The sequence below is a fragment of the Megascapheus bottae genome, chromosome 9, assembly GCF_031878675.1.
Source record: "Megascapheus bottae isolate mThoBot1 chromosome 9, mThoBot2.hap1, whole genome shotgun sequence".
Taxonomy (NCBI): Eukaryota; Metazoa; Chordata; class Mammalia; order Rodentia; family Geomyidae; genus Megascapheus; species Megascapheus bottae.
This window is the reverse complement of record NC_143517.1, coordinates 56,172,653-56,239,573: the sequence shown is the minus strand read 5'-3', so window position 1 is coordinate 56,239,573 and position 66,921 is coordinate 56,172,653. Positions and strand designations below refer to the sequence as shown.

Sequence of the window (66,921 nt, the reverse complement as noted above, 5' to 3'; positions counted from 1 at the left end):
TCTAGGTATGACTATATGCAATATGCAGAAAAGAAAGAGGAAGCCACCAGGGAGCTATTTCCAGATGCTTAGTATACAATAATATTTTCATTCTTATTGATATAAAGTCATATAACAGAGTATGACTTTATAATTAAGGATTCTTCCTTTTCATTAGCTATTGTTGTTAGCTATAGTTATTGTCCTAAGGTATCATGTTTATTTTATTTATTTAATTTTTGTTAGTCTTAGGACTTGAACTAAGTGCCTGGGTACTGTCCTTGAACATTTTGTTCAAGTCTAGTGCTCTACCACTTGAGCCACAGCACCACTTTTGGCTTTTTCTGCATATGTGTTACCAAGAAATCGAACCTAGAGCTTCATACATGGTAGGCAGACACTCTACCACTAGGCTATGCTCCTGGCCAGCTGTTGTGTTTATTGAAATCACATAGTAAGCCGGGTGTTGCTGGCTCATACTTGTAATCCAGTCATTGAGACGTAGTCCTAGATCTCAGGGGGCTGAGATCTGAGGACTGTGGTTCAAAGCCAGTCCAGGCAGGGAAGTCCTTGAGACTCTTAACTCCAGTTAAAACAGTATTCCAAGAAAACTGGAAGTGGAACTGTGGCTCAAGTGGTAGAGCACTGGCTTTGGGCACAAAAGCTCTGGCAGAGCACAGTTCCCAGACCCTGAATTCAAGTCCTAGAACTGGCACTAAAAAATGTAGCCTTCAGAAATAAACAAATGTAAAAGAAAAAGAATTGAATAAATGGTTTCTATTAAGTTATTTTTTACACTGATTCTTGGATCCAAAGAGAAGCTTCCAAAGTCCTTGATGCCCCAGGGGAAGGAAAGTCAGAAAAATGTAAGAGCTACCCGGAGGCCGGGAGTTTGGCCTAGTGGTTAAAGTGCTTGCCTAGCATGCATGAAGACCCGGGTTTGATTCCTCGGTACCACATACATAGAAAAAAGCCGGAAGTGGTGCAGAGGCTCAAGTGGTAGAGCTCTAGCCTTGAGAAAGTCCAAGGACAGTGCTCAGGCCCTGAGCTCAAGCCCAGGACTGGCAAAAAAAAAAAAAAAAAAAAAAAAAAAAGAGCTACCCGGGAAGCTCATCTTAGGTTTGCATGCCAGTTTCGGGGAAAACTGTTAAAACCACGGAGTGTGGATAAATAAGTGACCTTCCCAAGAGGTAGTCATACTGATTGCTTTAAAAAAAAGTGTTCATAAACAGGTACTGAGAATAAGCTTTCTAACCGTGGTCACTTCAACAAGTACCCTTTATTTATAGAGTAAACTAAAAGGTCCTTGGCATTGTGTTTGAGGCTATTTTTTTCTCTGAGCCTTAACTGCCTCTCTTGCCCAACATCTGGCTCCTCCCCAAAGCTACTGGGCTTCAGTTGTGGAAAGCAAGCGATCTCTGCACTGTATAGTGACCTTTCCAGCTTCCTTCCAGCTTCCACATCATGAACCTGCTTCTTCCTCTGTCCAGGAAGCACATACAACTTCGCTCTTGCCACACTGTAAAATCCTACCCACAATGCCAGTCTCCTCTTAGATGCCATTGTCCCTGGCTATTTTCTCTCGCTGGCCCAACCCCAGCTCCAGTGAGAGTGAGAGTGTATGCCTTCATAGCCGGTGATCAGCTGACCTAGAACTTCCTATAACCCTTAACCCACAGTCAGTGTTTGTGGCCTCTTGACTAGATGTGAAAGGCTGTGACTTCATGGAGCTTCATTCTTCCCTTGGAGACCTCTGCCTCTGGCAGATATAGACAATTTGAAATTAATCTCTTGCCATTTCTTCTTAGCATCCATTTATCTCTAAAAGTATGAAACCATTCATAACCTTAGAGACAGTGGATAACCACTATTATACCATACAGATGGTTTAAGAACTATATAAAGTTAATATCTATCTATAGCTAAGACTTATGAACACAGGTGTTTGAATCTTGTATAAGGCAGAACTGCAGTATATTTATTTTATACATGTTATATTTTACTGGTACAAAACTTTCATGCTGTGTCTCAATCAATTCCAGTTTAAATTCATCAAGAGAACTGGCTATTTCATAAAGAAAATCAATACCATATGTGTCTGTTATATGTTGGACTTGGTTTAACAAAGGGTTTGTTATAATTAAAAATAGAACCGGAGCTAATGTCTATCATTAGGTAATATGAGATAGGAGCAAATTAGAATACTTTTTCACACATATTAAAATTAAAGCCAGTGACTGATTCAATCAAGGTGGCATCTATTCTGTCTTCAGTGTCACTTCTTGAAGCTCCTTGAACTGCCTTCCTATGCGTAGAATGCATCCTATGTTTTTGGCGTAGGTCACATAGTAAATATTTCTCAAAGCAAGGACTCTTAGGAAGAATGCACTCCAATTTCAACTACTTGATAGGATTTGAAATACTACTGAACCAGGATGGTTGTGACTGTATTTGATGAAATCCACTCTTAGTTTCACCACCAGCTCACTGGCTCTGTGAGGCCTCATCATCTGAAAATGAGGGCTGTGCAGTCTCTTGTAAGCATTTATGTGCCCCTGGCAACTTATTACTTGATTTCCTCATGTTTATGATTCTTTCGGCTCTTCATAGCACTCTGCAGTCCCTATTTGTATCACCACAGCAGAGTTTCTCTCTAGGACGATTCTTAAGACTCCTTTCAAAGAAATCATATGAAGCTCATGATAAAGATCAAGTACCAGGTCCTGCTTCTAACCCACTGAATCAGAAACCTTCGTGTTGAAAGTGCCTCTCTCCCAGAGTGTTTTAACCAGGTAGGCTTTTATACTTTTTTCCGTCATGGTGAGTGGTCTTGAGACAGTTCAGCTAGGATGGTAGGGCAGTCACAATACCCTGGAGACCAAAGAGCCTGCCTGCTTTCTCATATATCCACAACCTTAGGCTCTCAGATGGGGTGTTGTGTCTTAGAGTACTAAGCCATATTCCAGGCAGGAAGAAAGAATGAGGGGTGAGGACGCAAGTTAAAAGACCCACTGAGTCTGCCACCTTTAATATACTTACTCCCTTGGGAAATCCACCTAGTGAACGACACTTGTCATTCGCAGTTATTGGCTTCCAGTAGCAGCAAGGGAAACTACAGAAGTTAAGGTTTTAGGCAGTTACATTGACATCCAAGCTAATCATTAGAAAATCAGCGAGGAAGCAGGAAAAACCAATTTGAAGAGATCCCTAATAATATCTTCTACACACACCTTTTAAATCCCTTTTTGAAAGAAGTAGGCCATCTGGTAATTCAATTTTGCTTTTTCATACACTATATATTAAAATCATACTGTATAATTTTTATATCGTCTCCATTATTTCTGACCAAATGGCTGTAAATTACGGACCCCCAGAGATCCTTCTTAAATTCAATGATGTATTAGAATGCAGGAAAGCATTTTTCTTACATTTATCTTTTTCGTGTAAAACATATTAAAAAGAACACAGGTGAATGTCCAGATGAAGTAGGTGAGGAAGGTTAGATACCTTCCATGGCCTCTACCATGTGCCATCTTCCAGACATATCTATGAAGCCTCTGTCACATAAGCATAATTAATTGTATTAACCTAGTCGGTAGCCCCTCTTCCTGTCTTAGAGGATATGGCGTCAGGATGAAAATTTCAAATGACTAATCATTGCTTTTGTTTCTAGGGACTATTGCACAGCCGGGAGTCTACCAAGAGCCATGCCATTAGATGAAAAGATAGTGTCTCTTACCCAGGAAATTACAAGAAATGGGTAATGTATCAGGAACCAAGATAAAAGACCAAATATTAGAACAAAATATATTCCTAGAACCCCACTGCTCAGCAAGTCAGAACAGCTTCTGGAGTTCTAAGCCAGGAGCGAGGTAGGGGCAGAAACCAAGTATATATTTCTCATGTGATATCAATTGCATTTGATCTCTGTTCCCTTTCCATCTTTCATAATGTTACCACGTGGGAATTCCTCATTCCTTCTTGTCTTCCCCTTCCAGTCTGCAGTCCTATTCTCTGCTTCTAGGCACTTTGCCACCTGCTTGCCTGGGCAGCTGGTTGGTGGACTTTGTGGGACCATTACCCATTCTTTGGTTACAGAAGGGTCCTAAGGTAATGGTCATTATGCTAATCCCCTTTATCAAGTGGTTATGGAGGGCAAATGAGACCATATCTCTTGATCTCTTGTTTGTGTTGCACAACCGTTTCACAATGAGCCTTTCTCAAAAAATATACATATAATTTAGACTATAATTTTATGGCATTGTATCCAGGATTCCTTCCATGGATCCATTAGACAGCCTGAGCCATAGATCTCGGGTTAAAAATGTCTGCCATACCTGAAAATACTTTAGAAATCATAATTACTAACTTTGATGAAGCTTATTACTAATATTATTGGAGATGAATGAATACAAAATAGTCTTTTTATATTCTCCTTGGGGATTTAGAAAGGAGTTGTAAATCAAAAGTTTACTTTGTAGAGAGATATGACGAGTCTTTTCAGAAATTAAAATATGTACAATGTTGTTCAAAAGGAAGCAGTAATCTGATTGCTTTATTGTGAGCTCAATTTTAGATTTGGGATAGCTTAGAAATGCAATATATTGGGGCCAGGAGTTTGGCCTAGTGGTAGAGTGTTTGCCTTACATGCACGAAGACCTGGGTTCGATTCCTCAGTACCACATACATAGAAAAGCTGGAAGTGGTGCTGTGGCTCAAGTGGTAGAGCTCTAGCCTTGAGGAAAAAGCCCAGGGACAGTGCTCAGGCCCTGAGTTCATGCCCCAGGACTGACAAAAAGAAAAAGGAAAAGGAAAAGAAATACAATATATTAGCCAGGTGCAGTGGCTCATGCCTGTAATCCTGGCCATGGAGGAGGCTGAGATCTGAGGATCAAGGTTCAAAGCCAGCCTAGGCACTTAAGTCTGTGAGACCCTTATCTCCAATTAACCACCAGAAAACTGAAAGTGGTGCTGTGGCTCAAGGGGTAGGGCAGTAGCCTTGAGCTGAAGAACTTAGGGACAGCACTCAGGTCCAGAGTTCAAGCCCCATGACTGACAAAAAAAGAAAAAAAATGCAATATATTGTATGTCTACCTAATTATAACATATATGTATCATGCATATATTATAGTCCTGTTATCTTTGTGCTATTATTTCCATTTATGTATTTTTTTCAGCACACATTTTTGTCACACATATTTTTATAGAAAACAATGAAAGAAGTGGAGAACCTTTGTAAAAATCCTCTATTTCTTGGGAATTTGGGGTTTTCTTATCTTGTGTTTAAATTGAATGCTATAGATTAGCTCTTATATATCCTCCAAAGGCCCTGTTTTAAAAAAAGTTCTCTAGGGGCCGGGAGTTTGGCCTAGTGGTAGAGTGCTTGCCTAGTATGCACGATGCTCTGGGTTCGATTCCTCGGTACCACATACACTGAAAAAAACTGGAAGTGGTTCTGTGGCTCAAGGGGTAGAGCACTGGCCTCAAGGAGAGCCCAAGGACAATGCTCAGGCCCTGAGTTCAAGCCCCATGACTGGAAAAAAAAGTTCTTTAGGTCAAAGCTATTGGAAGTTAGTGGATCCTTGAAAGGGAATGATGGGTGCTCTTTCTCTTCCCTTTTTGCTCATGGCCACAGGGCTGGTGGATCTTAGTGTCACAGGCTCCCATTGCAACAAGTCCAACCCAACATGGAATAGAACTTCTCTAGTTGTGAGCCAGAACAAAGCTTTTCTTTTGGGATATTCATTGTCTTAGGTATTTAATATGGTAACAGAAATCTGACTAACTCAAAAATCCATGAGGACAAGCCACTAATTTAGTATGTTCTTCATAACTGTGACTCACAGATAAAAAGAATGAAACATGCAAGGTCCCCACTCTTAGGGAATTTATAGGAAATTAGGAACTTACTAAGGACTGGTTGTTGATTTAAAATATTCTGGTCTTTGAGTTCCAGATAACCTTATGCTTTTACATGTCACCTTCTTGGCATCAGGAAAACACCCAAATGACAATGAGTTTAAAGGTTGCTCTACCTGATATGGATGTACTCAAGACTTTGGCAGAATATGGTTTATTAAGCACATTAAGTACATTAATTATTAAGATACTAATACTTTGGGGATAGCACCTTATCTCTTTTTTCATGTTAATGATTTCAATTATATTTAAACATAGGTACCAGTATCAAAGGGAAGGAAACAATGTTATAGTGACACTAAGTTATTAGCTTAACATTACTTAGCAAATACTAGCCCAAACTGAAACTAGGCTTCCAAATACACTGTCTATATTTAATTATGTCAAGGTCAAAGACAGATTAAGCAACCGGTCTTAGATATTTTTAGCAGTAGCTACAATTAGGTTCTGGAAGATGTCATTATTTTGAAACTCATTCAGAAATTGTAAACATTGGATTTGGGGAGACAAGTGACTGAAAGAACACTGGGGTTGTTGCTAACTGTTCTTTTTTAATAATTTTTTATTGTGATTAATAGAAGGGTTACATTATATTCACCAGATAGAAGGTGCATAACTTCACAAACAATGAGCTAACTGTTCTTTTTATAAATGGTTTCAATGAAGTCTCACAACACCCCCATGATGTGGGGAATTTATTTTTTGCCAGTCCTGAGCCTTGCAGAGCCAGAGAACTGTCCTCAAGGCTAGAGCTCTACCACTTGAACCACAGCACCACTTCTGGCTTTTTTCTATCTATGTAGTACCAAGGAATCGAACCTGGCTCTTCATGCATGCTAGGCAAGCACTCTACTACTAGGTCAAACTCCTGGCCCAATGTGGGGACTTTTTAAACCGTATTTTATAGATGAGGAATTGAAAAATCAGAGGAGTAATCTTCCTGAATTAACAAGACTGAGACACTAGGCCCCTGGTAGCTGGCTGTTATGGGAGAAGACAGGGCCCAAAGGGATACAGAAAGTTGTGACAAACATTGATTTCTGCTACTCAGGAGCAGATGTGCCAGTTGGCATTTTGCCAGACAAGTGGGATGGAGACAGAGAAGGATAAGAAGGTTAATAGTGTTTCAAAAGGGGACATTATAAGGCTATGAAATTTAAGCTGAGTTCAAAGGGAAGAGAGAACATGAGAAAAGTAATAGACAATGAAAAAGGGGTGGAATCAATGGGTTAGAAGTATGACAAGGTCAAACAATTGTAGTTGATGAGAACTAAAGAAAAGTGATAAAGAAGAGGATACAAGTAACTAGGAAGTAGAGGGGTATAACTAAAATTGAAGGCATTGAAATTACCTGGCCAGGTAAGTGGTTCAACTAAGGGAGATCTAAAAAGCAGTGGAGGGGGAGGAGGCCGTGGAGTTGACCGTGGAGGTATACTGTGCTGTAGAGAGGAAGTTGCTAATAAACAGTCTCAAGGAACCACAATTGAAATCTATTAATCCTTAGTAACACGGATTATATTTTGGTTGATCTTAATGAACTCTGTATTTAGCATATTATATCCATAAATATTCTCCTACCCAAAGATGTATTTTCTAATATTTCAGGGATGATAATCCATATGAACTAATAGTCTGGGATAGTTAAGAAGGGTGATGATAGTGGGAAGTTGAACTGGACATTAATAAAATCATTAAAGAAGAAGCAAGGAATATCACAGATACTTTGCCGAGAGATGTTGCCACTGGAGCTACCAAGAGGAAAAATAGACTGGGTACAAGAGACCTTGAGTCTCACAGGAAGACAAAGTTTCAATAACTCAGTGTCTCTCAGAATTAAGGTCAACAATCTGTGCTCAGCTCGAGTGGGCTTTTGAGAGGAAAAAACTTAAACTTTGGAGCCACAGAGACTAGAAGTATGAATTTTATCTATCATTTATTAGTTGAGTGACTTTGAACAAGCTATTTAACTCAACTGTACCCCTAGTTTCTTATTAAAAATGGAGATTAACAGTACCTCTTACCTGATGGGGTTATAAAAGAAGATACAAGGATAATGCATATGAAGGGTTTTCACAGAAATTAGTTGTGCTAAGCATGCAAAATGCTGAGCTATGGAAATCCCCATCATTATTATCAATAACTGCAGATTAAAACAAAGCTACAGCACATGTAGGATTAAAGGGCAAAAGGTATGCAAAGTTCCTCACTCCTATCTGTCATACATTGAACATTAAATAATGATTACCCATTTCTACACAGATCAGCAGATTTAATCATTTAACTCTTTATAGCAATTAAGAAGTGTTGGGGATAAGGGGTGAGTTTGATTAAAGTATATTATATACATGTACAGAAATATCACAATGAAAAAGTGCATCTGTACAATATAATGTACCAATAAAATATTAAAAATAAAGAATGGATGGAGAAAACAGAGATCTCTTTTTCTCTGCTGAATCCCATGCTAGTTAATAAGAACCTTTGAAGGACTTTGAACATGGTGGAAGAAGACCCTCATGGTAGCAGATTCTGGAAATTCTGAGAAGTTGAGAAAGGGAAAGAAAACACAACCTCTATTAGCCGAAGTTTGGGAAAAATCCACAACTACTCTAGCCTTCGGGTCCACAGTTGTAAGCCTTTTGCCAAATAGTTGCCAATGTGTGTGCACCTGTGTGCCTGTGGGCTAGGGGTACAGCCCTGGTCCTAGGACTTGAATTCAGAGAGCCTGGGTGTTGTCCTTGAGCTGTTTTTGCTCACGGCTAACAACTATCATTTAAAATAGGAATTCCTCACATTGGTATAATTCCTAAACCAGTGCTCTTGGTAACTACCTAATAATAGTTCTCTCTACAATAAGCTGTCATTTTTTTAAACGCATGTGATGCTCTCTAGCCATTGCAAGGTACTCTTCATAACATTATCTAAGTGTCTGAACAGCTTTGGGAGGTACATACCATTATCCTCTAAATTATGCCAGAAAGGAAACTGAAGCCCAAAGAGGTTAGTTGGTCAAAGAAAATGCAATTTGTAACAGATGGAGGCAAAATTTTAGTCCAGCTGGTTCTGACTTGAATGCCTTTGCTTTTAACTTTCATTTATGCTGTGGATATGATAATAGATTATAGGTTATCAGTTTTAATAAGAATTTGTTGTTCTTACCCTCCAATTGTCCATTAAAAATTGTTTTTTTTGCATTTTTTGTTGTTTTTGTAATCTTCTGGGCCTTGGAGTAAAGTAGGCTGGTCTTATTATAACAGTGCACCAAGGTTATTACTCTTTTTTACCTTTCAAATGACAGTATGCCATAAAGTCAAATATTGTTTGGCCATATAACTTAATAATCCCATACATATTTTGAGGATGTCTGTGTAGAACCCAATGCTAACTGCTAAGGTAAAGTAAAAATGAATTGGATAGGGAGGCATCATTTGGGTTGCTTATAAGTGAGGTCCCTTGAGTACTAGTGTAAGAAGCAATTTCAAAGAAGGTGAAGAGGGGTTTAGAAGAGCTCATCTCTTCATAGCAAGCAAGAACCACATGGAACTAGAGAGCCTTTGACCCGCCTCTGAAGAAGAGAAAGACTGGACAGGGAGAACGGATGATGGTGACTGTGCTGTGAATGGAGATGATGACATGAGGTTAAGCCTGGAGAGGGTAAACCATGGAGAGGGCTAGGGGAGCATGTTTGACTCAAGAAGGAAGAAGCAATGGAAAATTAAGCTGAAGATCAGCTTTGGGTCAGAACAAGGAGTCCATTCATTAAGAAGTTAGATGTTAGGACAGGACACTCAATTTGAAGGCATAGACAGCTATGCCACAGTGTCATTCTACTGGACAATTTTGATGGTTAAACTTTGTTAAGAATGTCCAGGGAGGAAAAAAGGAAATAAGATTTTTAAAATGCTAAATGAAGCTGAGTGCTGCTGGCTCATGCCTGTAATCCTAACTGCTCAGGAGGCTCGGATCTGAGTACTGAAGTTCAAAACCAGCTCAGGCAGGAAAGGTCCTGAGACCCATTTCCAATTAACTACCAGAAAACTAGAAGTGGAGCTGTAGCTCAAAGTAGTAGAACCCTGGCCTAGAGTAAAAGAGCTTAGGGACAGTGCCCAGGACCTGGGCTCATGCCTCACAACTTACCCAAAACAAAACAAAACAAAACCATCTTTAAATGGGTAGGATGCATAGCACTTTAAAAAAAGATTTATTAGCTGGGCACTGATGGCCAAAGCCTATAATCCTAGCTATTCAGGAGGTTGAGATCTGAGGACTGGGTTCAAAGCCAGCCCAGGCAAGAAAGTCTGTGAGACTCTTATATCCAATTAACCACCAGAAAACTGGAAGTGGCACTGTGGTTCAAGGGGTAGAATGAGACATGAGCAAAAGGAACTCAGGGACAGTGCCCAGGCCTAGAGTCCATGCCCAAGAACTGGCTAAATAAAATTTGCAGTTCTCAGTCCAATTGTCTGTTTCCAATTTTTGCCTCACAAGAGCAGCTATTTTTAACCTTTACACAAATTTCTTCTGGGGAAATAATGTAATTGAGGTTATTATTTCTCTATTTTACAAATTGTCTTATTGTGTTGGTATCTTCCAGTTATCCCTTGATTCTACCCTTTCTTCTCTCTCTCTCTCTCTCTCTCTCTCTCTCTCTCTCTCTCTCTCTCTCTCTCTCTCTCTCTCTCTCTCTCTCTCTCTCTCTCTTTCTCCCTGTCTCTCTTTCTCCCTGTCTCTCTTTTTGCCAGTCCTGGGGCTTGAGCTCAGGGCCTGGGCTTGAGCTTTCTCAAGGCTAGCATTCTACCACTTGAGCCACAGAGCCAATTCTGGCTTTTTTCTATGTATGTGGTACCAAGGAATCAAACCCAGGTCTTCGTGCATGCTAGGCAAGCACTCTACCACTAGGCCAAACTCCTCACTGGTCCTACCATTTTCTTTGTTCTCTGAACAGTAGGTTGTGAATGAGACCTTCCACTTTCAGTTGGGTTTGTTATTCTCCAGTTGGGAGGTGAGAGAGAGAGAGAACTAGAAGAGAGAGAAGTAGTAGTAAGTAGTCATAGTAGTAGTAAAAGGTGAAGAGTGAGGAGGAGGAAGAGGAGAAGGAAGAGGGAAGAGAACAAACCACCACAACCCTTGTTAAAGGTATTTATTTAGAAACATTTTTATTAACATCTAATAGTTGTATAAGTTTTCATTTTAACAAGTCTATTTGCACATTGCAATGCTTCTTGATCAGAATCATTCCTTTCCTATTCTTCCTCCTCCCTCCCTCTTTCCCAAACCGGCCTCCTCAGGCTGCCTGTTCCATTTCCATACACGTATGTATTTGATATCCACCCTCCCTTCCCCCACAATTGTCTGCTCCTTCCCACTAATACACCCCAAACACACACACACACACACACACACACACACACACACACACACACACACCATGTAAGTACACTCCAAAATCCTAAGTATTTATAAATTAAGAGAAGACAGACTTTGGATTGCCCAACCTCCAGAAGTTTTAGGATTAATTTTTTATTTGTGGTACATGCAATGAATTCTTGACTGAATTCTCCCCTTCTTCCCCTCTTCATTTGTCTACCGCTCTTCCCTTGGCCCTACCCTCTTTTTGCAAATATCCATTTCCAGATGCTTATTTTGTTGGGCTTTGAACTAGTCTTTCTTAAAAAAATATTATACTATTTGAGCTCTCCACAGAATCTATTATACTTCAGTGAATTCATTTGTAACTACTCTCATGCAGGTTTTTATGAGAATGTTGTTTTTCAAGATAGAAAAGCAGGGGAACTTTAGAATTTCTCTGACTTTATTTGGAGAAGAGAAATTCTAGTTTCTGGATCCTTCTTTGGGGAAGGAGTTTTGAGACAGGAACTGGGGCTGAAAGCCAATGTATGTAAGCTATAATTCCACAGAAGCATACCTTCCCATATCCTACATCATTCTGCTTCCATGTAGATGACTGGATTTCTAGAGCAGTCTGCTGACTGGTTTGCCTAACTCTCATGTAGGACTCTGTTTCCTTAATCTCTTGGTTTTCCCTTTAATCTATCTTCTAATTTGTTCTTGCCATGAATACAGAAGACATAAATAGTTTAAGACGTGTCTAGAAAGTATATAACTCTTCCTTCCAATTGATTTTCTGGAAATAGAGATCTAGTTTGGAAACACTTCCTTTGTATTTTGAAATTTTGGTCTTATGGAGTACAGTATTCTTGTAAACTTTGGATCTTTTCCTGGTACTGAGTGATCTGAAATGTTCTTGATGACATATTTCAGAGAAACATTTGTTTTCATCCCGTGTTCTGTACCCTGAATAGACTCTCCGAATGGTATATATTTCTGTGAAATTTTCTTCAAATGTTTCTTTGGCATTTTTCTCCATTGTACTTTTAAAACTGTTGTATTTTCTTAAATTTTCTATTACTAATGTTATCATTTTTCTATTTCTTACATCTCCCCACTTTAAAATGAATTTTTCCTCAATGTTATCTTTTAGTTCAATCAATCTTTTCATTGATTATTGTATCTTTGGTTTTCAATATGTGGGACTCAGATATGTTGTAGGAAGTGATTTTATAAGTCTTTGGAGAAGGCTTTCAGAAAACTGATTCAATATCTCAGTTTTCTTCTAAAAACAAACGTGAGCATTCAATTTTTTTCCAGTGAACTTTCTGGAATGAATCACTTTTCAATAATTTTTAGCCTTCTGTTTACACTAATTTTGATCAAAATCCATTCCCAACCTTAATCTATGAGGGCAGACCAGAGAAGAAAAGTTACAAAACAAGCGGATGTGTGTATTTGTGTAAATATTTGATTTTTATATTGGTTATGGATCATTCTCAATCTTATATATACATATATATAGCTATAATTATGAGAAGAAAAATATGAGCCTCTTGGGATATGAAATTAAGTACAGTAGTTTTGATTTCCTGTCCTCTTTCCATGAGATACTATTTCTGCCCGTGTTACTGGCACTATCCAATTATCAGGTGAAATCTTATTGAAAGAAACAATGATACATAAAGAAACAAAGTGAAACAGGAGTGATGAAAAGAGACAACCTTAGCAGAGACTTGGCTCATGCCTGTAATTCTAGCTACTCAGGAGGCTGAGACCTGAGGATTGCAGTTCAAAGCCAGCCCAGGCACTAAAGACTGAGAGACTCATCTCCAGTTAATCACTAGAAAAGGGGAAGTGAGGCTGTGGCTCAAATAGCAGAGTGCTAGTCTAGTCTTAAGCTGAAGAGCTCAGGGCAGTGCCCAGGCCCAGAGTTCAAGCTCCATGACCCCCCCCCAAAAAAAAGAGCCTTAATAGGCCTAGGGTTGTGGCTCAGGAGGTAGAGTAATTATCTACTCAATGAAAGTCCCTGAGCTCAAACCCCAGTACTAAAGTGGCAGGACTGAATGGTTTGTATCCAGGCATTAAAAGAATCCAGGGGGCCAGGAGTTTGGCCTAGTGGTAGAGTGTTTGCCTAGCATATATGAAGACCCAGGTTCAATTCCTTGGTACCACATGCATAGAAAAAAAAAATGGAAGTGGTGCTGTGGCTCAAGTGGTAGAGCTCTAGCCTTGAAAAAAGTCCAAGGACAGTGCTCAGACTCTGAGTCCAGGCCCCCAGGACTGGCAAAAAGAGAGAGAGAGAGAGAGAGAGAGAGAGAGAGAGAGAGAGAGAGAGAGAGAGAGAGAGAGAGAGAGAGAGAGAGAGGGAGAGAGAGAGAGATTGATTCTCTGTTAGAGACTTATTTAGGATTTCCCAGGTGTTTTCCTGCCAAGAGCACTTCACAGTTCTTTCTTTGGAAGAAAAGCTTTTTGTTTAAATAATGCACACTTATTGCAAACAATTCAAGCAAAAGAAAGTGCAAAGGAGAGAGCTATTCTGCCTATTTTTGCCAGTCTTGGGGCTTGAACTCAGGGCCTGGGCATTGTTCCGGAGCTTCTTTTGTTCAAGGCTAGCCCTCTACTGCTTGAGCCACAGGGCCACTTCCAGCTCTTTCCTGTGTATGTGGTACCAAGGAAATGAACCCATGGTTTCATGCATACTAGGCAAGCACTTTACCCCAAGAGAGTTTTTTTGTTTGTTTTTGTTTGTTTGTTTTTGTTTTTGGCCAGTCCTGGGCTTGAGCTCAGGGTCTGAGCACTGTCCTTGGACTTTCTCAAGGCTAGAGCTCTACCACTTGAGCCTCAGTACCCTTCCGGCCTTTTCTATATATGTGGTACCAAGGAATCGAACCTGGGTCTTCGTGCATGCTAGGCAAGCACTTTAACCACTAGGCCAAACTCCCGGCCCGAGAGTTATTTTTTTTAAGTCCAGTATCCCAACAAGACATGGTGAGTGTGACACTAGACTCCACCCTCCCAGGTATGTGCAATGATACAAACAGGAAGGAGAATGTGGAGAAACCACATTTTGAGAGGTGGAATCTGGAGTTTTTATTAAAAGGCTGGCGATTGCATGGTGGACGCCTGTCTTAAAGACCATCAGCCAGCAAATACCCTTAACACTGTTGAAAAACAGCCATGAAGGCCAGAGAGAAAAGAAAGCACAAAAGCAATGCCAATTCAGCTCCAATGGAGAGCTGCAGTGGGGATACCATGGTGACTAGAAAAGAACCAGGAGACAGGACATGAACATGGAGACACATGGCATGGCATAATAGAACTGAGCTGGTCCAGGCCTAGAGTCAGGTCAGGGGGTAGGGTTATAGGAAACTGGACACTGGACTGACAAGTTTAGTAACCTATCATCCAAGTGCCCATCCATGCCTCCAGGGACTCAGGCACGCCATCACCCGGGAGGTGGGGGCTTCACCTTCCCCACCATGAAGACAAAATTCTGGATCCCACCCAGCCCAGCATGTGGACAAGATGGCAGCAGCCATACTCAAACTCACCACTTCCTAAGAACTGCCATCTTCTGCTTTTCCCCCAACCTGCTGCCACCTCTGTTTCTTAACACCTTCAGTGACGAAGAACTGGAGCCAGGCCTTTCTATCATCTACATCTCTACTTGACCGGTCCCAGAATTCTAATCGGTACCTGGTTCAGTCTTGTTCCTAAATAATCAGCTATCCTCAGGGGGTTGGGCCTTTTCTCATTCTCTTTCTTTTAGCTCATTATATAAGCTTGCTACTGCTAGGTATTCTGTTTCTTGCTCACACTAATTCTTTAATCTTAATGGATTTTGATACTATCATTTGTTGAGTATTTACTACATATTATATATTGTTTAATGCCTTATTCCAATGTAGAAACTATTTTAATATCCCTACCCAAACCAAAGTTTAGGATGATAAACAATTTGTCCAAATTGCTACCGTGATGTAGTGTGTGTGTGTGTGTGTGTGTGTGTGTGTGTGTGTGTGTGTGTGATTAAGTACCTGACAAACTTTAGTGGAAAAGCTCATTTTGGTTCATGATCTCACAGAGTTTACTCACCCCTCTTTTTTTTGACCGTCATGGGGCTTGAACTCTGGGCCTGGGTGCTGTTTCTAAGCTGTTCGGCTCAAGGCTACCGCCCTATCCCTTCAGCCACAGCACCACTTCCAGTTTTCTGGTGGTTAATAGGAGATAAGAGTTTCACAGATGTTAGTGTCTGGGAAGGCTTTGAACCATGATCCTCAGATCTCAGCCTTCTGAGTAGCTAGGATTACAGGCATGAGCCACCACACCTGGCTTTACTCCTTGTATTTTTTTTTTTTGCCATGCACTGGGGGAGAACATAACAGAAACAGGAACATGGGCAGAGGAAATTGTTTGCCTTATGCTACAAAGGGAGGAGAGCAAGAGAGCAGCCTGGAGACCTAGTGTAGCCTTCAAAGGCACATCCTCAGTGACCTGCTCCTTCCAGCTTGGTGGCCCCACCTCCCAAAATTACAGCAGGCTCTCCAAATAGTGCCATCAGCTGGGGATCAAGTGTTCACTGCATGGGCCTGTTAGGGACATTTGATGTTCAAATTGAACAAATGAGTATGTTAAGAGTTAGGGTTTATAGTGGGGTAGGGCATGCCTTTCCATTTACATTTCAATATGAATTTTAATGTTACTGTTATAATTTTCAGATACATGACAGCTGAATTTAGAATGAGAGTTAAATTTGTTTGCTTATTTATTTAGACATGGTCTTATATTCCAAGGTGGCCTTAAAATTGAGATCTCCTGCCTCAGCCTGCAAAGAACTGTGGTTGAAGGGAGTATCACCACACCAGGCTAATTTTGTCAGACAGCTGATAAATCATCATTTCTGGATGTGTCTGTGAGAGTAGTTCTCAAGGAGATTCATATCTGAGTCAGTAGACTGAGAAAAGCAATAGCCCTTGCCAAGGCTAGTGGGCATCATTTAAGTTATTGAGGGGCTGAAGAGAACAAAAGGTGGAGGAAGAATAAATTTGCTCCCTGCTGGAATGGGACATCTTTCTTCTCTCGCTCTCAAACATCGGAATTCCTGGTTCTTGAACCTCTGACTCGGACAGGGACTTACCTCATTGAGTACCCTAGTTCTTAAGAATCTGGGGCTGGACCTGGAACTACACTATGGCTTTTGAGGGCCGCCATCTTGCAAACAGCAGATCATGACACTTCTCAGCCTTCATAAGTGCAATGTGTGGGGATTTCTCATATTAAATCTTGTTTTTTCACATTAAATCTTCTATGCCAACCTATGGATCTTTGTGAGAGCTGGAAAAGATGTGAGACCTGAAAGGACTGGGAGTTTAGAATGCCTCCTCCCATCAAGAACTCTCAGAAGGCTGTTTCCTGAAAAGGCCAATCAGTCCTGGTTTGACTGGAATTCAGATTTCTAGCTGAATTTCTATCTGGAAGAGGCTTGAGAGGGCCATAGGAATTAGACAACGACATATGATATTCATTGAGTAGTTACTCTATAGATGTGGTTTGAAAATTCTGATCTACGTTATTTCAGAGGCATAACTTGTAACCATTAACTATAACACTATGATGCAAATGTCCTGATCTCCATTTAACAGACTAATAAACTGTGCACCATGCCCTTATCATTACTAAACAGATGAGCAACCCTTGGAATGGTGATTTATTAACTCAACGTAATACAACTAATAAATGGCACTCTGGGTCTAGAGCTTTTGATCACTTTGCAGTGCCATCACTTGCGGCTTGAGCAGGAGTGTATGGTTCAAGATAACTTGATGAGTGTTTTGGCAGTTAGCTGGGGCTGTTGGCTGGGGCCACCTCTTCCAAGGGGTTCCCCCCCACACCCTGTAATATGTTTCAGAATTACCTACATGGAAGCTAGATCTGAAGAGGTTAATGTCACGTGGAAGATTACCTCCAAACATACTTCCAAATTGTGCTTGTCCCATAACCATAGAACCAACAGGTATATGGCCCAAATTAAAATGTTTGAATCACTTTGTCTATGCGACAGCTTTGAAACGCGACTTCAAGTTCTTCCCCAATACTTCAGACCATCATCAAGCTATCTGTAATGCTACTATATATGTTAATAACATGCAAATACTATTATACACTACTCTTACCTGGAATGACGGTAATGTAGTCACAGGTAAGACTCATTTTTTTCCCCCAAATATTTTTGATCTGCGAATTTGAATCAAGTCCCTTGGATAACATGAGCTGATTTTTTACATTATGTATTTACAGGACATATAAGAGGATCTGGTCAGGTGCACCAGTTCTCATGTTACAGATGGGATATAGATCTTGATTATACTTAAGCAGATTTATTTAAATCGATTTACTTCCTAAGACAGGGTTCTTGTCTTTAAGCAGCTTCAGTAAAGCAGAGATTTTCAGCCATACAACAAGGGACCTGGACAGATGGGAATCGTGAAGAAACCTAGACTTGTCTCAGCCATTGGACAGTGAGGGGGAAAAATAACTGGCAAGCCACACTCAGGGAAGGTCTGTGACATTCTTGTCTGGACTGGTTACAGTATCAGCCTTCAGCTGTCGTCAGGGCGGGGTGGGGAAAGGTGTTCTGGCCTCCAGGGCTCAGTCTCAGAACCTCCTCCCCGAGAACAGGCAGAACCGGCCTCGGCTTCTCTGGAGCGCGCCGAAGCCGGTGCCTGAGTGCCAGACTGTCGGGCGGCGGTGGGCGCTGACCCGGCGCGGGCGCTTTGTGCCTCCCAGGCCCGAGCAGGGCGCTGCGACCCCGGATGGTAGGAGGCATGGCAGGTGGCGGCAGCCGCACAACCCCACCTGGCTTAGGATTCCCAAGATCTGTTTCCCTTTCTTTCCCTCCGATGGATGCCGACGCCGAGGGCGCGCGCCCCACCCCGCCTCCACCGCCCCGGGCGCGGAGGGCAGTGCAGGCTCGTAAACCGGGAGGGAGGGCCTCCCGCGGCCCCGCGCACTGCGCCTGCGCGGCCCCGCCCGCGCCCGCCCCTTCCACTGCCCCGCCCCACTATACCCCTTCCACCACCGCTAGGGGAAGCGGCGGCGGCGGCGGCGGCGCGCGGTCGCCGAGAGGGCGCGGAGCCGCACAGACTGGGGACAGCGGAGGCCAGAGGGTGGGAAAGCGGACTGGCGCGGAGGGCGGCGCCGGAGGAGGGCGGCGCGCGGCTGACTCATCCCGGTGGAAGAGCCGACTGACAGACACACCACTCTCCGGTTCGCGCCCGCCCGCCCCGCTCCCGCTCAGCCCGGGAAGCGCCCGCCCGCGCCGCCCGCCCGCCCGCCCGCTCCCGAGCGCCACAGGCCCCGCGCCTCCCGGAAAGTTTCTCTGGGCTGGCGTGCGGGATCCCTCGCGGGCCCGCGGAAAGCGTCTGGAGAAGTCGCGGGGAGGCGGCCGTGCGGGCCCCTCGGAGTGCATGGTGCCGGGCGCCCGGGCTGCCCGTCGGGAGGACCTCGGGGCGGGGTCGGGCTGAACCCTGCGCGCCTTCGGCTTCACCCCACTTAGCCTCGCGCAGAAATCGCCCTCCGGAACTGCCACGGGGGTCGCGTGGCTCCGCCCGCCATGTCTCGGCTGCTGCCGCTGCTGGGAAGCCGGACCGCGCGCAGCCTGAGGCCGGGCCCGGCCGCCGCCGCCGCGCCCCGCCCGCCGTCCTGGTGCTGCTGCGGGCGGGGGCTGCTGGGGATCGCGGCCCCCTGGGGGCCCCGGCGGCTGGGCACGCACCCCAAGAAAGAGCCCATGGAGGCGCTGAACACGGCGCAGGGCGCGCGCGACTTCATCTACAGCCTGCACTCCACGGAAAGGAGCTGCCTGCTCAAGGAGCTGCACCGCTTCGAGTCCATAGCCATCGCCCAGGGTAAGGAGGGTGGGGGCCGGGGTGGGGGGCCCGGGCCCTCTCCTCCACCGCACCCCGTGATCCCTTCCTCGCCCTCTGGCCCTGGACCCCCGCCATCGCCCCGCCCGGCGGCCACCGTGATCCCGCGCCGGTCTCGGCTAAGGGTGGGGGGCACTGCCCACTCCCGAGTGCCCCCGAGGCCCGGAGGACCGGCGCCGTGCCCGGCAGCCGGGGCCAAGGCGGAGGGCTTCCTTTCCAGCCTCAGTACCCGGAGCTGCAGCCTGAAATGCTAACCTTACGGTGCTGGGATTTCTGTCGTGACCCGTCCCGTGCCTCCCCTGCCCAGCCAGCCCCGCTGAACTCAAGCCCCTGCCGGCTTCCAGGGAATGGGCATCCGTGAGGGTGGCAAGCCCTGCCTGCTCCCCGAAAGTGCGACCAGCCCCCCTGTAGGCAGGAAGAAACTTTCTCGAATGGCTATCCAGTGAAGATCTGTGGACGTCCCCCTACAGAAGGGTGTGTACCTCCCAAAGTCAGGCGCAGTTTGTTTCCATGCACATCTGGTTGTATTCATGAAAGCAACCGAAGGAAACGTTCTTCTTGGGAATGCAAAAAAAAAAAAAAAAAGGATCAAGCCAACAACTTCAGATATGTCCGTGTAAGTTCAGAGAGGTTCAAGTGCAACTCCTCCGGTTGTGTTTAGGCAGAGTCTGAAAGAATGAATTAAAGGTATTTGGTAATGATGTGTCTCTACTATAAAAAAAAAGCATTCTTGTGCTTAAACGTCATTTGGAAGGATGAAAGCAAAGCTATTTTTAAGCTAGCATGTTAAAATAAGATATTTTTAAAACAAGTGCAGAATGTGGTAGGTCAGAATTGGAGTCTAGGTGAAAAGGCTGAAAGTTCAGGGGGGCGGTGGGGGAAGGCCAGAAGGCGCAGAGGATTCAGTCTTAAAATGGCTTTTTTTTTTAATGCCACATCAGTACGGTTCTCTACATCAAACACATTGCTACTGTTTCATATTACATTCTTACATGTTGGAAAGTTTTAAGATGCTGAGTCTTTTTCCTTTTGAAGTTGCTAGGTGTGTAAACATCTCATAGGTTCTGAGCACATTGATTTGGAATGTGGAGTTTGACTTGCCAGATGGTGTATGGTTGGTCTGTGTGCTTGAGTGGAGGTAAAGTTGTCTACTTTGGGTAAATCATGACTATATTTAATGTTTCAGAAATTTTTTATTGTTTAACCTCCTTCCCCCACTCCTCCAAGTTCAGGGAATTGTGGATCCGTTTAAAGTATTGGGTAGTTCATAATGCTCTTGTGGAAAAATGTAACATCTCGAGTAGTCCTTTATGATGTTACAGGAAATCACATCTGAATACTAGCATATTTTTAATCTATGTGCATACTCAGTATGGTTTAAAAATACCCAGTTATGAAAACTTGCTTTTCTGGAAAACAGTATAGAGTACACCTGTGGTGTAGTTGGTGACAAGATACAGATTTAGACAATCATGTTAATTGTTGTGGTCTCTCTCCATAGGCAACTATTTGCGCATTTTTGCCATCTCTTCTTTTAAAAATGTAATTTCTTATTGTTACTATAAAGGTGATGTATAGAGGGCTTGTTGATACATAAAGAGTGTATTTCTTTTTGAACAGTGTCACCCCTTCCCTGTTCATTTTGCCTTTTCTAAAGTAATGTCTTAGAAATTCTGCATTGTTAATATGTTGCAAGATTGGAAGTTCCTACCATTCAGTTTTGTGGTAGTTATTGGAAAGCATGTTCCACAAATACAATTGGATATATTTTTTCATCACAGGCATTATTATTTTTGCACATGTCTGCAGTAAAATGATAGGAATGAGGGTAATATTTTTAAATTTTAGGATATTCTGAAAAGGGCTTAACAGCTTCAGTCAATCAGTAATATCATTTAAGCTTGATTATGTAAGTTATATGAAAGAACTTGGTAATTTGTCTTTTTTTTAGAAATAGGCAAATAGCAAGGAAATAATGTGGTAGTCTAATGCCAATCACCTATTAAGCTCAGAACTTTGAGTTTAAACTAGCTGTTTTTGCTGATATTATTACACCCAAATTATTGCCCTTTGAATTGATGACTCTTCAAGATCCTATTTTCATTTTTAGTGCACTCTTTGGTATTTACTTGTTGCTGTCTTACACATAGTTACTTCATTATGAAGAATTATCACTTCGCAAATTCCCTTATTCATTAGTCATGTAAGGCAAGCAAGATTTTATTGTGTTAGGAATGCATTGTAGCTCATTTTATTGCTAAAACTAATAGCCACCTCCCCCCTCCATCAGACAAACAAAAGCTTCTCATGGTTTTCTTTGGTTGATTTTTCAATGTCTTAAATATATGCAAGGAATGTACTAAATATATGGCTACTAACTGCACTAGTGAAATAAACTCACTGTTAAAAGGGGTTTTTGGTACTGTAGAAAATCTGAGTCTTTGTACAGGGTGCTTATATTGATCTAATAAAGAAATAGTACCAAAGGAAAATCATGTATGTTTTAACATGATCAGTGAAATCCATTGCTGAATTCGGGTACAGTGTCTTTATCTTTCTTATATGTTTATCTGTGGACCTGTGGTGTAGTTTTTGACAAGATAAAGCTTTAGATTGAATTTGTAGTAGATAAGGCACACTTTGTGGGATGCCTTGTCACAATGAAATAGAATACTGTGATTTTTAATATTACAAAGTGGTTTCCTGCCCAGTTTTGAAAAGGTACATGTTGCAGGCCTGCCTTCCCTGCTCAACTTGATTCCTCTTCTTCCAGTGCAGGTCATCCAGTGCAGGGCCTTGTGGCTCATTGTTATAACTCAGCTTGGGATGCTGACATTATTACAATTTCTTTACAGTTTTTCCAATTGCATAATTTTGTGTAATTTTGCAACTAATACTGCGATGTGTAACTGTTTTTCAAAACTTAAAATAGAATTTTGTTTTTTTTTCAAATATATTTATATTTATATTATATTCACCAGATAGAAGGTGCATCACTTCACAAACATTGATACCCTTTCTCATGTGTTGGTCCCCATTTCCCTCCCCCCACTCCGGACCCTAATCTTGTTTATTTAAAATAGGATAGGGAAGGAGGGAAAACAAGAATTTTGGTTTTGAAAGATAACTATGCTCAGTGCACAGTGAATTAGTGGTCATCCATTTCTAGCTAAAACACAGGCTTCCAACGAGCATCTCACAATATTGGACACTCAGGAATCCTAAAGCAGCTTGGTTGGGTCTTTCTCATTCACAGTCCCACCTGAAGTAAAAAAATCGAGCTTTCAGCTAAGGCTATATCATATGAAATCTTGGCTGGGATTGGTGGGTTCAAGAGGGCTTACTCCCATGACTGTGGCCAGAACCAAAGCTGTCTCCTTCTTTGCTACTTGGGCCTCTCTGCAGAGCTTCCTGAGGACTTCCAAGAGTGGGATGGGTGTGGGTGAATAAGGGAGGGTGCTAAGATGGACCCAAGCTCCTTTATAATTCAGTGCATCTATCTCCTTTCTGTGGCACAATGTGGGGAGTACTGTAATTGTGTGAATGCCAGAGGGTGACAGTCTTCTTCAGGCCCATCTTGTTATAAAATCAGTGCTTATTGTGGAGTTAGGATGAGAGATGTGATTTGAAATAAAGCTTCTTAGGGAATATTTTTGCTAAATGTGCATTTAGGACATTCTTTAAAAGATCATTTTAACTTGGTGCCAGTGACTCATGCCTATAATTCTAGTTACTCAGAAGGCTGAGCTCCAGACGATTGGGTTTTAAAACCAGCCTAGACCAAAAAAGTTCACTAGATTCCCATGTCTATAATAACCAGAAACACAACTGGATTGGAGACATGACTTAAGTGGTAGAGTGCCAGCCATGCAAGCAGGTAGAGCAAGTCTAAGGCCCTGGGTTCAAGTCCCATTATTACCCCGTATTTTTTTTTTAACATAGAGCAAATTAAAAAAATGTATTGAGATAAGTAGAGTAGTTTTTCTATCAGTAATGCATATTAATTAGCTTGGATTTTTAAATTTCTCTGTATAACTTGTTTCTTCCTCTTCTCCCTCCTCCTCCTCCTCCTCTTCCTCCTCCTCCTCCTCCTCCCCCTCCTCCCCCTCCTCCCCCTCCTTCCCCTCCTCCCCCTCCTCTCCCTCATCTCCCTCCTCTCCCTCATCTCCTTCCTCTCCCTCCTCTCTGGCTAGTACTGAGGCTTGAAGTCAAGCTCTCTCAATCTCATTCAGCTTGCTTTCTCCCAGCTAGCATTACACCCTCAAGTCATGCCTTCAACCTGGCATTTTGTTGGTTGATTGGAGATGGTGTCTCAAGTTTTTGTGCTGGTGCTGGCTTCAGTTTTTCAGGTTTCAACCTCCTGAGTAGCTTACAGACATGAACCATGAACACCCAGCTCAAATTTTTTTGAAATTATACGTCTGCACCCATGTATGTTCACCATATAATTCACTGTAATCTTATAACTACTCATTTTTTGATTATTAAGGCAGGATGAAAAGCTTTGTTTTGAGAACTTGCCATGCAGTGTAATGGCCCTTGACAAAGTGGAAAAGCTTGATGATAGAAAGTTGATATTACGTTGGACATCTAGCATTCTTAAAATAACTAAGATTTGTTATGGAGTCTTGGTCCACTACGGATCTTGAACCTTTAATGACAATATGAAATTTTCTTAGCCTGTTGTCAGGCTTATGTGAGAAAGAAGTGATTTTGTTAGAGTCATCACCCCTGAGGTGGATCAAGGATGATTTTGGCTTTTTGTTCCAGGAGAAAAATGTTTGTACTCCAAATGAAGGTACATGAATAAAGATATTGCACTGCTTTAATTGAGATAATAAAAGGAATAAGGGAGGTATAGCCCTAACTAGATGCAGAAACAGGAGAAGGAACAGGTTATGCTGGTCAGGGGACTACAGATAAACTGCTCCTATCTGGCTGGGACCAACTAAAACTGTTTAGCCAAGCAGATGTCACTAGCATGACAATCACAGAGTGGTTACAATGCTTGTAAGGTAGACTAGGGCTCCTAGAGGAGCAAGAGGGCTAGGTAGAAACTGTAAGACTTTGTATTAGTTTCTTATTGCTGCTATGTAACAGATTACCACAGGTTTTGTGACTTAAAACGTTAGGGGTGTATTTCAGAGTTTTTGAGACACAGAATCCAAAATGAGTCTTAAAGGTCTAACGTCAAAGTGTCAGTCAGGCTCTGTCCTCGTGGATACCCCGGAGAGCATTTATTCCTGGCCTTTTCCAGCTTTCTGCATTCCTTGGTTCCTGGCCACACCACTCAAATCTCTGATTTAGCTATTTTGTTAACTTCTTTCTCATTGACCTTTTTGCTTCTTTCTTGTCAGGACACTTGTGATTCAGTTAGGACCCAACTGGATAATCCAGGATAATCTTTCTTAGAACTGCAAAGTCCTTTTTGCCATAGAAAGTAACATATTCATAGATTGGTGATTAAATTGTACACTTCTTTGGGGTCCATTACCCAGCAGTCTTTTAGGCTATTAATTTGAAAATTTGTCCTTAGACTTAAAGAGGCTAGTCCAGTAAGATACTTGCATGTTTAGCATTCCTTCTCAGTATCAAGTTTCTTACCTTTGCTGTGGGGGGCTGTTATCCTCTAAAGATATTTAGTGACATCCTGTCCCCTGCCACTGAATGCTGTTAGCTCCCTGCTATCTCTGCATACTGGTCTGTCGATGTAAGTGGATGTGTCCTGGAGGAGATAGGGATGTAGGCATCAGGTAAAGAGAGTATTAGCAAAATCAACCCGGATAAGAGCCACTGGTTTGTATGAAATGTTTGTTTAATTGTTCTTTCTGGTCTTTCTTCTGTTACCCATCAGTATTTGCTAGTATCAATACACTGTCTCAGCTTCTAGCTCATTGCTTTATTCTTGCAAATTTGTTTCTGGATAAGGACCCGAGGTGTAATTCCTTACCCATCTGCCAAAGTGTTCTGACCTCTCTAATAAATACATTTTATAGATAATTGTTTTTCTTAATTGTGTTGCTTTTTCACTTTCTGACTACATTTTAAACATTAGATACTTGTTTATTTGCCAGCCTAATTAATCTGATGTCTTCCATCTCAGTAGTCACTGCTTCTTTTTTATAGCAGTTATGACAAGCTTTTATGTGTTTTTATAAACAATTTGTGAATAGGAAAGTTGAAAGAACAAAGTCAGTAATTTACAGGGTCTTCCAGACAGTTATATTGGTTCTAATAAAGATCTTGTATGCTAGGTAGGACTTGATCTTGAATCATTATTTTTATTTTTTTTTTGCCAGTCCTGGACTTGAGCTCAGGGCCTGAGCACTGTCCTTGGACTTTCTCAAGGCTAGAGCTCTACCACTTGAGCCTCAGCACCACTTCCGGCTTTTTTCTATGTATGTGGTACCAAGGAATCGAACCCAGGTCTTCATGCATGCTAGGCAAGCACTTTAACCACTAGGCCAAACTCCCGGCCCCTCTTGAATCATTATTAATGGAGATACTTTTAGTTTTTTCTTTTTTTTGTTTTTCTTTTATTTTATTTTATATTTTTATTGTAATTAATAGAAGGGTTACATGATATTTGCCAGATAGAAGGTGCATTAATTCACATACATTGATTCCCATTTCACATGTCTTGGCACCCATTACCCTCCCCCCACCCACCACCCACTCCCCTTATTGGTTTTTCCCCCTTCCCTATCAAGTTTCAGATAATCAAATACAAATAAATTCAATATATCAGATAACAAAGTGAGATACTGTAACAATATGAGATACCCAAGGGACAGCAAAGGAGATGAGGGATAACATAGTGCATTAAGGACAAGAATCATTCGTTACATGGCTTTTGTTTCAATATCCTGGAGGTCCTTTCAATTAGCTTCATACTATATGGCCTTATGTATCAAGGTTTTGCTCTATTGCAGATATCTGCTAGGGAAACCATTGAGCCTAAGTTCCTTTGAGTCTGGCTTACTTCACTTAATATGATTTTTTCTAAGTCTTTCCATTTCCTAACAAATGGGTCGATGTCATTCTTTCTGACAGCAGCATAGAATTCCATTGTGTACAAATACCACAACTTGTTGATCCACTCATCAACTGAGGGACATATAGGTTGGTTCCATATCTTTGCTATGGTGAATAATGCTGCAATGAACATTGTTGTGCTAGTGGATTTAGTATGCGCTAGATTCACTTTTAGTTTTTTCTTAAAATAATGTTTTCATTGACAGTCATTCTTATCTGGTTTCATCTGGTGTGGTTGAGTATGAAATAACTGGAACAAACAGGGACTAAATTTCTGGGTGCAGATTTTATTAGCATCTTGCACAATCTTCCAAATTATTCCTTATATATTGTTATAGGACTTCTGCCTTATCTTCTGTGACTCAGCTTTATGTTTGCTTTAAATTAATGAAAATAAGCACATAAAAACAAGTAGTTACATGTTAAAATCACCTCATGATCTGTAATTAGAAGTTCTTATGTACAAAACAGTGTAGGGAACCTGAAACATTTATTCTGATGCTTTTGGTAGTGAAATATTTGAACATACTGCTCTCTGTCTTTTTGTAAAAGTATTATGAGAATGAGCATAATATGCTGTCTATCAGATGTCAGAGTCCCTCTACACTGTATTTTAATACAGTGTTTTTCTTGGAGGCTACTTCTATTTATAGACACACAAGTCATTACCTCCGATGCCTGCAGTACACTGCTGTTTCAGTTGGTATGCTTTTTTGACTCTATCCTATTCCAGGGAATTGTGGGTCTTAGTTGCCCCCCTCCCAGCTTAGTGCTCTCAGACTACCCTACTTACTCTTCTCATTCATTCCTTGTGGTTGTGGTAAACTGCTTTTGTTGTGTAGGGAAGTCTGCTTCTTGGCATTCTGCTAGTATCTAAGATGTGCACTTCTGTTATTTGTCAGCATAGTGTCTTAAATTTTCTCAATTGTTTTTAGTTTTCTCATGAAACATAAGAACACTCTCCCCTTAGCCTTCCACTACTCAGTAGGAATTAATGGTTTCTTTTCCTTCCTTCCTTCCTTCCTTCCTTCCTTCCTTCCTTCCTTCCTTCCTTCCTTCCTTCCTTCCTTCCTTCCTTTATTTATTTTTGTTGGTTTTGGAGCTCAAGGCTAGCATTCTACCACTTTGAGCACAGCTACACTTTCAGTGTTTGAGTGGTTAATTGGAGATAAGAGTCTCATGGGGACTTTTCTGCCCAGGCTGACTTTAAATCTTGATCCTCAGGTCTCAGCCTCCTGAGTAGCCAGTGAGCTGCTGCTGAGCCACCCTGCTGGGATAGGGGTTAATCTTACTAGACACTTCAAGGACCAGTACTATTATCTTCCCAGCTTTCTAGTGACATCTATCACACTGTTAGACCTTTCATAGTAGTTTTGCTGATATCTAGGTTATGGATGTTCAGGGGATCATTTTGAGTACCTAAAAAGTAGCTGCCAGAGCTATTACCATTGATGAATCTGAAAGTTGCAGGGATATTTAACCTAGAATGATGTTCTTACTTGGTTTAATTTAGATTTTCTGTCTTTTCTGAATTTTAGGTTAAATTATTTAGTATCTTGTTTTGTGAAAACATTTGTAAATTTAAAGTCATTCTGGTATTTTTGTAACATAATTTCTGAATTTTTTATTTTGTGATAGTTTTCTGTATTTTATAGAAAATATATTTCTGTTATCTAAGTGTTGTCACTGTGAAGACCATCTTTGCTGCCATACTTGCTGGATACCACAATGCTGAATTGAATTTTCATATAGTTATTCTTTTGCTATTCTTGGACAGAGAAGGAATTATTTGTTTAATAAATGAAGATTCTGTCTATCCTGGGATTGAACCCAAGGCCTCATGTACACTAGGCAGGTTCTCTAACACTAAGCTATACCCCAGACCTTATCGATTATTTCATATATTTTAGTTTAATTTTATTATCTTTTTTTTTTGAGGTAGGATCTCATTCTTTCACCTGGGCTTCCTTCAAACTCACAGTCTTTCTTTCTGCCTGCTGAGTTCTAGGATTATATAGGAGGCCCCACTGCAGTCCACACTGGTTATTTAGACTGCTTACATACCTCAAGTTTTTATTGTTGGCTTTATAGTCCTGTACTACTATACAAAGGAGGGATTGCCTATATGCTAACTTGTGACACTTTAAAACTTCATATGCATTTTAATATTTGTATACGTTTTAATTTGTGCTTGAATACATAATGATTTTAGAATATTTTTAGCATGCAGATATCCCAAACCTGAGATTGTTATTGTGAAGCGTGCGGAGGAGGTTTCGTCAACAGAGGCCCCTGATAGTTTTGGTACAGTACACTCTTCTGGTGTGGATTGTCAGGTGTTTGCTATAAGTGGCATAGAATCTGGCTAACAGAACTCTTTTGCTTTTTGAAATAGAGTGCTTGAAGTTATTTTCCCTGAATTAGCATATTGAACTTACAAAGTATGTGTTGCTGTTCTTTAACCCTGGACTTCATGTATATGATTGAACAATAATTGCATGATTAACTAACTAGAGGATTAAGTTTATGACCTTAAGAAAGTAGAAAATCTATTTGTTTAATTTTATTTGAATAGTGCATTTAAAAAATTGCTGAAATAACCAAGCAAAGAAAACATAAGCAACAAAGGCTATGGGTTCTGTTGGATGAGTGAACAGGAAGAAAGCACCACACTCTGAAACCTCTAATATTGCAGAGACAAACTACTTAGCCACCAGAAATTTAGAAGATCTTTTCTTTTGCCTCTTCCTTCTTCTTTACTTTTCTTTAGTCTGTTTCTGCCCTTTTTTCTTTTTATTTTATTTATTTATTTATTTTTGTAATTAGTAAAAGGGTTACATGATACTTGCCAGATAGAAGGTGCATTAATTCACATACATTGATACCCTTTCACATGTCTTGGTACCCATTTCCCTCCCCCCCCCCCCACACCTCCCTCTGCCCCTTTTTCTTCTTTCCTTTTTTTTCTTTTCTGGAATTGAATTGGAATCAAATCAACCCAAGGCCCAAATGCATGCTAGGGTAACACTCTCCATGGAACTACATGACTAGCTAGTGTTTTGAGAATATATTCCTGGGGCTGGGAATTTAGCCTAGTGTTAGAGTGCTTGCCTAGCATGCACGAAGATCTGGGTTCAATTCCTCAGCACCACATACATAGAAGAGGCCAGAAGTGGTGCTGTGGCTCAAGTGATAGAGCTCTAGCCTTGAGAAACCCAAGGAGACTATTCAGGCCCTGAGTTCAAGCCCCAGGATTGGCCAGAAAAAAACAAAACAATGTATTCTTGAATCGTTGGAAAGCCTTATATAAGTTCATTTAGGCTTTTCGAACTTCTGCTACCATATAGTTTAATATCTAACTTAATGCATGCATGTTTGTTGAATTGTCAGTATGTATGAAAACACACACACACACTTTATAGACTTATGGGAAATTTTGTAAGGATAAGAGTTAAATACTCCTCAGGTTTTATGTATTGTATCAAGGACAAAATCTAAGAAATAAGAACTTGAGAGAAATATAAAGGTATAGTGCGAATATATGCATATTAACACATGGGGACATATTAATGTGTCAGTGCCTGTCTATGAAAGTCTTGAAATGTACGTTGACATTTTTGATGTTTATTTTTTGGTCGGATGCAGGGCTTAAACTCCGGGCCTGGGCTCTGTGCCTGAGCTCTTCAGCTCAAGGCTAGCGTTTTACCACTTGAGCCACAGCGCCACTTCCAGTTTTCTGGTGGTTAACTGAAGATAAGAGTCTCATGGGCTTTTGTGCCCAGGCTGACTTTTAACTGACATCCTCAGATCTCAGCCTCCTGAGTAGCTAGGATTGATTATAGGTGCAAGCCACTGTACCCAGCCCATTTTTAATGTTATTTTAAAATAAATGAAAACAAGTAGGTATAAACTAGCATTTAATACAATTATAATTTTGAGAATATTTTTAGTTTTAAATTATTCTGAAAATTATTTCTAAGTTTTAGAATGATGTAGGGAAAATATACTGTATAATGTATATAGTATATGTACTATATACATAGTATTATAAATGACAACAATATCTCTGTGCTGTTGGATAATAAGTGAGGAGTCTTATCAGTGTTCACCTTTGTGTGAGACTCAGAACTTTAGTTTTGTTCATTATTATAACATGCTTCTCCATTAGTATTTAGGTAAAATTCCTCTAAAACAGTGAAAAAGAGATATAGAATTGGAATCTTAGAACTTGACAGGATTAAAGAGATCTAAACACCTCATTTTGTGTAACATGAATATTTAGGACTTTTCATCTACTTAAATATAGAGTAGGGATTTGTGTATAGTCATTTCAACTTTTAATTCAATGCTCTTGTTCTAATCAAGATTAGCAGTAGAAAGTAGATTATACGGTATCCACTTGTATGAAATGAACAGAAATTATGTAATACTCCCATTCAACAAATGAATCATTTGACTTCTTCATCTGTTATGTAACTTTGGTAGGTTTTGAAAATATGTCTGAAAGTGAATTATTTTCGGGGGATCAATTTGAAGATGATAGAGGATATTGCTATATTTGTTAGTTGTAGTTTTGCTACTTTTCACTAAATTGGGTCAAGTGGAAGACAATATCCAGGTAGAGATATGGTAGATGAATGTTGACATATAGACAGTAGTAAGAACTAAGAGGAGTGTGAAGAGAATATATAAGACTTCCAGGGCACATTAAAAGACTAGACCAGTGAATCCTGGGTCTAAAAGAAGAGGAGGTGGAACTATAAAGGCATGGAAAATATAGTCAATAAAATAATAAAGTTTTCCAGAAACACTTATCTGATAAAGAAGGCTCTTTGAATACCAATAGAACAAGGCCAGGAAAAAAACCTCCTTACATCATATTATAGTTAAAATACCAAGTGTATAGAACGAAAACAGAGTACTGAAAGCCGCAAGAGAGAAGTGTTAAGTGAAATAGAGACAAACTTTGAGAATAACAGACTTTTCAACAGAAACTCTGAAAGACAGGTCATAGAAGGATGTACTTCAAGTCCCGAAAGGAAATCGTTATCAACTTAGGTTATTATGTTTAAGTATGACTACCTGATGACCAATATTTTGGTAGAGTTTTGTATATTCACACTTAATTGATTAGTGTAATTTATGATTTTTTAAAATGGTTTATTGTTTCTGTACCAAAAATTTATTAAGTAAAAGAAGCTAAATTCTTGGCTAGGAGTTTGGCCTAGTGGTAGAGTGCTTGCCTAGCATGCACAAAGACCTGGGTTCAATTCCTTGGTACCCCATACATAGAAAAAAGCTGGAAGTGGTGCTGAGGCTCAAGTGATAGAGCTCTAGCCTTGAGAAAGTCCAAGGACAGTGCTCAGGCCCTGAGCTCAAGCTCAGGACTGGAGGAAAAAAAAAAAAAAGCTAAATTCTTACAGGTTCTGAACCTAGAAGCCAGATGATAAGTTTCAAACTCACATGTATATTGTTAATGAAGTCACCTCTATGAGTATCAGAGAAGTAAATTCATTTTTTTTAGTGGGCATGCTGTGGCATTTAGGTTGAATAATTCATTGTTTTATAAAGGAGTCTCTCTAGAGATAACTTACTGTCTCAGATCCAGTAGTGTTTTCCAATTGTTATCATGTCTAAAACTAGTATACATTTCCAAGCTGCTTCTAGGATGAGGCACCATTCCATGTTGAGAACCACAGGCAGGTGGTTTCTAAGAATCCTTTCAGCTGTAACATTCTACAAAAGAACTCTTGTTTGAGGGATGATTGGAAGGGAAAAAGGTAATGTATCAACTGAGAAATCACTGTGGCTCTGGATATTAGCAATTTAATTTTGAAATGAATATTTTGGGGGATCTCTGTAGCCATACTCACAGACAACTACTGTTTCTTAAGTCATAAGATAGTTTTCTTTTTTTCTCAGTCTCTGTTTTCAGTCTCTAGTATTATATACAATTTTATGTTTTTTTATACTGAAAAGCTAGTACGTTAGCTAAAATATGTAAAAGATCTACTTTTGAAAGTAAAACAATCATTTCAATATCTTAATCTTAAAAGGAATATCATTATATAATTTCTTTGTCTCCTAAAAACATGAAGAGAATTTTTTTTTTTTTTTTGCCAGTCCTGGGCTTGAGCTCAGGGCCTGAGCACTGTCCTTGGACTTTCTCAAGGCTAGAGCTCTACCACTTGAGGCTCAGTACCACTTCCGGCTTTTTTTTCTATGTATGTGGTACCGAGGAATCGAACCCGGGTCTTCATGCATGCTAGGCAAACACTTTAACCACTAGACCAAACTCCTGGTCCCGAAAGAGAATTTTTGTATTAAGACAGACATGGGTAATTGTGATTATATAAATTAGACATGTAAAAGCCTCCATACATCAATACTCTGATTATTCTTTTGAAAAATAAAACATCATGAATTGAAAGATACAAGAAAAAGCATTACACCTTTACTATTTACTATGACTTAGTCTAGAGGTCCTGAAGTAATGGGTTAATGCATTAACATCTGACTGAGCACTGTATCTTTCCTGTCATTACCACTGGCCAACTCTATCTTTAATTGCTGTGCAACCAACCTAAACCAGCCCTGAAATCCATTAGTTCCTCTAAAGTTTCAATATAGGTTTCAAACAGGCTTCATAGTGCATAATAAATTCCCAAAAGGTTGAGGTGACTGTGTTGGCTCTTGTGAGATCTAAGTAGAAATTTTGTCATAATGTATGTGTTACAGAATCTCTTTTGATTGCCAAAGAAAATTACAAATCACACTCAAGTACTTTTATAGGTTTAATCTAAGAAACATTTAAAAATAATTTTAAAAGACCTTTTACAAATAGCATTTTTATTTTTTATAAAAAGCCCATATCAGTTAAAATCTAAACCAAGTAAGTTCTTTTCTGCTTCTTTAGTTCTGAATGTTAGTTTTTGCATGTATATTACGTAGCCATACATATTTGTGTAGCTTTATAAATCCTCTTGGTGCATGACTTTTACTTATTTAATATGATTTGCTAAATTATTTGCATGCAATAATGGTTTGCATTTTAGTCTGTAACCTTTGAGGCGTTGCTATATTGATATATATATATATATACACATATGTGTATAGTAAATTTTGCCATACATTTTTATTTCTATTAAAAAACTAAGCAGAGTATTGTGGCTTCTATTGCCATACATTTTTATTTCTATTAAAAAACTAAGCAGCCGAGTGTTGTGGCTTATACCTGTAATTCCAGGAGCTCTTGGGTGGCTGAGACAGGAAGATTGCAGGTCTGGGCTACAAAGCAAGAGTATATAAAGAAAAGGGGGGGGAGGGACTCATTCATAATCTTCAAAATATGAGGAACTGAGATACTACGTCCCCAAATTAATAATTTGATTTCTAGTCTTCTAATAAATATGATTAGGTTATATGTAACTGGGTGGTCGGAAGGTTGAAATTGGATAACTGGAATCTTAAACATTACTGAATTACTAATATAAAAGATGACTAGTTGCATTAAACTATTTTGTGTCATCTCTGAAGTTTATTGTAAGTTTCTTAATGCTCACCTTTATTTTTTACATTTATAATAATAGGCTGAATAATTTATCCTTAGAATTATAATTGCAACCAGGGCATAATAGAAAATGTGCAAGGAAATAAGAGTATTCTATTTCCTGACATCCCCTTTATTTTAAGTTTGAAAATGACAAGTTATAGTTTAAGTAATCTAATGGAACCTACTCCTTATGCCATGGAACATAGTTCTGTTTTCTAGGATTACCATTGTTGTAAGCATAATTTTTAAATGGAGACAAAAATGTGGATACTGTAACTATTCTACTTACACTGTTTCTTGTGACAGTCTTTTGATTTCAGCTTAAGTTGTATCCCTTAGTAGAGTAATTTATTTAAAAAAAACATCCACCAGAAAAGCATAGCTTATGTTTGGTAATTTTAGACTCTTTTTTTTTCATAGTATCTTTGTAGGGAAATATGTTAAAAAAGTTATTCATAGACTTGTCCTATGTATTTATTTCTTTGTGTTGGAATCTTGCCAGTTAAGTTGCCAATTGGAGCCTGAAAAATTTTAAATTTAAATTGTATCTTGTCTACATTCTTATGGTAAATTACCCTCTATCATGAATAAACATTTTGGTGGGTTGTCTAAGGAGCTTTACTTTAGTAGGGTAAGGAATTGATAGTATTGTAGATAGAATTAGCATCTGCCACTAGGAAAAAAATGTGACCTTAAAGGAGAGAGATGAGTCAAGCCTGGGCTTTACTCTCAGTTGATCTTGGGCCCATTTTTGATGCTTATTGCTTTTCATAGATTCACTGACTAGTACCAATTTCAAGGGCAAAAATGGTATTTACAATTGTGATCTGTCAGATGTTGTAGAGAACATTAGAAATTGCATGTGGTATATATTATAATTCTGTAAAACAGGTGGTTACATCACCAATAGGTAAGAATCCCACAAGAAGCTGAGTGACCACAGACCAGAGTCAGTTATAAAACAAAAACAAAAACACAACTAGAACCTGTGTGTGTGTGTGTGTGTGTGTGTGTGTGTGTGTGTGTGTGTGTGTGTGTGTGTGTGTGTGTATGTACCCGAAAATTAAAAAATAGTTCTGGAAAAAAACATTTTTGTTGAGGTCTAGGTGACCTGGGTTCCTGGGTTCCTTTTGAGAGGGAAATGGGGTTTTCACGTGTGACAGGTCTTCCTGTGACCTTCCTTCTCTTGCCTGGAAGTTAAACGCCAGGCCCAGGTGTATGGGCATGATGTTTGCTGCTGGCAGGTAGATTCTTTTAGGCATGCCTAGTTATTGTTAGCTTAGTTTCTATGGTAAATCTGTTGGAATCTGGAGAACTTAACTTTCAGTTCTATTGTTTGCTAGTCTCAAAGTACCTTTTGCTTCACAAAACAGTATAGTAATGTTTGACACTGAAATGTAATTCTTTTAGAAGGCTTCTCGGCCAGGACTGAAGAGCCCAAGCCTTTTATCTATGCACATCTGGAATCTGTCATAGATCCCAGACCTTATGTAATTGCTTAGCTCTGACAAGCATTTCCGGATAAAAAGATGAGTGGCCACCTGAATTTCAAAGGGAAGGGAATATAGTTAAGATTGGCCAGGACTGCAGGTATGATCAAGAATAGGCTATGTGTTAAAGGCAGTTTCATGCATATAGATTCCATTCTAAAGTTTACTACATCATGTTCCTGAAAAGTACAATTTAAAATAAGCCAGGAGTGCATACCCCTGGATGGGGAGGAGGGGGGGCTTGTGGCATTATAACAGGTGTGATGTATGGAGCTCCTGGGAAAAACTGTTAGACTGTCTGCAAAACAAAAAAATAAAAGGGCTGGGGGCATGGCTTAAGTGATAGAGTACTTTCTTAGAAGGTGTAAGGCCCTGGGTTCAATCAAGGACATTATAGATTAAGTTCAATCTAAAGTGCTTTGTATTGTTTTGCTTTTAAATATAAATTTAGTTACCAGTAGCTATAATCCTAGGCACTTAGGAGGCTGAAGTCTGAGGATCATCGTTTGAAGCCAGCCTGGGCAGGAAAGTACTTGAGACTCTAGTTAACCACCAAAAAGCTCTAGCTCAAGTGATAAAGCCCTATCCTCAAGCAAAAAAACCTCAGGACAGCTCCAGGCCCTTAGTTCAAGCCCTAGGACCAGCACACACAGACATAGAGACAGACCAACCAACCGACGACCGACCGACTGACCGACAGACAGACAGATAGACCGACCGACAGGCAGGCAGGCACGCACGCACGCATGCATTCACGCACACACGCACATGTACACACACACATATAAAATTTAAAAGCTAAAGTTGACTAGCACTGATTGAAAAATAAACTTAAGTCATAGCTACGAAGATTTAAAAACATATTTTGAGAAGACATAGTAGGAATTTTGTAGGATGCAATCAAATAATGGAGCTCTAAAATGGAAATACTTGTTCTTATGTGATCAGAGGGCTGTGGTCACTGGGGTAGTCTGGGCTCGGTTCTAGGATAACTATCCCAAGTATGTGTCTTTGGAAAAGCTTTTTCTAAAAATCGTAACCAATTAAAAAAACCTTTTTGGATACTTTTCAGTACAGGAAAATGAAAAAAAAAACTGATAAAATGAAGTTTAACTTGTTTGAACCTACAGTTAACCAGTTTTCTTTTCTATAATATTCTACTTATAAATTTTTCTTTTTAAAAAGAAATTGGTAAATAAACAATTGGTCAAGAATTTATTTTTTATTTTTTAATTTTATTTTCAGGGTGATGTACAGAGGGGTTACAGTTACATTCATCAGATAGTGGGTACATTACTTCTTGAACATTGATACCCTTTCCCATGTTTTTCTCCCACTTTCCCTCTCCCTCCACCCTCTTCCAATCATCTTGTTTTTCCCTTCCCTACTTCAAATAAACAAATAAACGTATATACAATATACTTGGTACCAAAGTTAGATAGAGTAACAACATGAGATAAACCATAAGGGGGGGGGAAAAAAGAAAAGAAATAACTTCACGTTAGTACATTAAGAACAACAATCACAAAGATAAAACTCTTGTTTCCATATTTTGGAGTTCATATGGTCATATATACATAGCTTTTGAGCTATTGTGATCAAGAATTTCTCTTTAAAAAGCCTTTTAGAACATGAGCAGAGGAAACAAAACCTCTGGCATGTCTGAAGATGATTTCTCTTTGTTTTTCTTGAGGTGTTTAATATTGTGCTACCTGGGTCAGACAGCACAAGCTTTCTCAAGGCTAGAAGAGCTCTACCACTTGAGCCTTAGCACCACTTCTGGCTTTTTTTTCTCTATGTATGTGGTACCGAGGAATCGAATCCCAGTCTTCGTGCATTCTAGACAAGCTGCTGGCCCAAGTCTGGGACACACTTATCTCCACCAAGACGTGAAGCTGTAGCTCAAGTGGGTAGAGTATTAGCTTTGAGCACCAAAGCTCTGGGACAGCATTCAGGCCCTGAGTTCAAGCCGCAGGACTGGCAGAAACAAAAAATGAAAACACAAAGTCAGCATACATTAGAGAAACAGAATAGTTAACATTTTATTAAGGATTTTTTTTGTTATATCCATGAAGCACAATGTTCTGAAATTGTTGTTTCCCTCTTTTTGGTAAGTTCTTTGTCAAATTATTAGTGTTTTAGAATATGCATTTCCAGTTCATAATGTGTTTTCTAGAACAGAATATATATTTATGTATATTTATAGAAAGAAGAAGTGATTTTATTGTGACTGGTTTCAGGAAGATTATATTAGTAATTACGTTTGAAAATCCACATGGATGGCTTGGGCTTATATTCAAGTTCTGTTTTTTTTATAGCTAATACATTTTACTTCTGTTGCAATTTGACTCAAATGATACAGTAAAGAAGATAATTTGTAGTAGCAAAGGCCTCAAAATGAGCAACTTAACAGCTTAAAAAAACTGGGAAAAGTACTTACAATAAAATTTCCTTGTTTCTAGAGAATGTTCCCTTTGTGATTTTTTCTTGTGTTCTTTCTTAGCGCTAGTAGTTTTCCTTTCCCTTTTGTTTCCTTTATTTTGTATTTTCTTCTCTTAACATTTTTAATACACACACACACACACACACACACACACATGCACACATATATATTTTGGGGAGGGGGTCAGAGGGAAAGCTTAAGTCCTGGGGTTTGAACTCAGGGCTTGGTGCTATTCCTGAGCACTTTATCTTAAGGCTAGCTCTCTTAACATTTGAGCCACAGCTTCATTTTTGACTTTTTTTTCCAAAGTAATTTGGAAATAAAAAGTTTTATGGACTTTTCCTGCTGGGCTAGCAGCTTCAAACCTCTATCCTTAGGTCTCACCCTCCTGAGTAGCTGCAGTTATAACTGTGAGCCATTAGTGCCTGGCCTTAATTTAAAATTTAGTTTTTAAAACTTTTTTGTTTATTTCTTATTGTTGGAGTAATGTATAGAAGGGTTATAGATACAGTCGTCAGGTAATGGGTGTGAGTTTTATGATTTCTTGAATTTTCTTAATTTAATTTTTAAGCCTGACATATAGTTGAAAAGATGAGGAATTGATTATTCTATTTTCCCTGTCTCTTATTAATATACATCATGTCTCCAGTGTTATTGTTTCTTCCCAAGAGTTGCAGGATTTTAGTATTTTTTGAGGTTTTTTATTAAAGAATTTGTTAACATTGATTTTTACATCATATTTCAAATGACATATTTAACAAACAACTATTCAAGATGGGAATCTATATACAATCACTGGCACTTAGATTTTAGAACATAATTAAAATTAGGCTGAGGGTTTGTATGTCGTAGATATATATTAATCTATGTAATAAAACATGTCTATAGAGTCATAGATTTTTTTGTCTATGTATTTGTATTTACATTTCCAATACCATGTCCATAACATTGGGTATGTGAATATTGAGTCCTTGCTCTTGTACTGTGTGGATCTAATAGCCACATATTAAGGATACCATGTGCCTTTTGTTCTTTGGTCTTGACTTGTCTCACTCAACATGATTCGTTCTAGATTCATCCACTTCCCTGCGAATGCCATTATTTTATCTTGTCTGTTGGCTATGTAGAATTCCATTGTGTATGTATATGTATATATATATATATATATATCATATTTTTTGTATCCATTTATCTGCAGTAGAGCATTGGATTGTTTCCATTGCCTGGCTATTGTGAATAGTGCAAAGATTAACATATCTTGGGTTATGATGTTCAGGATAGATACCCAGGAATGGTATGGTGGGATTGTAGGGAAGGTCTAATTTTCAGTTCTTTAAGAAACTTGTTTACAATCCCACCAGCAGTGCAGTAAGGTTCCTTTGTCTCCCCAACCCCGCCAGCATCTGTTATTGTCTTGAGTTCAAAATCTTAGCCATTCTTATCGGGGTAAGGTGGTGTCTTAGGGATGTTTTTATTTGTATTTTCTTTATGACCATGGATGATGAACATTTTCTCATATGCCTTTCTGCCATTTTTACCTCTTCTTTTGGTAAGTCTCTCTTTAGTTATCTTGCCCATTTAGTGAATGGTTTGCTGGGTTGGGGGGGCGGGATTCGTTTCTTGAGTTCCCTGTAGATACTGGATATTAAGCAGTTGTCTGATGTATTATTGGTAAATATCTTTTCCCAGTTGGTTGGCTGTCTTTCTACTTTAGTAGCTATGCTTTTATCTGTGCAGAAACTTTTTATTTTTAGGTAGTCCCATTTATCAAGTCTCTCTCCAATCTGTTGTTCAGGAATGTTTTGCCTGTGCCTATGAGTTCTACTGTCTCTCCAATTCTACTGTGTAGCAGTTTCAAGGTTTCCAGTCTGACATTGAGGTCTTTGATCCATTTTGAGTTAATGCTTGTGCATGGCGAAAGGCTAGGGTCAATTTTTAGTTTTCTGCATGTGGCTGCCCAGTTTTTCCAGCACCAATGATTGAATAGGCTGTGTTTGTTCCTCTGTATATCTTTGGCTCCTTTGTCAAATACAAGTTGACTATAAGTATGTGGTTCTATTTCTGGATCCTCTATTCTGTTCCATTGATCTTCTGGTCTATTTTTGTGCCAATACCATGCTGTTTTTGTTATTATGGCTCTATAGTAGAGTTTGAAGTCTGGTATTGTAATACCACCTGCATTGCCCTTTTTGCCTAGACTTGTTTTGGCTATTCTAGGTCTTTTCTTGTTCCATTTGAACTTTTGGATTATATCTTCTATTTCAGTAAAGAATGTCTTTGGGATTTTGATGGGGGTTGTATTGAATTTGTATATCAATTTTGGCAGATGGTCATTTTCACTACATTGGTTCTCCCTAGGATTTTAATATTTTGAAGTAAAAGAAAGGATTCTGAATTCTCTCACTGTGGGGAAGTTCCTGTTAAATTTTTAGGCATTTCAAAAATTTCCCCGTAAACTGAGAAAGACTTCACATCGGGTCAGATTACGCAGTTGATGGTGAGAACACAGCAGTTGACACATTCCTGTGTAGCCGCTGTCACACAAAAAGACGCTGGAGAACACTAGTTTTTGTCATTGCTAGTTCAGTTTGGAAAACATCTACCTTCAAAGACAATTTTGAAGTCTTAGTGTTAATCCAAGAATGGAGAACATAGCTTGATTAAACGTAACTGATTAGACATGAAGTTTAAATACATTATTATAAAACCGTTATAAGACTATATCTTGTTTTAGTAAAAGATCAGTCATAAATATGAACTACATATCTTTTTAGGTCAATTATTGTGGATTATCAAAGGAGATCCATTTTCTTTTTACTGTTTTAAACTGAATTCTTTAGTTCTTGTGTTGCTTTGAGTGTTTAGTATGTATTGTTTCCTTGAACAGTATGGTTGTATTAATTTTAGGGTGAGAGAGGGTATTACATTATCAATTCTGTTGGATTGGATAAAGATAAAGGTAGAATTATCTGTCTTTTTAGCCAGTAATGACGGCTAGATGGTTTTTGTTATGGGGTTAAGTAGTTTGTTTCTGTAATATCTTAATTTTTGTATATAATGATACTTAAAGCTACTTAGTTTGATTCATAATTGGGAAAACTGTGTTTATGCCATATGTTGGGTTTTGTTACTTGCCATCTTGAATATAACCATACTTTTTTTAATATGTAGAATATTTTCTTTCCTTATTAGTGGCATAGATTTTAAAAAATAGAAATGTTTAGTATATTACTAGATGGTACTGATTAAAGAACATTACACAATTTAACAAAATCATTGTTGTAAGTTACATTAATTTTAAATTATAATTTTCCAATTCCTATAGGATACATGGTATATTTGAGTATTTGAGTATTTTTTTCTGCTACTAATATTTGTATCTATTTCTTCAGTTATCTAGAGTTACTATCTTAAAGAATAGTAGTTATTCTGAAATGTTTTTCTACTATTTAATGCAAATGGATTCACTTTGTATAATCCATGATAGGTTTGTAATGAAGACTCATTTTTATTTACTAATTTTTCAGTATAAAACACTCACAGATGTATATACATACACATATATATGTATATGTATCTGTACATACATACATACATACATACATACATACATACATACGTACATACATATGTGTGTGTATGTGAAATAGATTTCCTCATACACACATAAAATCCCCAACCAGGAGCTCCATGATTTTTTTTCTTTTTTGGTCTTGGGGCTTGAACTCTGCGCCTGGATTCTGTCTCTAAGCTTAAGGCTACTACCCTACCCCTGGGTCTGGGCATTGTCCTGGAGCTCTTCAGCTCAAGGCTACCACTATTCCCTTGAGCCAAGCCCCACCTCCGTTTTCTAGAGGCTAACTGGAGATAACAGTCTCAGGTCCTTTTGTGCCATTGCTGGCTTTGAACCTCAGATCTCAGTGTCCTCAATAGCTAGGATTATAGGTGTGAGCCATCATTCCTGGCTTGTCCCTAAGCTCTTTAGCTCAAGGCTAGTGCTCTACCTCTTGAGCCACCGTGCCACTTCCAGTTTTCTGGTGGTTAATGGGAGATAAAAATCTCCCAGAATTTTGTGCCAGGGTTGGCTTTGGACCACGATTCTTAGATCTCAGACTTTTGAGCTGCTAATTTTATAGGCATGTACCACTGATGGCTGGCTCCATGATTCTTAAGTGAATAATTTTTGTCAACTAAACTGAGTATCATTTATAAATAAGACCTGACCTCCCATTTTGTAAGCTTGCTGATATTTCATCATAATACAGTAGTTATACCTCAGTAATTAATTCTTGTTCTACACTTATTTTTTTTAGAAAAATTGGAAGCTCAACCTCCAACCCCAGGACAACTGAGATATGGTAATGTTTCTATAATTGTTAAATGTTAATGCATCTACCTTTTGATCTGGAAATAATTATGTCTCATTAATAGCACAGAACAGTTAGTAAATTAAATCTTCCCAGATAAGGTGGATTAGCCTATTTATTTTATAGGGGCAAAAATTTATATACTTGGTTTAGGACATATTCTGACACTATGGGATATCTGTATTGTTAAAGCATATCTAATATTGTTTTTAACATCTAGAAATGTAAAGATTTTAAGATAAAGATTGAACTAAAAGTTGTAAACTAAAGGCTAGGTAGAGCTGTTCTTTGATACAGAAAATATTTCTGGTTTGCTGCTTGTAACAATGTAAGTTTATTTAAAACCATCAGCAGGAAGAACCTTATTACATGTTCCTGGTATTATTTTCTTTTCTCTGTAATGATAGGAATAAACAGAATTAATGTAAAGCACCTTAGGATTATTATAAAGGCGATGGAAAGAATTATTTTAGCAGTGTAGGAGTGAATTTGAGTAGATTGTAAATTAAGTAGTTAAATATTACATGTAATTTGCTTAATGACTGCTGAGTTATGAAATAAGGTTTGCTAAAGAAAGTTGAATCAAAATTTAGTGTTCATTACTAAGAGAAAATTAAAATATTAGAAAAAGATAATAGCAAGTCCTTTTTGTCTCACAAGTATAACTTACATTAGAAATTAGTAGATTTCCTCAGATACCAAAACAATTTTAGAATTCTTCAAGATTTGTTTTCCCAGGTAAACTTTTCTTGGTTCTATAAGCTTAGACTCAGACATTAATGACAGCACCATAGAATAGTAGTGTCATCTTTTTTGTAGGTGATGTTGGAATTAACTATTCAAGTGAGTAACTCATTATACTGATGTAAATCCTTTGAGTGGTGGGACCCACATCTTATCTATCTGTGTATTTTGAGTTCACAGTGGAATGCCTCGTATGTATTTGTTTTTGAAAAACTATTTCTGCTTTGGATTAAAAATAGTTATTAAAATTTTTTTTGCCAGTCCTAGGCTTGCACTCAGGGCCTGAGCACTGTCCTTGGACTTTCCCCAAGACTGGTGCTCTACCACTTGAGCCACAGTGCCACTTCCAGCCTTTTCTATGTGTGTAGTACTGAGGAATTGAACCCCGGTCTTTGTGCATGCTAGGCAAGGACTCTACCACTAAGCCAAACTCCTGGCCCCTAAAAATAGATATTATTGTAGTTATTATTTACAGGACCCATTTAGGTACAAACATAAAGATATATCATATCTTATAGTTCAAAGTGATATTGTAGCAATGCACCTTCATTTTACTGAGAGCTTTTGCCAGTGTGGAAAATTAGAATAATATTAATGTGCTCCCTATTTTAAACTACCTGTAACTGGCCAGGCTTGGAGGAATCAGCAGGATAATTCACAACCATAAAGCCATCCCAACTGTCTCAGTACTTCTTTTTTTTTTTAATTAAAGATTTTATTAACATTGATTTTTACTCATATTTCAAATGACATGTTTTCAATACTTCTTTATATTTATGTTTCAGAGACCATTGGGAAAATGGTATCTAGGTATATACTTAAGTACCTTTCTCTCTCTCTCTTCACTGTTTTTTTTTGGGGGGGGGCGCGGTCATGGGGTTTGAACTCGGCCTGGGCACTGTCCCTGAGTGGTTCAGCTTAAGGCTACCGTCCTATTCCTTGTGCCAGGTTCCACTGCCCTACCCTTGAGCCAAGCCCTACTTTCCATTTTCTAGAGGTTAGAGATAAGAGCAGGTCCTTTTGGTCTGGGCTGGCTTTGAACCTTGATCCTCAGATCTCAGCCTCCTGAGTAGCTAGGATTACAGGCGTGAGCCACCATGCCCCCACCGGCTTCTTCACTGTTCTTCTTTTTCTTCGTTTTTTTTTTTTTTTTTTTTTTTGCCAGTCCTGGGCTTGGGCTCAGGGCCTGAGCATTATCCCTCGATTTTCTCAAGGCTAGGGCTCTACCACTTGAGCCACAGCACCACTTCTGGCTTTTTGCTACGTATGTGGTACCAAGGAATTGAACCCGGGTCTTTGTGCATGCTAGGCAAGCACTCTACAACTAGGCCAAACTCCCGGCCCCCCCTTTTTTTTTTTTAATCTTTCAGTGAACTTAAAGAGTTATTATTCTTTTTTTGCCTATTGTATTTATACTATATATTTGGAAATTAAGTTTAGGTATTTTTGTAAGATGCTTATTGCCAGATTTGAATGTTCATATAAAAAAGTCAAAGAACTTTGCCTTTTTTCCTCTTTGAATATTCCCACTACAACAGTGTACACTTTCATTTTTATCATCTTAATAATACTTACAATAATACCTTATGCTGAGTGTGTTTGTTATGGTTATAATGCCATGATTCAGGAAGATTGCAAGTTGAGACCGGTGTGGGCTACACAGTGAGGCCTCATTTCAAAAAATAGTCTTCATCATTAACTGTTTTACTCTTGGACATTTTTACTTAATGGAAAGAAGAAATGTCAAATGACCTCTTGTGTTATATCCTATGTAATATTACAACCATGATATTATATATATGATACACATTACCATTCTCTGTGTACAGTTTCTTTGATATTGGACTTTTTAAAATCTTATTAACCTTCATTGATGATATGGAATTAGCTATGATGATAGCAAATTTTCATAGCTTTTGGACTGTATTTTTATTATACATATATTCATTATAATTTTGTGTTAGAGTATAATATCATATAAGAGAAGAAAAAAATATAAATCAAATTAACATTTGTAGCCAACTGGTTTAAGAAACTATTGTTTGATATAGTATAAAATTTAGATTCTCAATGTTCTCCCAAGGAAGTGCTCAGCTTCAGCTGATACTGACTGTATTCGAACAGTTTTATAGATCAATCAGAATGAAGCCTTTTGCCTATTCCCAGCTTTGAATCTGTTCTGTAGTTTGCCTTCAGTTCTGTAAATATGAACTTTTCTTTTCCAGGTTCTCAACTTAATATTTATTTTTTTATTTTATTTTATTTTTTGCCAGTCCTGGGCTTGAGCTCAGGGCCTGAGCACTGTCCTTGGACTTTCTCAAGGCTAGAGCTCTACCTCTTGAGCCACAGCACCACTTCCGGCTTTTTTCTATGTATGGTACTGAGGAATTGAACCCGGGTCTTCATGCATGCTAGGCAAGCACTTTAACCACTAGGCCAAACTCCTGGCCCCTCAACTTAATATTTATTGAACTCTGTTTACTCTGCGTTGTGCACTATGCTTAAAATGCAAATATGTAAACATATAAAATAATCACCGTTTCTCATCCTAGCATTTTTAGTGTCTTACATCACTCAGTTTATATACTAGATAGATAAAGTAAGATGTGCCTTTAGTAAGAAGGGACCAAATTAAATTTTCATGTAAAACAAAGATTAATTTTCATAGCTTACATTAAGATTTAGAGATTCTGCTGGATTAAAAGATGAGAAAGACAGCACATCAATGTCTTAATAAGAATGAGATACAACTTTATAAAACATATTCTTAAAATGTTGCTAGTGAGGGCTGGGAGTTTGGCCTAGTGGTAGAGTGCTTGCCTAGCATGCACGAAGACCCAGGTTCGATTCCTGGGTATTACATACATAGGAAAAAGCTGAAAGTGGTGCTGTGGTTCAAGGGTAGAGCTCTAGCCTTGAGAAAAGTCCAATGACAGTGCTCAGGCCCTGAGTTCAAGCCCCACAAATGGAAAAAAAAAATGTTGCTAGTGAGTGAAAGTAATTAGCTTTCCTGAAATTTGATTTGAGACATTTTTCATTATTGACAATAGAAGATGAGTTTTATGATAATAATTTTAAAGCATAAGAGACAAACACATTAATATCAGTAACAATAAATCAGGTAAAACATGGTACTAATAATATATATTTTATTCTACTTTAATTATATTTGTTTCTCTGTGTGTGTGTGTGTGTGGGGAGAGAGAGAGAGAGAGAGAGAGAGAGAGAGAGAGAGAGAGAGAGAGAGAGAGAGGGAGAGAGAGAATATGTGTGTGTTTTAGTAAGGAAACAAAAACCTAACATTTGTTTGTTTTACTTGTCAAATTATTTTAGCTTATAGCAATAGCAAGATCAATCGACTGTTATTAAGGAAAAACAAATTCCACTGATGATCAAGTCTTTTTAGGAGAGTTCAATGATGACATTTGTTTTTGTCATTCTGAAATTGTCAGAATCTTCAAATGTATTTTTCTGTTGATGTTTTCCAGTATTCATCCATAATGCGATACCTTTCGTAGGGTTTGGCTTTTTGGATAATGCAATTATGATTGTCGCAGTAAGTTTTTTTCTCTCATTATTTCAATTTTGAGTTAATAAATAATTTAGCCTATATTTTCCTAACAATTTGCATATCAGAGCTGTAATTTTTATCTTAATAAACAAGGTTTTTTCTGTTATGTTTAATATTAATTAAACCAGCTGGATCTTAAAACATTATATACAATAAACCTTAACATTTTGGGCAAAGCAAGTAGACAAACATTTTTAGTTTATATTCTGTTTTCGTTTCAGCATTTTTATTTAAAAAGTGCATAAAGTTTTCTGATATACTTTGTGTTGTAGTTATAATCAGATAATTGATTCCTTATTGATTTTTTTCATTCAGAAATGTTTTATCAGATGTTTGACAGTCTAGTCTTCAGTTTAGCTATTTAACCCAAAGGTGTCTTAGGACCCAATATAGAACTTTGACTATCTCACCTTTCTGCCTTGCCTTGTGTTGCATTTAACTTAGTTCAAAACTAAGTTCTGACCTAATGCTGATGGCTCACACCTATAATCCTAACCTCTCAGGAGGCTGGGATCTTTGGATCTTCGTTTGAAGTCATCTCAGGCAAGAAAGCCTGTGAGACTCTTATCTCCTTCCAATAAACTACCCACCCCCCCCCCCAAAATAAAATAAGCCAAAAGTAGAGCTGTGGCTGAAGTAGTAGAAAGCTCAGGGACAGCACCGCAATCCTGAGGTCAAGCCCTCGAATCAGCACAAGCGGACAAACCAATAAGCAAAAAGAACGAAGCTCCCCTTGACCAGGTATTGGATTTCTTTATAGTTTTTACCTCACCTTTTAACAGAATCTGATATAAATATGGGACAAAAAATCAAGAAATGGAGCATTAATTGTCCTCAAACCATCTTTGAATTTTCATGATCTTAGAAGCATCTCTATAAACACATTAAAGCATGCTCTTTAAACATCTCGTAAATTCAACCAAACAATAAGCATGTAGGTTCTTTTTGCTTTGTTTGATTTTCTTGTTTTGTTTCTTGGTTTTTATTGTGTTGAGAATCAGTCAAATTCAGGGCTTCATTCATACTAAGTCTACTCTGCCTTCTGATCTGTCTCCAGACCTCAAGTTTGTGTATTCCTGAGTCTCTTCTTGGGTCAGAGGCAATCACTTGTTGCTGTTAAAGATGCTTTATATATTGTTGTACACTATATGGCTTTGACATGTTCCTGTCATTGGTGGTGGGGCCCCAGGATTTCCGCAGATATCTATAAATGCTTTTCCTTGGCACCTGTTATTTTTCCCTCCCTTCTTCCCTTCCTCCCTCCCTTTATTTTTATTTATTTATTTTTTGTTGTGGGACTTGAACTCTGGGCCTGGGAGCTCTTCAGCTCAAGGCTACCACCCCACCCCACAGCACCACTTCACTTCTGATTTTCTAGTGGTTAATTGGAGATAAGTCTCGTGGACTTTAGTGCCCGAGCTGGCTTTGAACTGTGATCTTTAGATTTCAGCCACTTGAGTAGCTAGGATTACAGGTGTGAGCCCACCATGCCAGGCCATTCCTTCTCCCTCCCTCCCAACCTCCCTCTCTCCCTTCCTTCCTTCCTTCCTGTGTCTGTCTGGTCCATCTTCCCTCCCCTTCCTTCCTTTTCTATTTAATTTTTCAGAAGTCTATTTCATTGGATGCCTTTAGAACGCTTATTACTTCTAAGTACCTAGGCTACTTTGTTCCATCGTCAATAAGAATCCCATCTTAAAATCCTAGAGGGAAAAAAATCGAAAGGAACTTAATTCAGCTTCTTTTCATTTTTGTGAATGATTGATAAGTAATTAGATATTTCTAAATAACAGGACATTCTTTTTTTATCCCCAACATTAATATTTGAAATTTTAAAAGAAATATTCAAATGTATATTTAAGAGAGTTCATGAAGTTTATATGGTACCCTTGCTTAAGGATTAGAACTGAATTAACACAGAACATTTAAAAAATAGATTTATATAATAATAGATATAACAAGTTCTGTTTTGAATATTTTAATCTTCAGTTCTTCCTCTTTAAAGCAGAAGTAACAATATGAGTTTTACATTTTAAAGAGCAATGCTGATATAAATGTAGAAAGTCTTGAGCAAAATAGATTCAGTGGAAATACTCATTTTTACTATAGCATTCTATGCTGTTGTGCATTACTACTTACAAATGAATCACATTGTATGTGTTGCTATTTTTAATTTTTATGAAGGTCTAATTTTAATGAATAAAATGTTATCAATATTACTTCCCTAGTAATGACACACTATAATTAAGTGAATTACCTCATTATATGTATATTTCTGCATATTATATGTATATAATTTTGCTGTATTAACATGCTGATAAACCATTTTATCTTTAGCATTTTGCTGTTTTATGGTTACATAATTTTTAAGATTGTTTTTTCATAATTACATTTTAGGGAACACATATCGAGTTGTCTATTGGAATTATTTTTGGAATTTCAACAATGGCAGGTATTTAATAATAGAATTCTTTATATATTTATATAACACCGCAGTAAGTTAAGTATAAAAGAGGATAATTTATTTTTAATTAATATACTCACTGAAATTATTTTATTAATATAACTCCTAATATGATTCTTAATTTTATAAATGTAACATTGTATGTTAGTTCATAAGTAATAATTCTCTATTGTCTATAATGAAACCAATTTTTTTGGTTAGTCACTGTTAACTCCAAGCCTTTCGAACTTTTTTCTTTATATTATTTATTTCTTAGTTGGATAGGAAAATCAAAAACCAAGATTGAAATTCTGTCTCCTTCTCTTCCCTCATTACAAGTAGTATTCTTCATGATGGTGAAATTTGATAACAGTTTTCTGTTGTTGATTGTAAAGGAAGCACAGTGCTAATTTAGTGAAATATGCCTTCCTTTTCCTGACTGACTTAAATTCAAAGCTGTATGTATGGTAACTTCCAAATACCAATTTACTGAAACAAATACTATATGAAAGACAAACTACAGAATACTTTGTAACCATTTGAGTGTTGGAAACTGACTTCTTCAACAAAATGAAACATTATGTAATGGAGTTGGTATATAATAATTTCAGATGTGTACTCTATTTTGAACTATTGGGACTAACTTTGAGTATAGTTATTGTATAGTACTCTGTATCACAGAGTACTATGTCATGTTGACTTTTCTGACTTTAATGTAACAATTCACTTGTTCATTTTTCAAATTTATAGCTGCTGCTTTGGGAAATCTTGTGTCAGATTTAGCTGGACTTGGGTAGGTCCATTCACTTATTCATTTGTGTTTTCTTAACTAATCTTTTTTCCCCCTCCATTCTCCTTTAATTGAGAGGCATAAAAAAGACACTATGTTTTTGGTATTCCAGAACTGTAATTTTAAAGTTAATATGCCTAAATCAGCAGTGCTAAATATTTGTGTAACGAGTAGTTTCTTAACTATACCCTCATCACCAGGGGAGAGTGCCCCAGCATTCTGATTCATGCAGATGTGTATCTTAAAACTACCATCATGGGTCAGGAGTTTGGCCTAGTGGTAGAGTGCTTGCCTAACATGCACAAAGACCCAGGTTCTATTCCTTGGTACCACATACATAGAAAAAGCCAGAAGTGGTGCTGTGGCTCAAGTGGCAGATCACTAGCCTTGAGAAAGCCCAAGGACAGTGGTACAGTGCTCAGGCCCTGAATTCAAGTGCCAGGACTGGCCAAAAAAAAAAAAAAAACCAAAACAAAAATAACAACAAACAAAACACACACACACACACACACACACACACACACACACACACACACACAAACTACCATCATGTAAGCAAAATTGAGTTTTCATTTACTGAAGATAGAATTTGCAGAAATCCCTGAAGGTAAGACAAGTTCTAAGGCAAGACTTCTGACATCCCAGTCTTACAAAACCCAAATTTGATTATATTGACTGGGTATGTTTACTACAGTGAAACATTCTAAGGAAATAATGTCTGATGACATACATGTGTTACTTAACACACACATACACATACAGAGAGTGTTAAAGATTGCACTCAGGGCCTTCCTTGTATGTACTAATAATAAGCACATACTCTGTCACTGAGCTATACCTTTAACTCCCAAATAATTTGACATGGCAAGAATGATCAAAGTAATTGAGAATAATACTTTTATTTATTTATTTATATTTTTGCCAGTCCTGGGGCTTAAACTCAGGACCTGGGCACTGTCCTTAGGTTTTCTAAAGGGTAGAGCTCTGGCTCTATCCTTGAGCCACAGCATCACTTCCAGCCTTTTCCGTGTATGTGGTACCAAGGAATCGAACCCAGGTTTTGTGCTTGCTAGGCAAGTACTGTACCACTAGGCCATACTCCTGGCCCTGAGGATACTTTTAAAAGGCCAGTTCTCTTTTTCTCTCTCTTTCTTCTGTCTCCTCTCCCATTCATCTCTCTCCTTCCTTCCTTCCCCTTCCCCTCCCTCCTTCCTCTTTCCCTTTTTCTTTCCCTCCTTTCTTCCCTCTCCCCTGTCCTCTCCTTTTCCTCCTTTCTCATTTCCTCCTCCTTCCCCTCACTCGTCCTCTCCCTCTTCTCTCCTTCCCTTCTTTTCCCAGTGGCAGATGGCCAGGGCTGAGTCCTGAACCTGGGAAAGTCTGAGAAATTGGCATTAGTTATTATACTAAACATCTTTTTCTTGTTCTGTCTTTGGCTTTCGCTTCCTTCCCTGGTTAATTTAAGTGTAGTACATCTTGAGATTTGGGTTTGGACTTACTAGAAATTGATACAAAAATGATATAAAAGTCATCTGACCCTTTTAATTTAGGGTTTTGCATTTGAGTTTGGGGCTAAAGCTATTGTGTGAGTTCCTTTGCTCCAGGATAATGATCAGAATTTTATATTCATTGAATTCCTGACATAAATCTTTTATGGTGACAACTCCTAGACATTCCGTTTCTATTCCCAGATTTCCAGTTTTAAAGTTCATGATGATAATATAATAGCTACAGCATAGCTTTCTGATGTATTTAATAGAGCCAGATGATATACTAGATTTTGATGCCATGTAGTTTTAGACTGTAAAGCAATTGTTTTTTATTAAAGGTGGAAGATTTTAATATATATGAAAATTTTACTATACATAAGAACTATCATTTCTCTGATCCTTGCTATCAATAAGTAAAAGATACTACTATTATGGATTCTTAGATAAACAGTTCCCAAACTCAGATCCATCTTACAATTGATGACATGCACCTTTTAATTGGCAACCTTTTTCTTTTATATTGTCCATAGAGTAAAATTGTATTAGAAATATTATAGCAGTTTGGGTGCTGGTAGGTTACACCTGTAATTGTAGCTACTCAGAGGCTGAGCTCTAAGGATCATAATTCTAAGCCAGCTGTGACACTAATGAGCCAACAGAAAACTGGAAGTGGAGCTATGGGTCAAAGTGGTAGCCTTGAACAAAAGAACTCAGGAACAGTATCAAGCTTAAGTCCCACAACTAACAACAACAGTAACAAGAACATATATATATATATATATATATATATATATATATATATATATATATGAGAGAGAGAGAGAGAGAGAGAGATGGATAGCTTAAAATTGTTAAATATATGAAGTGTAGTATGAAAATTCTAGGCTGTATTTTTTTGTGTGTGTGAACCTGGGTGCTGGGGTGCTGTCCTTGAGGTCAAGGCTACCGCCTTACCCCTGAAGCCACAGCCCCACTTCCTGTTCTCTAGTGGTTAATTGAAAATAAGGGACTCATAGACTTTAGTGCCTGGGCTGGCTTTGTACTGTGATCCTCAGATCTCAGCCTCCTAAGTAGCTAGGATTACAGGTACGAGCCACCATGCCAGGCTAGTTTACCAGTTTGATGAATTTGAAAAACTTTTTTTTTAATAATACTTATTAACTCACATCATATATTAAAATATTTTGCTTTGAGTCTGGAATAAGTACAGACATAATTATTTGTAAAAATGCTTTTATCTCTTAAAGATAAATGAGATAGCTGGGCACTAGTGGCTCATGCCTGAAATCCTACTACTCAGGAGGCTGAGATCTGAGGATTGCCATTCTCAGCTAGCCTGAGCAGGAAAAGTCTGTGAAACTCTTATCTCCAGTTAACCACTAGAAAAAATTGGAAGTGTCTCTGTGGCTCAGGTGATAGTGTGGTAGTCTTGAGCTAAAGAGCCCAGGGACAACACCCAGGTCCAGAGTTCAAGCTCCATGACCGACCAAAAAAAAAAGATAATGTGATAGAATAATTGTTGTAGGTCAATTTACCTATGTCTTAAATATCCTAATACGAAAATATTTTTAGTTGATACATTTATGCAGTTAAAATAAGAATTGTAAAATATAGCATGCCATATCCAGACTGCCACAAACAGGCGTAAAATAATAGCATTTTCTTGGTAGTAATTGCTTTTTAATATCTGAGGACATTGTGCATTTTTTAACCTGTTTCCTGTCCTTTTCTCTTGTTCTTTTAAAGACTTGCAGGTTATGTTGAAGCTTTGGCTTCCAGGTTAGGCCTATCAATTCCTGATCTTACACCCAAACAAGTTGATATGTGGCAAACACGTGTGAGCACCCATTTGGTAAGTCATTTATATAATTTAGGATCATAAATTCTGATAATACATGGCATTGTATAGTTAAGGTGCTCAAGAACTTTGAGACTAAAAGTGATTTGATTAGAGTTATTTTTTAATATTATCTTGGGCTTGAAATTAATAAAGCACCAATTAACCATATTCTTTTCAGTAAAAGAAGAATATATTTTTTGGTTCTTATTGTAGCCATGCTTGATTTAAAAAATACGCAATTCAGTGTATAGTAATGAATGTCTGTGGTGTGCTATAGGTTAAAGGACAGGAAATAAATAGTAACAGTTACTTTTGAGAACATGTTTAGACAGAGAGCCGGACATGTAGACAAATTATTATTTAGAGATGTACAATGGTAGAATTATGCACAGCATACCGCAATAGCATGGATAAGAGACACTTTGTGGAAAGAAATTTCTTTTCATGGATAGATTTCTTGGTAATTGATAGATCTAAGCTTGTGTTTACATTTTGGTTGGAGGGGGGCAAGAGTTTCAAGAATTCTGACTAACAAATAGAAGGAAATGATTTTTAAAGGGAGTGTACTCGGAAACATATAAAAATTAGGTATTTCGTGAATAAACGGTAGTAATTATGGTTAGAAGTCATAGTAGGAAATAGCATTGGGAAGAGAATTATGGCCCAGACAGGAAAGGCCTTTGATATGCTCCTCTAAAGTCCTCGAACATCTTACAAAGGCACTCTACCTATGCAGATACTCTGCCACTTGAACCACTCGGTCAGTCCCTTTTTATGTTTATTATTTTCCAGATACTGAAATCCTCCTATTTGTCCTTATCTGTGTCTCAGGGGTGACAGATACCACTGTAGTGCTTTTTGCATTGCTTGGAATGACAAGCATGCACCACCATACCCAGTCATTGTTTGAGACGAAGTCTCACAGACTCTTATACTTGGGTGGCCAAGAAACACAATCCAGTTCTCTACTTCCTAAGCTGAACCACATAGCATTTGGACTTGACATTTGGATTAAAAATCAGTAAAGAAGTCTAAATGATGGGTATTGTTTATTCATTAAAAAAATTATCATTGTTTATTCATTAAAAAAATATTTACTGTTTGCCTACTAATGGGCTAAGTAGGAGTCTAGGAGTCCTGAATGCACGGCGTCTCAAAACAAGCCTTTTCTTTCTGTAGAGGAGCCAATGAACATATCTGCTGAATAAAATATTAGTGTATTAGAAGTTCATTCATAAGAAAAAATTCTTAAAGCACAGAAAGGTAAAAAGAGGTTGGGAGTAGTGAGATGGGTAGATTGCAGTATAAAATAAGAACGTCATTGTAAGTCTGATTCAAAGGATAGACAGAAGTTAAAACAATGGGGGAAATTTTGTATAGGAACCTATAAGCAATAGACTCCTAGCTTTCATTTTAGGCTTATTATTGTGTAAAAAAGCAGCTTACGTCAAGATCAGTTTATTCTCATTTCCTGTGGCTAAGGAAATGAGCACAGCTTGCTGAAGCACAGCTTAGCAAGATCTTATAGAAAGTTACAATCAGTGTATAGCCAGAACTTGGTTCTTCTGTTCTGGTTTAGTGGTAATGGATCAACTTCAAAGTTCACACAGGACTTTGGCAAAATTAATTTCTTTCTGCCTATAGAAGTCCCAGCTTCTGGTGATCTGTTGGCCAAAAGCTGCACTCCTCCCCTGCAGCCTCCCTCCCTGTTTTGAAGTCATTTACAGCTCCTTGCACTGTGCCATGCACATGGCATAGAGCCATGTAGAGCAAACCAGCTTGATTCTTTAATGCCAGCAAGGAAGAGAAATATGGGCCAGGGGGCAGATAGTCATGTAATATTAGGAATCAAATCCACTGTTCTGTTGGTTAGAAGCAAGTTATAACATCTCATCTGTTATTGTTGTTTTTGTCTTTTGGACCATGTTGCCTCACACTTGATAAGACAGTTGCTCTACTACTTGAGCCATGCCTCCAGCCTCTTTTTGCTTTCATTTTTTTTCAGATATATGTTTTAAGTTTTATGTATATGCTGTTCAGCGTAAGGAGAGGCAGGAAAAAAAGCAGTATTTACAGAATAATTCTATTTTTATTTAGATACTCAGAAGAAATACTGAAAGGAGGTTGTAAATATTTTTGAGAGTAGCTGAAGGTTTCTTTTTCTTCCTTGTTGTTTTCAAATATTAAAATATATGTCCAATTTTTGATATGTTTTCTGTTTAAATATTTCCTTGATGCTGGTTTTTTTTTATTGTATTGTGGCGGTCATGTATAGAGGGGTTACGGTTACGGTACATTACTTCTTGAACATTGATAACCCCCTCTCACATTTTTCTCCCACTTTCCTCCCACCCCCTTCCTTGATATTGCTTTTTATGACATTTAAAAATGTCATTAATTAATTAATTTATTTATTGTTGGTCGTGGGGCTTGAACTCAAGACCTAGGAGCTATCCCTGAGCTCTTTTGAACCACAGTGCCACCTCTGGTTTTCTGGTGGTTATTTTGGAGATAGTCTCACTGACTTTCTCTCTGGGCTGGCTTTGAGCCTTGATCCTCAGATCTCTGCCTCCTAGGTAGCCAGGATTACAGGCCAGAACCACCAGCATCCGGTTTACTTCGAACTTTAAACTGATCTGTTGTGAGCTATTATTGTAGCTTATTTTTTATTTTAAGTACTGTGATCAACAGAAATGCAATCGCAGTTCAATTTCATAGACAGGGAAGTTGTCTGTTGTAGATACTTGACAAGAATTCCTTTTCCAGGAGATGGAAGTTTAAACTGAATGCTCTCTTGTGTTTCCCTTAGGGCAAAGCTGTCGGGGTGACGATTGGCTGCATTCTAGGAATGTTTCCTTTGATTTTCTTTGGAGGAGGTGAAGAAGATGAAAAACTGGAAAAGACAAATTAACCCTCTTAGACTACATATAAAAAGATGTAAACTAATGTACCTCAGTTATGAAATATGCTGTCACAACATTTAGGAATTAAGACAGTAACATTGTATAGATATGGGATCAAATAATTCAGCATGTATTATGGAAAACACTAACTTATTGTGGCTTGGTTTTCTTATGACTTTTTTTTAAAGAACTAGTAACAATTTATGTAAATTGTTGAGATGCTTTTTCATCTGTGGCAGTCAACATTTTATCATTTCCTTCCTTCTCTTTCTGTATCAAAATGTTATTTAAGTTTCAGTCATTGCTGTACTGTACTGACTTGGGGTTTGCTTGTTTGGGACTTACCCTTGTGACATGCATGATAAAATTGTTGCTGTCTTATTGTTCCCTGGTCCAATCATGGCATTATCTTCAATTATTTAGGATGTCCAATATCAATTAAGATTTTTTTCTCTTTGTGATAACACCAATTTTGTAGTGTTTCACAGTAAACATTTACAGTCACATAATCTGTTATTTTCTAAACTCTTTAACATCAGTGGATACCGTTTTCATGTATTTTATGTGCATAATAGTTTAAGTTCCTGACCATTCTATTTTAAAGGTCAGAGGTTAATCAGAAAGAGCAATTATGTGGTCTCCTGACATAAAACCATATATATTAATAAGTATAGTTCTATTTGATCTTTTTTTTTTAACTTTTAGTTTTTGTGTCTTGCTTTGAGTAATAACTTGGTGGATTCTGATGCCTGAGGGAAAGAAAGTCTTTATAATTTTAAAAAATAGAGATGGTAGGATTATGGTAAATTTAACAATTTGACATAAAGATTGAACATTAAAAGGGTAAAGTAGCAGGGCACTATGGCTCATGCTTGCAGTGCTCAGCTACTTGGGAAGTAGAAATTGGAAGTATTGCAGTTTGCAATTTTAGATAAAAATGTTGTTGAGTCATCACAACCAATAAGACAGGTGTGGTTATTCATGCCCATAAAATTTCAGTCATTGGGGAAGTATAGGCCCAACACTGACTGGAACAAAAAACAGGAGACCCTTATTGGAATAATAAGCTAATGCAAAAAGGGCTGGAGGTGTGGCTCAAGTGTTAAAGTGCTTGCATAGCAAGTGTGAGGCCTTGAATATTGCCAAGAAAAGAAACTAACAAAACTAAAAGAATTTTTTTGACAAGTAGAAAACAGAAGCGTTTTAGTATCAATTTAAAGTTATGTTTAGAAGATTCATGATATATTAAATCATATTGCTACAATAGAATTTCTCCAAAAAGTGTTATCTGCCTAGAATGACTGAATACTCCATACTCATGATCTTAAATTGTCTTCTTTGGTGAATCTTATTTCTGTATAAATTCTTCTGAGGTAAAAAAATAAATATTTTTTGCTATATTATTTAGTCAGAAGTTACAAAGGGAGAAATCTTTTCTCCAACTTTATGGCCTTTTTTTCTTATTTGTGGTATTTAAAGCTTCAAGTCGCTCATTTCCAATCTTGTATGTCTAACTTAAGTATATTGATGTCTGTCTAAATCATGAATTTTAGATTTTGAACCCCCTTTGGTACATGCTAAAACTACTTTTTCTTGTAACAACTTAAACACATCATGAGAAAGAGAACTGAAATTAAAATGTACTCCTTTGGTTATTAAAATTATTTATCTTTCTAAATAGATGCAAGAGAAGGCAAATTCATAGATGGCTGCAGATTTTCAGGCTGCTTCCTCAGCTGATTTTTTGAACAGTGCTTCTTAAGCATGGCTGTGCCGGTGTTGTGTGCTCACTTAGATTCCTTCAGGGGTATTCCCTGGAGTCCAACAGCTAGTTACAGATTTTTGAGGAACCTCCATACTGATTTCCATAGTGGCTGTGCTAATTTACATTCCCACCAACAGTATGCAAAGATTCTTTTCTCCCTTTCATCTTCACAAGAGGAAAGTCAGTTCTCTCCTCACACTGAAGAATAAGCCAGTAATAATGGATTTTGAGGAAAAAAATTTATACAGTATAAATATACGATGCCCAAATCTTTGTCAAATATTGTGGCATTGCCATTTGATGAGACTAGGTTTATATAAGACACAATTATATTTTGTGTGTTCCACATAGCATCTCATACAGACACTCCGCACCCCCCCCCAAAAAAAGAAACAACTCCGATTGATAGGGTAAGAACTCATGTTTAACTTTTTCTTGTAAATGTGTCAGTGTTTTTACTCCTAATTTATATATCCATGGCTGTGCTATCTGTTGTTTTTTTTTTAAAGTATTGTGGTGCCTTACTTTTCTTCTTATTAATTAAATATTCTAACTAGAAACTTGCTCTGTAACTTTAAAAAAGACTTTGGATAAGTGGTTGATTTTTGTTGTTGTTGGTGGTGGTGGTCGTGGGCCTTGAACTCTGGACCTAGACACTACTCCTGAGCTCTTCAGCTACCACCCTTTCCCTGGGCCTGGGCTCTGTCTCTGGACTCCTCAGCTCAAGGCTACTGCCCTACCCCTTGAGCCAAAGTACCACTTCTGGTTTTCTAGTAGTCAACTAGAGATAAAAATCTCACAGGATTTCCGTGCCCATGATGGAAAAAAAAAAAAATCCAGTATGCCGGGCGCTGATGGTTCATATCTGTAATCCTAAACTACTCAGGAGGCTTAGATCTAAGAATCAGGTACCAAGCCAGCCTAGGCAGGAAAGTGCAATACAATACACAGAAAAAGCTGGAAGTGATTTTGTGGCTCAAGTGGTAGACTGCTAGCCTTAAGCAAAAGAAATTCAAAGACAGTATTCAAGCCCTGAGTTCTACAGCAAAACCTGTTGGTCCAGGCTAGGTATTCTGTTATACATCTGTAATCCCAGCTATTTGAGAGGTGGAGACTAGAGGATCACAAGTTGAGAATCTATCCTGTCATGAGTTAAATCCTATCTCAAAAACAAAATACAAACAAAAACATATAACTAAAGTGTTGAATCATTTAGCTACTATTTTTGAGGCCTGAGTTAAAAATCTCTAGTACTGAAAAAGCAAGAACAAAGACCATTCCTGTTACTAGTGGAATTTACATTATTGGCAGGCTCTACCAGTTTAATTAAAAATCTTTAGGGATTTTTTTTTTTTGCCAGTCCTGGGCTTGAACTCAGGGCCTGAGCACTGTCCTTGGACTTTCTCAAGGCTAGAACTCTATCACTTGAGTCACAGCACCATTTCTGGCTTTTTTCTATGTATGTGGTACCAAGGAATTGAACCCTGGTCTTCATGCATGCTAGGCAAGCACTTTAACCACTAGGCCAAACTCCCAGCCCCTAGGATTTATTTTTTAACCAGTCCTGGGGCTTGAGCTCAGAACCTGAACACTGCCCTTGGGCTTTCTCAAGGCTAGAGCTCTACCACTTGAGCCACAGCACCACTTTGTGCTTTTTCCTGTGTATGTGGTACCAAGGAATTGAATCCCAGTCTTGGTGCATGCTAGGCAAGCACTCTACAACTAGGCCAAACTCCCGGCCCATTAGTATTATTTTGAGTTGCCAAAACATGGTACCTACAACCTTCATATTGGGATATTTGCATTGATAGATAAAAAATTTGAATCAAATATTTACTTTTCAAAGAAAATGAAGCTCTGTTGAACTGAAGAGACAATTTTTTGAGACTTCTGGAAAGTGGTTCCCTTGAAGGTAGTGACTCCATATGATGACTTGTTTCTTGTTACCTGCCACAAAGCATCTTATTTCAGATGGAAACTGGAACTCCTTGTCATCTTAGCTCTTTCTCTTAGGAGCTGTGGCTAGTCGTATCACACGTTTGCTTATACTGTTCATTTGATGTTGCATTCATGTTCTCCATGCATTAGGTTTTACTGGCTCAGCAATCATGTTTCACTGTATGGTATTGATGACCAATGTTTTTTGGTTTTTTTTTTTAACAAAGAAACTGAATGAAAAAAAAAACGTCTTTTAAGAAATTTGGCATGTGGTTTTGATTTTAGAATTTGATTTTCCCATTCATCCTAAGAGGGCCTGGGCCATTCTGTCCCTAGAATTAATATGTGAGATTTGCTACAAGGGCATGGCAGTGTCACTCAGTGAATGAAATTGTTTTCTCCTCCCTGGTCCCATAGACATCTGCAGAGAGTGCTGATGATTTCAGCAGAGCTGTCCACACCATTTATATAATAATGCCTCATTTGCTTTATTCATTTCAGTTCTTACTAACAGTTTATATAAGCCAACTTAAGTCTAATTTATAGTTAGAGTTTCTTGCCATCTTAACACAGTATATTAGTGTACTGCAACCTTTGTCTTACTTGGTATTTTTTCTTGTGGACCTTATTCTTATAATGTTTGTACATTAGTTTTAACTGTTTCTGTTTCTTTTTCTTTTTTTTTCTTCCTGCTGTTGCTCTGGCAACCTTTATTTTATCTGCTTCTTTCTTATGGATTTGAAAGTACTTAGCCCATGTTACCATGAATTCTTGGGGAAGTATTAGAAACTAGTTTGCAGAGCCAGAGTGAGATGATGGTGATATTGACAGAATAACAGAATTTGCTGTTTTCTTAAAAAAAAAATTGGTTGGCTGCTGTAGATTACAGTCTTTCACACACAGTACCACACTCAGCCACCTTAATAACAGCATGATTGGTGCTATTACCCTCCCTGTTAAGTAGTAGGTAAAAGGAGGCCTAGAAAGGTGGTTTTCCCTTGATGACACTGCTAATAAGTGGAATGGAACCCAGCTTCATCTGTGGGTGAAGCCCGTATTCTTGCTACAGTTTTCACCATCTTCCTAACATCTGTTCTCAGTTCAGACTCCTTTTTACCTCCAGATTCAGGGAGTCATTCTCTAACCTAGGGGAATTGTACTTAAAATCTCAAGACAGGTTAGTAAATTCTTTATTTTTGAATGCACTTTCTGTGCTAGGAGGTGTCCTGTCCTCATGAAATTTATTCCCATGTGGGGAAGAGAGTACAGTAAAGCAAATATACCCTCAAGTATTTTTATGTCAGATGGTAATGTGTTCTGTGGTAATAAATGAAACAATGTGAAAGGGATAGGAAGTACCAGTGGATTCTAAAAGTGGCAGAGCATATAACCAATGATTGTTGTCCTTAATGTACTATGTTGTCTCTCATCTCCTTTGCTATCCCTTGGTTATCTCATATTGTTACAGTATCTCACTTTGTTATCTGATATATTGAATTTATTTGTATTTGGTTATTTGAAATTTGATAGAGAAGGGGGGAAAACCAAGACGGGTAGGGGGTGTGTGGGGGGGAGGGAAATGGGTACCAAGACATGTGAAAGGGTATAAATGTATGTGAATTAATGCACCTTCTATCTGGCAAATATCATGTAACCCTTTTACTAATTACAATAAAAAAATGCAAAAAAAAATAAAAGTGGCAGAGGTCAGGGAGTACTTGGTAGAAGTGAGATTGGAGGAGAAGGTAACATGCTAGCTTCTAGAATATTGATATTGAGAAAACCTCACCTATATGAAGTAATACTTCTTTTTGCAATGCCATTGTAAAACACTTTCTTGTTTCTTATTGACAATGTTATCTAGATTGAATCTATAGATGAGTATGTAACTGTTAAGATTGATATTCCTTGCTGTATCAATTGGCTTACTCAGCATAGAAGGAAATGGTCCTGAGGCATGTAGAAATAATCTTGCATTCGAAAAGTCTAGGGAGAAACAGTAAATAGTTGTGTTCACTTCCTACCTTACCAACAAATCACTTGTTTTTACAAAAACCAATAAAAACCATTGGTATATGAATTGTAGATGATACTGAAATTAACTCTTTCTTTCTCTGACTTTTAGAAATGGAGCAGGTTTTATTGTTTTTGTTTTGCTTTGTGATACCAGTCCCGGAGCTTCAGTCAGGGCGGCCTGGACTCTGGCTCTGAGCTTTTTTTTTGCTCAAGGCACTTGAGTTACTGGATTTTTTTTTTTTTGAGGCGGGATTAGTTTATTGGAATAAGAGTCTCATGGACTTTTCTGCCCAGGCTGATTTTGAACTGCAGTTCTCAGAATTTGGCCTCCTGAGTAGCTAGGTTACAGTCGTGAGCCACTGGTGCCTAGTGAAATGGTGCAGTTTTTAAAGTAGTGAAGTATCACATTTCACTTTGGAGTTTACTAATCTTACAACTACTGACATTTACATGCAACACATTTTTTTTGTATTTGTGTTCATATGAAATCTTATGGCAGCAAAATATAATTGCCATTTAGGTTTGCATGAATTTGTGAATAAAACCTATTTGAGCCAACTCTTGGCATGAAGACTCAAAAGCTAAAGTAGGTTTCTGGAAGATTACCTTATTTCTCTGTAATGTAACTTATGCTTTTTGTTCAGTGACTGCAACAGAGTGAGGACTGGGGAGGAAAAGGCCTCATTTTGGGAAGGAAGTAGATATAATTATCAAAAAAATTAGGATGAAGTAATTGTTTTGTGGGAAGTGTGAAATTCAGTAAAGTCTAGTTATCTAACAATATGAAAGTAATGCATTTGCATATGTAGAAGTTAAGCATAAATGAGATTTAAAAGGATAGTCTTATTTAAAAACAACAGCAGCAGCAAAAACAACCACCAAAATCTAAGCCAGGAACTAATGGGGCATGCTTGTAATCTTATCTACTTAAGAGGCTGAAACCTTAGGATCATGGTTTGAAGCCAGCCGGGCAGAATAGTCCCCATGACACTAATTTCCAGTTAACCACTCAGAAAAACAAAGGCAGTGCTGTGACTCAAATGGTAAAGCACTAGCCTTGAGTGCAAAGAGACTTAAGGATAGGCGCAGGCAACTGACATCTGAGCTAGTTAGAATTCAGATCCTTTTTCATCTTTCATGCCAACCCTACCTGCATGCTAGCTCCCGAGGAGCCCAGATTCTTCTGCATCTCTTTTCCTTATTTCTCATGTCTTCAGTTTTTTCATCTTTCCTCAACCTAGAATGATAGCTAAGCCATTTTTTAAAGTACTGTTTTAAAGCATGTGACTCAAGCATTTTCTCTTTCCTACTCATTTTTTTGGGGGGAGGGGCAACAAATGGGAGTTAATCGAGTTCGTTCTTTTTAGAAGCTTTGATTGTTCATTCCTCCACAGTGACTCACATAAAGAGCCCACATTTCTTAGAAAAAAAAGCAAGTCACCTAGTGATTTAAATGTCAGTTCCACCAGGATTCGTTCACTTTTCTGTTGTTGTTGTTTTCATTGTTCCGAGGGGTGCCTAGCACCAGGTAGACGCTCAGTTGTTTATTTCACAAGTGACCTCTGCACTCTCACCATTATGATTTTCTCTCTGGGTTCTTGAATTCTAACTTCATTTTTAGTTCATTGTATCAGCCTTTAACTGTTTTACATTTTGTGTCATTTCTGAACTTTTTGTGCTTCAGATCATTACTCTGCAGACAATTCTCTAGACCATAGTTTTCTAATAAATATTTAATGAGAAATATAATATGTGCTTATTCTCTATTAGAAACTACTTTTCCTTCTGTTTTGGTACAGAAATCCACACTGACACAAAAAAAGACTAGTTAAGTATTCCTTTTATAGCTACATATCTCAGTGCAAAGCTGAATTTTCTTCAGACAAAAACAAGGCATCAAACAGATGGCAGAAAAGGGTCTGAGGCTTTAGCTGTCTACTGTTAATGCTGTTAAGTCAGCATAAAAAACATTTCCAAAAATATAAAACAATTCAGCTATTCTCACCAAACTACTGTTCTTACATATCTTATTATTTATGATAACAAAATTGGTTTTGATCTTTTTAAATTAGTAAATTTTTTTTAGTTTGTCAGTTTTTATGATGCAGTACATATTTATATAAGCCTCATACACAAAAGTGCATTGGGGACCTCAGTATTTTTTCAGAGTTAAAGGAGTCTTACGGCAAAAAAAATTTAAAACCTTTAGTTTATGATACTGAGTTTAAGACCTAATCACACAGCCCTTTGTCTTATGAGAATAGGAGGAAACCAAGAAGCTCAGAGTTGGTCAAATGACATGTTAAGAAGAAAGGGAGGAAATAAAATCTTAAAAACTGTAGCTCTCTTCCATTAGTCAGTTTGACGTCATGTGCACCAAAGTGACAATTTAATGGTTTAAGTAATGTTCTTTGAGATACAGGAATGTAGTCCTATCACTTTTGTTTAACGTTGCATGTGTTTCCCTTGGCTTTTCATATTTCTACATAAAATTTAAAACTAGATTGCAGATTCTCAGCCTGCCTCCTTCAAATTAAAAGGCAAAGTCAAACAAACCAAAATATGATTGCAGTGCAACTCTGCTTATTTTGGGGATATTTGAAATGTTTACCCTGTTGTCTTACTCATGAGCTTAATTTGTCCTACATATTTTAGAGTATGTTCAATTTCAGTAATTAACATTTTATAGTGTAGAAAACTTTAAAATTTTATTTCTGTGCATTACATTGTATTATGTCTTACTGTTTATTGTCTCTATATATTAAAATTGCAATTTTTATACCAGCACTGTGAATTTGCAAATTTTTTTGCCAATCCTGGGTCCTAAACTCAGGGCCTCAAGGACAGAGCTCTACCACTTGAGCCACAGCACAATTTACAGCTTTTTCTATGTATGTGGTACTAAGAGATCGAACCTAGGTCTTCGTGCATGCTAGGCAAGCACTCTACCACTAGGCCAAACTCTCCACCCCTAAAATTTTAAATTATACATAGTGGCTTATTTGAAGGTCCTTTTCTATTTTCCACCACACGTTTATATAACTTACAATTATGATAACTTGATTCCATCTTTCCTAATGCTTTTATTCATTTTTCTTGACAATCCTATGACTAATATCACCATTTTATTTTCAAGCAGAGGGATCTCAGAGTGGATTTTTTTGCCTCTTTTTTTACCCTCCATTTAAAAAAATACATTTTTTCAAATCATAAATAAATGGTAGATTTCACAGTGCTTTTTTTCTAAAATAATGGCATATCTCTTAAAATTTTAATGTGAATTACACTAATCTACTTTTAAATGTAAAAGCACATTTGCATTTCTGGTGCAGAAGCTGTTATTTTTATATTTTCTTGGGTTCAGTTTGCTAAAATTTCACCCAAGATTTTTGCATTTGTGTTCATGTGAGAAACTGGTTTGTAATTTTCCTTTTCTTGCAAATAATTTTTCCAATTTTAGGTTTAAGAAATTTGATTTCATTTAATAGGTGAAAATATTCTTGTTTGTCTTTCTTTTCTGCTCCCTCTGATTGATCTTGTTTGTAAACTAACCACAGAGGCCATCCTTTTGTATATGGAGATTTTTTTTAATAGGAAGGTTTTTTTTAGTTAAACATTTAATTTTGTTAATGTTCTTCGCTTTCTGTAATGTTCCTTTAGTAATACCTCTTCTTAATATTTTTTTTTGCCAGTCCTGGGCCTTGAGCTCAGGGCCTGAACACTGTCTTTGGGCTTTCTCAAGGCTAGAACTCTACCTCTTGAGCCACAGCACCATTTCTGGCTTTTTTCTATGTATGTGGTACCGAGGAATTGAACCCAAGTCTTCGTGTATGCTAGGCAAGCACTCTACCACTAGGCTAAACTCCCAGCTCCTCCTTTTAAATTTTTATAAAGGTGATGCATAGAGGAGTTACAGTTACATAAGTCCAGTAAACAGTACATTTCTTTTATACAGTGTAACCCCTTCCTTTGTGTGCACTAGCACATACACATGTACACACTCCCAGTTTTTCCCTCTGAACCCCATGCACAACGTGAATAGTTCATTTTCACCCTAGTGTCTAGTGAGTACCACTACTGTAATGCCTCCTTTTAATTTTGATATTGATCATTTATTTTTCTGGTTGTTCTACCCATTGTTAGACACATTAGGCATAGCTTGTTGGTCTTCAGTCTCTTATTTGTACCTAGAATTGGGGATGATTTTGCTCTTCTCCAAAAGAGATGTATTTGATAATGCTGACAATTTTGACTGTTATAACTTGGGGTAGAAAAGACCCACCAGCATCTATTGGGTCAAGGTTTGCCAGTCATCTGTAACAAGACAGCCTTCCATTATCAGACATTATCTGGCAAACAATAGTATCAAGATTGAGAAATCCAGTGTAATTTCCTTAAAGGCAGGAATCAGATGTTATTCACCTTTGTGGTTTCCTTGTAATAGTTCCATCTTGCATCTTGTGGTGCATGGTAAATTTTTCCTTGGAGAAGCAAAAGATGAAGGAAGAAGGTGAAGATTCAGTAGGGAAATAGTAGGGCAGAAAAAGTATTCAAAGTATTTCATCTACAGAACAGGCAAAAGAAAAAAAATGATTCTTTTTAAAATTAATTTATTTTGGGGGGGCCAGGAGTTAGCCTAGTGGTAGAGTGCTTGCCTAGTATGCATGAAGACCTGGGTTCGATTCCTCCGTACCACATACATAGAAAACAGCCAGAAGTGGTGCTGCGGGCTCAAGTGGTAGAGGTCTAGCCTTGAGAAAGTCCAAGGACAGTGCTCAGGTCCTGAGCTCAAGGCCAGGACTGCCAAAAAAACCAATTAATTTATTTTGTTACTGTTAAGGCTGTGTGCAGAGGTACAGAGGGGTTTCAATTACATTCATCAAGTAATGGGTACAAGACTTTTTTTTTTTTTGCCAGGCCTAGGACTTGAACTCAGCATCTGAGCACTGTCCTTGGGCATTCCTCAAGGCTAGAGCTCTGCCCTTTGAGCCACAGAACCACTACTTTTTTTTTTGTATGTATGTGGTACCAAGGAATTGAACCCGGGTCTTTGTGCATGCTAGGAAAGCACTAGGCCAAACTCCCAGCCCAGTACATCACTTCTTGAACATAGTTAACCCTTTCCATGTTAGGAAAGATAGACTCTACCTACTACCTGGCGGATGTAACTGCAACCCCCTCTATACATTACCCCAACAATAAAAATTTTAAAAAAGATAGATTCTGATGAGCCATCAGAATATCATTTTTTTAATCAGAATATCTTAACATTTTTATAGTCAAGTAAGTACAGGCAGTATTGCTCCCAATTTTATAGGTGAGAAGAGTGGAATATCCTTTTAAGTAACTGGCATTTAAGTACAGCACA

General features: G+C 38.2%; 1 protein-coding gene and 1 long non-coding RNA gene across 3 annotated transcripts; one reads left to right on the top strand and one right to left on the bottom strand.

The window, feature by feature from the left end:
* Positions 1-18,380: 18,380 nt before the first annotated feature.
* Tmem65 (transmembrane protein 65) lies at positions 18,381-55,983 on the top strand. Its single transcript, XM_090339354.1, has 7 exons — positions 18,381-19,154; positions 42,006-42,050; positions 46,292-46,359; positions 48,769-48,823; positions 49,565-49,607; positions 52,838-52,943; positions 55,741-55,983. The coding sequence occupies exons 1-7, from the start codon at positions 18,863-18,865 to the stop codon at positions 55,840-55,842; spliced, it is 711 nt and encodes a 236-aa protein (XP_090195480.1). The 5' UTR covers positions 18,381-18,862; the 3' UTR covers positions 55,843-55,983.
* Positions 19,633-31,900, bottom strand: LOC150059217 (uncharacterized). Of its 2 annotated transcripts, XR_016536700.1 has the most exons (4): positions 31,802-31,900; positions 30,317-30,393; positions 24,777-24,897; positions 19,633-19,840 (listed from the first exon to the last, which is right to left on the bottom strand). It is a non-coding gene; the product is annotated as an uncharacterized LOC150059217 (long non-coding RNA). The 2 variants fall into 2 exon arrangements; XR_016536699.1 differs by lacking the exon at positions 30,317-30,393.
* Positions 55,984-66,921: the final 10,938 nt, after the last annotated feature.

Bases quoted from the DNA above. Each gene is read 5' to 3' on its own strand.
- Tmem65 (XM_090339354.1), top strand. From the start codon at position 18,863: ATGTCTCGGCTGCTGCCGCTGCTGGGAAGCCGGACCGCGCGCAGCCTG. The intron at 46,360-48,768 runs GTAAGTTTTTTT...ATTACATTTTAG, and splicing joins ATGCAATTATGATTGTCGCA to GGAACACATATCGAGTTGTC. The intron at 52,944-55,740 runs GTAAGTCATTTA...TGTTTCCCTTAG, and splicing joins CACGTGTGAGCACCCATTTG to GGCAAAGCTGTCGGGGTGAC.